At 46.7% G+C, this 64,479-nt stretch overlaps 10 protein-coding genes and 1 long non-coding RNA gene across 12 annotated transcripts; 5 read left to right on the top strand and 6 right to left on the bottom strand.

Moving 5' to 3' along the window:
* The first annotated feature begins 2,175 nt into the window (after nucleotides 1-2,175).
* Nucleotides 2,176-3,684, top strand: LOC117839077 (uncharacterized). Its single transcript, XM_034719326.2, has one exon. It carries the CDS (start codon nucleotides 2,284-2,286, stop codon nucleotides 3,496-3,498), a length of 1,215 nt encoding a protein of 404 aa, XP_034575217.1. The 5' UTR covers nucleotides 2,176-2,283; the 3' UTR covers nucleotides 3,499-3,684.
* A 1,691-nt stretch (nucleotides 3,685-5,375) lies between these two features.
* On the top strand, nucleotides 5,376-9,207 carry LOC117839014 (uncharacterized). The gene is made up of 8 exons (XM_034719247.2): nucleotides 5,376-5,583; nucleotides 5,663-5,965; nucleotides 6,560-6,843; nucleotides 7,594-7,722; nucleotides 8,023-8,145; nucleotides 8,241-8,348; nucleotides 8,435-8,613; nucleotides 8,802-9,207. Exons 1-8 carry the CDS (start codon nucleotides 5,451-5,453, stop codon nucleotides 8,923-8,925), a joined length of 1,383 nt encoding a protein of 460 aa, XP_034575138.1. The 5' UTR covers nucleotides 5,376-5,450; the 3' UTR covers nucleotides 8,926-9,207.
* Nucleotides 9,208-9,351: 144 nt separating this feature from the next.
* LOC117839024 (peptidyl-prolyl cis-trans isomerase CYP40) lies at nucleotides 9,352-14,106 on the bottom strand. Its single transcript, XM_034719258.2, has 10 exons — nucleotides 13,621-14,106; nucleotides 11,393-11,893; nucleotides 10,940-11,027; nucleotides 10,776-10,828; nucleotides 10,585-10,689; nucleotides 10,151-10,226; nucleotides 10,027-10,064; nucleotides 9,858-9,938; nucleotides 9,706-9,751; nucleotides 9,352-9,606 (listed from the first exon to the last, which is right to left on the bottom strand). The coding sequence occupies exons 1-9, from the start codon at nucleotides 13,852-13,854 to the stop codon at nucleotides 9,740-9,742; spliced, it is 1,188 nt and encodes a 395-aa protein (XP_034575149.1). The 5' UTR covers nucleotides 13,855-14,106; the 3' UTR covers nucleotides 9,352-9,606; nucleotides 9,706-9,739.
* Nucleotides 14,107-14,903: 797 nt separating this feature from the next.
* Nucleotides 14,904-20,688, bottom strand: LOC117839042 (MADS-box transcription factor 22). Its single transcript, XM_034719280.2, has 8 exons — nucleotides 20,264-20,688; nucleotides 17,910-17,988; nucleotides 17,126-17,187; nucleotides 16,940-17,039; nucleotides 16,823-16,864; nucleotides 15,823-15,864; nucleotides 15,579-15,733; nucleotides 14,904-15,057 (listed from the first exon to the last, which is right to left on the bottom strand). Exons 1-8 carry the CDS (start codon nucleotides 20,443-20,445, stop codon nucleotides 15,033-15,035), a joined length of 687 nt encoding a protein of 228 aa, XP_034575171.1. The 5' UTR covers nucleotides 20,446-20,688; the 3' UTR covers nucleotides 14,904-15,032.
* A 10,546-nt stretch (nucleotides 20,689-31,234) lies between these two features.
* On the top strand, nucleotides 31,235-33,538 carry LOC117839053 (universal stress protein PHOS34). Its single transcript, XM_034719296.2, has 4 exons — nucleotides 31,235-31,621; nucleotides 31,732-31,835; nucleotides 31,915-32,033; nucleotides 33,172-33,538. The coding sequence occupies exons 1-4, from the start codon at nucleotides 31,432-31,434 to the stop codon at nucleotides 33,245-33,247; spliced, it is 489 nt and encodes a 162-aa protein (XP_034575187.1). The 5' UTR covers nucleotides 31,235-31,431; the 3' UTR covers nucleotides 33,248-33,538.
* Nucleotides 33,539-33,872: 334 nt separating this feature from the next.
* LOC117839033 (uncharacterized) lies at nucleotides 33,873-35,310 on the bottom strand. Its single transcript, XM_034719270.2, has one exon. The coding sequence runs from the start codon at nucleotides 34,854-34,856 to the stop codon at nucleotides 34,134-34,136; it is 723 nt and encodes a 240-aa protein (XP_034575161.1). The 5' UTR covers nucleotides 34,857-35,310; the 3' UTR covers nucleotides 33,873-34,133.
* Nucleotides 35,311-36,596: 1,286 nt separating this feature from the next.
* Nucleotides 36,597-38,630, top strand: LOC117839008 (peptidyl-prolyl cis-trans isomerase FKBP12). The gene is made up of 5 exons (XM_034719235.2): nucleotides 36,597-36,786; nucleotides 37,120-37,153; nucleotides 37,368-37,429; nucleotides 38,002-38,054; nucleotides 38,355-38,630. Exons 1-5 carry the CDS (start codon nucleotides 36,699-36,701, stop codon nucleotides 38,454-38,456), a joined length of 339 nt encoding a protein of 112 aa, XP_034575126.1. The 5' UTR covers nucleotides 36,597-36,698; the 3' UTR covers nucleotides 38,457-38,630.
* A 788-nt stretch (nucleotides 38,631-39,418) lies between these two features.
* Nucleotides 39,419-49,446, bottom strand: LOC117838992 (uncharacterized). 2 transcript variants are annotated; one of them, XM_034719216.2, is made up of 23 exons: nucleotides 49,232-49,446; nucleotides 48,983-49,052; nucleotides 48,141-48,872; nucleotides 47,633-47,814; nucleotides 47,459-47,533; nucleotides 47,240-47,374; nucleotides 46,271-46,389; nucleotides 45,799-46,095; nucleotides 45,639-45,726; nucleotides 45,371-45,476; nucleotides 44,793-44,903; nucleotides 43,795-43,958; nucleotides 43,390-43,510; nucleotides 42,938-43,162; nucleotides 42,666-42,856; nucleotides 42,389-42,556; nucleotides 42,205-42,310; nucleotides 41,653-41,790; nucleotides 41,383-41,547; nucleotides 41,108-41,311; nucleotides 40,314-40,508; nucleotides 40,173-40,244; nucleotides 39,419-40,075 (listed from the first exon to the last, which is right to left on the bottom strand). In XM_034719216.2, the coding sequence occupies exons 2-23, from the start codon at nucleotides 49,028-49,030 to the stop codon at nucleotides 39,923-39,925; spliced, it is 3,795 nt and encodes a 1,264-aa protein (XP_034575107.1). In that variant the 5' UTR covers nucleotides 49,031-49,052; nucleotides 49,232-49,446; the 3' UTR covers nucleotides 39,419-39,922. The 2 variants fall into 2 exon arrangements, with proteins under 2 accessions (XP_034575107.1, XP_034575115.1); XM_034719224.2 differs by lacking the exon at nucleotides 48,983-49,052 and having other exon boundaries at nucleotides 49,232-49,442.
* Nucleotides 49,447-52,502: 3,056 nt separating this feature from the next.
* On the top strand, nucleotides 52,503-54,928 carry LOC117838983 (uncharacterized). Its single transcript, XM_034719206.2, has 5 exons — nucleotides 52,503-52,798; nucleotides 52,995-53,072; nucleotides 53,301-53,376; nucleotides 54,430-54,503; nucleotides 54,582-54,928. The coding sequence occupies exons 1-5, from the start codon at nucleotides 52,700-52,702 to the stop codon at nucleotides 54,651-54,653; spliced, it is 399 nt and encodes a 132-aa protein (XP_034575097.1). The 5' UTR covers nucleotides 52,503-52,699; the 3' UTR covers nucleotides 54,654-54,928.
* A 360-nt stretch (nucleotides 54,929-55,288) lies between these two features.
* On the bottom strand, nucleotides 55,289-57,453 carry LOC117838976 (uncharacterized). The gene is made up of 5 exons (XM_034719197.2): nucleotides 57,205-57,453; nucleotides 56,878-57,110; nucleotides 55,884-55,988; nucleotides 55,727-55,798; nucleotides 55,289-55,619 (listed from the first exon to the last, which is right to left on the bottom strand). Exons 1-5 carry the CDS (start codon nucleotides 57,314-57,316, stop codon nucleotides 55,563-55,565), a joined length of 579 nt encoding a protein of 192 aa, XP_034575088.1. The 5' UTR covers nucleotides 57,317-57,453; the 3' UTR covers nucleotides 55,289-55,562.
* A 5,086-nt stretch (nucleotides 57,454-62,539) lies between these two features.
* Nucleotides 62,540-64,259, bottom strand: LOC117865713 (uncharacterized). Its single transcript, XR_004642610.2, has 2 exons — nucleotides 64,137-64,259; nucleotides 62,540-64,055 (listed from the first exon to the last, which is right to left on the bottom strand). It is a non-coding gene; the product is annotated as an uncharacterized lncRNA (long non-coding RNA).
* Nucleotides 64,260-64,479: the final 220 nt, after the last annotated feature.

The raw sequence follows: 64,479 nt of genomic DNA, 5'->3' as shown, positions 1-64,479 counted from the left end.
AGTGTCTCATGTGAATTGTTCATGGTTGCCTTTACAAAGTATTGGATTGGGGATCATCTGTGCGCTATCGTGGATCAGGTACTTTATGTATAACTTTAACACAAGTAATTAGCGAATGTTTTCTACTAGCATATTTTCGGAATTAACTGTGTTACTACTAATGTACAGGAGGGTATGGTAAAATTTATGACTAAAATGACGGCTACATTACTATCAACTGTATTTAATGAACGGTTAGGTAAACCATTACTACGTAACAAGGATGAAAACATCGGAAGGTTGAGTGATGTTACAGAAACAATAGAATCTAACGAGATTCAGCAGATCAAACAAAAGAGGAAATCCACAAACAGCTATAAAAAATACACTTAAACCGAAGAAAATCGATACAGAGATAGACTAAGATAAGCAAGATGTTCTTCTATACTACAAGGACTGGCCCTTGAAGAGAGATGAGTTAGCTGAGATTTTTTGTGGATATATTTTGACAATCGAGGATCCTGCGGAATTGAGTAACCTCAGTACTTCATACTTCATCACTTTCGTTTACCACTGATAGTATTGCGGTTTATTATGATTTCTTATGCATCGTTCCTATAAATTATTTTGCAATATGGTTTTGGTAAGAAGTGATTTGCCCTATAAGAGTATGTATAAACTCGGTGATCTTAAGGTGTTGTTAAAATGAGGTTCACCCATGCCTGAACTATTTTTCAACTTAGCTGTCTGATTTCTTGTATACCGAGAGGCTAAAGGGATGATACAATAAGGTTGCAAAGCATCACGTGGATCTGCTGTTCTATGTAAGTTAGCTACTGTGAAATATATTGCATTCATTTTCTATTTATATTTATTAATGTACATAAAAATGATAAAGTGGTACTAATCATGGCTATATATCATTCTGCTTTAGAAAATGTTGGAGTTAACATGTCATGAAAAATATCGTAAACATCGGAGTGGTAAAGAGTTAGGTGATGTGATTGGTGGATGGGAAATAGTAAAATATGACATACTAGGTTGCAGATATGTAAGTTCTTTTCATGATGTTATTTGTTCATTGCATATCCTTTGTGATTCTAATACTGAGTGATTTACAGTTTCTCTTGCCATGAAAACACATCAATACCTACATGCTTTATGTACTCGACATTAAGCGGAAGAAACTTATTGTGATTGACACTAAACCCATTCCAAAATATACCACGGATCTACCATATAAACATTATACGATACAGATTGTAGGGTTTCGCCTAAAATTTATGACCGCATTTAGACAGTTTAAACCTGATTCATGGGAGGATATTCACAAACGGGAATTTGACTGTGCGAAAAGGATTGTGGAAGACACGGATGGGTAAGACCAACTCTGACACACGGGTATTTTAGAGTGTCAATATCTTTATTTCTTAAAATATATATTTGTATATTTATACAGCTGACGATTCATCGTATCACATATTTTCAGATGGATGGCTTATTCTACAGTACATGGCATGGTGGGATAGTCCTCGAAACGTGCAGATCGAAAAAAATAAGTAAATATATTTTGTTGTACGTTCCTTTGTGATTTTACAATATACGATAAATCCCATCACACGAGAGCTTTAACTTGAAGTAAGTACTCATCTTACGTACAGGAATGCAGCGCAACTTCTTCATCGATCTTCTAGCGCATGAAGCGAATGCCTGGAGGACAAAACTATCGAGCATTGTGAAACATTTTCTTTGGCGCATCACAGGTAAAGAAATAGGATAGATGGGGGTAGCCTTTGGATAACCTGTATTTGTACTTATTCCACATGATTATTGTTCTGCTGAATCCAATGTTGAAGGTTGTTCAATTCGCCGTTAGACCTTGCTAGAAACGAAGACAATGTAAAGGTGGTTAACTGTCATATATTATTTGGGAATTGGTCACATAATTATTCTTTTGCAACTCGAGATAAAGAGCATTAAGCGTACTTATGCTTATATTATTACTCATTGCAAAGTCATTTTTTATTTCTTATTGGAAGCATTTCGCATGCGTTTGAGTTTGTAGAAGTAAATATTTCACATGATAATATTTGATACTTATAGATGAAATTTGTTTTGGCCATAGCAACGCATGGAGCCGACTAGAAAAGCGAAACCAACCCAATTGGCAACAGTTCCTCGTAGTCGTTCGCATTAGTCCCCGCCACGTTCATATCCAACTGCTCGCTCCGCTTTCCTTTGTGGCTTCCCTCTCAAAACCTCCCCGCCGCGACGCGCATTTCCAGAAACGAGGCCAACGTCGCCATGGAGCTCATCACACCTCCGCCGCAAGAATTCCTGGTCGGCAGCTCAGCCGCCGGCCCCTACACCCCAAAGTCCGCGATCATGAACCCGTTCGCCGCCGCCTCCGGCGACGACGCGGCGGCGGGCAACCCGTTCCTGGCCACGGCGGTGACTGCGCCCCCGTCGCCCAACCCGTTCGACCACCTCCCTCCCGGCGCCTCCGACGCCGACCCCTTCGACCTCTTCCAGCACTTCACCAGCGCCCCCGCCAGCCCGGCGCGGGCCGCCGCCATATACGCGCAGTTCGACAGCGTCGACGATGGCGGCGCCGGCGGCAAGTTCGACGGCGACGCCGCGTTCCAGCCCCGCGTGTCCTACTCCACGGTCGCCTCCACCGTGCCGTTCGGCTGGGAGGAGAAGCCGGGGAAGCCGAAGCCCGAGTTCGCCGTCGCGGCCGCCGCGACGGTGGAGGGAGCCGAGGTGGACGACGCGGACTTCGACTTCGGCGTCCTCCTCGACAAGGCCGCGCAGGCGCTGGAGCTGACGACGGCCGACGAGCTCTTCGACGAGGGCAAGATACGCCCTCTGAAGCCGCCGCCGCGCTTGCTCGAAGGCGGCAGCGTCGGATCGTCGCCGCGATCGGCGAGGTCCGTGATGTGGTCTCCCCGGCTGCGGAGGAGCGTTGTCCGGCCCGGTGGAGACGACTTCGACCCGTTCGCCGCCGCTCTGGCGAAGGCAGCCAATGCCCCCTCCCCTCTTGGCGCCGGCAGCAAAGACGACTCGACCGGCGTCGAGCCAGCCACCTCACCCGAGAACCCGGCAGACTCCGCCACGACGGCGACCTCCACTACTCCCCCGACCACGAGCAATGGCCGGAGGAAGAAGTGGCGGCTCAGCGACCTGCTCCTTTTCCGGAGGGTTGCAGGCAAGGGTCGCGCCGCCGGCAACATTAGCAGGGACCCGGTGTTCAAATACCCGCCGGTGCAACAGCTCGGCACGCCGGCGAAGACGGCGAGCGCAGGGCCAGCCGCCGCCGAAGGCGACGTGTCATCGGGCAGGCACAGGAAGCAGAGCAAGAAGTCGGCGCCGGAGGGCGGCATGCCGATGCCGCACCGGCAGAGCATGATGGGGTGCGTCCGGCTGCACCCCGGCCTGCACCGGCTGGCCAAAGGGTTCCACGGCCACTCGGTGCACCTCGGCGGCCGCGGCACCGCCAGGTCGGCCATGAAAGGGTAAAAACGTTTTCTTGGAAGAAGAATGGTGGACGCTTCTTCGTTGCCGCATGCATTTCACTGTTTGCTTCGCAGTTACGTGTACGATTCGATTCATTTTTCTCCATTTTGTTTGCCCTTTTGGTGTACTCTACCCCGATGTATGATGATGATGATGATGATGATGATAATAGAAGAGATTATCCAATAACTCGCTGTTAATTGGCCACGCTTCTTTTTTGTTTTCACCGTTGCTTACTTTGCATTGCTTAAAAACATGCTCGATGTCACAAGAACACCCGCCGCGCCCAAACTTCGCAGAACGCGGCGGCCGGCCGGAGCGGGGTGGAGCTCGTCGGCGCTAAGGCTGACGTTGTCTGAAGTCTGAACACACAAAAGATGCGAGACAATTGTTCTTGCCGACAGGAGTCGAGCAAATTGGCGTTGTTGATCATGCAATGAATCAGGCATCCAATTACCTAACTTTCTTTGGCAAACCATCGCTCTAAACTCTATTGTTGGCCTGTGTCCTGTGATTTGACCGGCAGTGCTAATCAAGTTTGTGCCCGATGCTTATCCTACGTGTGTGTCATTATAAGCTCCAAATTAGCCTGGTGATGTTCTTTTTCTCCTATGCCAACACACAATAATGTGTCAAGCTTCTGGACGGATGGAGTGCTGATCATGTTCTGAACTTTGTGTCACGTCTGGATCACTACCACACATAACATGCAGATCACTTCACAGATCACACGTCTTAACCGCTAATGATGCGGCAGTATGACCACCTGAATCGATCAGATTCGCAGAATTGTTTGACTACCCTGACATTCCATTCCTCTTGCCAGGGTCAAACACAACGTGACGGTGTCACCCCGATCCAAGCCACGAACAGATGTTTCCCTGCCCGGGCAACCACCACACTTTTCTTTTGGGTGAACGTGCGACGCATCCTCTGGAAGAAGTCAGCACGCACCGCACACGCATAGGAGGAATTGGGTCGGATGAATCTTGCACGATGCAATGTCGCGGGTCGAGCATGTCAGCTGGAGACACTCATGATGGGGCCCACCAACATCCATACTAATTTTCCTTGCCTTCCTTCTAAGTCCGAAGATCGAAGAAACTTCTTCCTTGCAGGAGCTCCCGAAGCACTTAGATTTAGGTCTTGTTTAGTTGCCCAACTTTGAACAACTAAAATTACTATAGCGGAAGTGTAGCGTTTCGTTTGTATTTGTGAATTATTGTCCAAATATTGACTAATTAGGCTCAAAAGATTCGTCTCGCAAAGTACAACAAAACTGTGCAATTAGTTTTTGATTTCGTCTATATTCAGTACTCCATGCATGTACCGCAAGTTTGATGTGATGGGGAATCTTCTTTTTGCATAGTGTCAAAGTTGGAATTTGGGGGTGAACTAAACAGGACCTTAGGTCCCGTTTGCATCCGATAATGGATTCTAAAAATTTGGATTTTTGATGGATTTTCATTGTAGTGTTGTTTGTTACATACATGCAAAATCAACTCTTGAGGAGCTTTTGGGATTCACAAAATCTAGAATCTAGATTCTGAAATTTGAGCTAAACTCTGACCCGTTTGGAGAGCTCCAGATTCCATCTTCTAGATTCTGAGAATCTACCCTCCAAACGGTGCCTTAAAAGGAGAGGAAAAAAAAAGAAACATTTGTCCTTAAGGTACTTGACTTTTTGTCTACATGAACTTGACCAAACAGCTGGGAAAAAATAAAATTGCAAATAACTTGCTTTGTTCATATTTTAGTTTGCAAAAAAAAAAACTGTTCGTTCGTATCTTAACTTAATGCCAGTTAGGTAAGCAAAACATCATATAGAAATAGAAAAGGACGGAAACCATTCAAAATTCAAAACTGCGGTCTGTCTTAGGAAAGGGGAAAACCCCAAGTTGCCTTCGTTCTATTCATCATCACTCGCGGCACCAAACCCATAGGCAGAGCAGGAAATGGCGATCGCGATCTCGCAGGAGGCCTTCGACGCCATGGTCCGGGAGAACATGGAGGACCTCGGCATGGACGCCGACGAGGCCCTCGCCGACGCCGTCGAAGCCCTCACTCTCCAGGGCGCTGATCTGTCCGGTAACCACCAACTCCTAATCAGATCCGCACCTTCCCGTTCTCTACATTCTTCACCTAAACCCCTCGCTGCTTCGTGCAGGGATCATCAAGCGCGTGCCCGGAGAGGCCGCCGCGGCGGAGGTGAGCCCGGTGGTGCGGGTGCTGGACGAATTGAAGGCTTCTCACAGTGCCAGTGGCGGGTTGGGGCAGGATCTGGACGGCTTGGTCTCTCTAATCGATGAGTTGCGCGGCCTGTGCTGCTCCGGAGATGGGACGGAGAATGCAGCGATCGCGGTGCGGAATGGCGGCGTGGAGGCGCTCGTCGCCCTGTGCGCGTCGGCTCGAGTTGCGCAGGAGAGACTGCTTGGGTCGGCCTTAAAGGCGTTGAGCTCCCTGCTCAGGGGTATGACACACTGTCCCTGCGGGTCTTTTGAGATGCGGCAATGTGTTTGGCAATTTACAAATTCTTCTGTTCACAACTTAAGTTTATAGTCATGACTTATTGACTTCCCAGTAGAAATTTTAACTTTGGTGAAACTAGCAATAGTAGAATGACTATATTACTGGATGCTGTGAAAACGCACCTGGAAGCAATGGCTTTTCTGCTTGGCTGAACTTATGTGTGAAATTCATGAAGGAACTGTGTGCTAGAAACTAGGGTGTTCATCATTTTCAGAAATTGAAATAGTTGCGTTCATAAAATCACCAAGAAATTGCTTTATTCAAATGATGTTTTTGGGTTTAGTATAAATAGCTTCCATTCATTATATAGTTTGAAATATAATACTGCAGCTACAAAATGACCTGTTCTGCAATGCCCTGGGGCATTTCAGTTGTGGTGCCATGTGTATTTAATTACCTTATCATAATTATTAATCTATTTTGCTTGATTCTGCACTGCAAACTGATGATGGGAAATGTATGGTCTGCTCTAAATTATATCCTGACATAGACATTCTCAATTCATTGTCTAATGTCTAGAATTTTTTATCTGTAGACATTGGAAGCACCGAGAAGTTCAGACAAAGCGAGGGGCCCAAAATTGTCATGGATATCTTGAAAGGTGGCTCAGAAAGTTCAGATTTACTGGATGCTGGATTTAGTGTTGTGGCAGCAGGTTCTGCTGGCAATGAAGTTGTGAAAGAATCCTTTATGGACTTGAAGGTTGATGAACTCATTCTACATGTTATGAGGGAGAAATCAAAAACTAATGTGCAAAGCTTGTATGATGCCATACGTGTTCTGTTGACGCCTGATGACAACCGAGTGGTGGCTTCTCAAGTAAGCTCTATATGCTTGCAGCATTTTTTCTCTCTGAAAGTATGTGCTTGCATGATTGTTGAAACAGTAATAGTCCATATGCTTGGAGGATTGTGCGAACTGTTAAGACTTGCTGTTTCACAGTTTCAGTGTTTGACCAGTTGTATGCTAATATGCTAGTCTGTGCAAGTATTTGGTAATGGCATTTGTTATGTGATCTTTATAGAAATAGACTGTGGCATGTCAAATAACTTGCTCAAATATCTAGTTGTGTGTTTGAGATGAGTCTATATGTCATTGTTGAAATTGTAACTTGCTGATTCATTTCAATTGGGATGCTACAAGAAGCAGAATGCAGCCTTTCAGTAGACATTTGAATGAATCAGATTTGATACTTGCAGTTTAGTACTAAATAGACTTTTAGCAATGATTGGTTATTGAGGTAGCATGTTAACAGAAATAATATGGAAGTGCTAGATGTTGACTTCTATATTTAGAGACGTTATGCCCATTGTTTTTATTCCTTCTTGTATATGGTCATTTTGGTTTCTCAATGTCATCAGAACATGTGTACCTTAGTTGCTAATTTGATTTCAAATTTGTGTTGATCTGTTTATCACCTGATGCATTATAACAACAGTTTCTATTGGGTTTCATCTCAATGAGAGGCTGGGTTTTTCATGCATATCTTCTATTTTATCACCCTATGCATATCTTCTATTTTATTATCTTTGAGATGAGATATGGACTAAAGTATATAAACTTGACCAGGTATATGGATACTCCCGGAGGTTTGCAGAAATTGGGATTGCAGAAGTTCTTGTCAGTGCACTTCGTGAACAAGTTGCTCCTTCCAGCTTGCCATCTGCTTGTGCTGCTTTAAAGTCGATCGCTGTCAATGTAAGCTTTGCCATGGTTTTCTTTTTTCTTTCAAATTGCTCATCTTCACCTTACTAGGAATAAATACCTTCTGAGGGGATTCACACTGGCAAGTTGGAATTTGGTTCAAATTTGAAAAATACGTACTCTTTATAATAAACCGCCAGCCACCATCTTACCCTTGCCATTTCTCTTGATTTTTTCATTTCCTTCCATGAAGGGGCTATGTTTATAAAGCAAAACTAGCTATTGCACAGTAACCTATACGATTATAAGCTGCGATAGGAGAACTTCACCATCATCTGTTCTGTGTTACCACAGGATGAAATATGCCGTTCGATATCTGAAAATGGGGGAACTGATGTGCTGCTTCAATGCATCGATGAGGCTGGTGAACAGAAGAACAAAGTTATTGCAAAATCTTGTTGTTCTTTGTTGTCTAAGGTATGGTGGTGTGATACAACACTGCAACATTCATGTTCTTGAGAACACTTTACTTTCATCAAATTAAACTTACATCGCATTCTCTTCTTTTCAAGTTGGCTGCGAGCGATGCAAACAAGTCTGTTATCATCCAGCGAGGTGGTTTTGATAGGTCCTTAAAGTTGGCATCCAGATTTTCAGAAGATCCTTCTATACTACAGGAGGTACTACATATAAATAGGAAACACTGAAGAATCTCTATTTTAGATTTTTTGAGATACTTGCCTGAGCATGAGTGTACACTGTGCAGGTGATGTCTATGGTGACGGTTCTTACATTGAGGTCACCAGAAAATGCAGCGCGTGCAATGGAAATAGGCTATGGAACTCTGGCGATCCAGGCAATGCAACGGTTCCCCTCCTCCGGCCAGACTCAGAAGCAAGCTTGCCTTATGATTCGCAATCTTGTTGTCCGAAACCCTGAGAACAGGTATGCTGTGGAACGTCAAATCTTTTCCTTTTGACATGATAGCCTATGCAGAATCAGTCTGGCTAACATAGATATATCTGGATGACATTCCAGTGCCATTCGCCAGTATCCTCTGTTGCCAGTTTTACAGCCATTTCCAATGTATTGATAGTATGTTTCTACATCTGACACTTGTGTTGCCATTGCAGGACCATCCTACTTAATGATGGTGCAGAGAAGCTTATTAGAAAGGCCAAGGTGATGCATGGAAGCTGCAAAGATGCTGCCTCGTCAGCATTGAGGGACCTGGGCTTGGACAATTACAACGCATAGACACCATACGGAGCCTACCTAGGTTGTGTTAAAGTTTGACCATGGTAGAATGTTTTGGAGAGAAATGCATGATGCGTGAGTTATCTGGTGCCACGGCACAATGGAATGAGTTTGTAGAATCGGACTACCGTGCTTGCATCTGTAAGCGGCCCAGTTTTGCGCTGCACGATACTACTAGCTAGCATCGGGTGTTTGGTTCGACGAATCACCTCATCTAGAATAGATGAAATGGTCTATCATGAAGTCATCCTATGAAATTTGGAGTGAACCCATTTCCCATTATTAAGCTATGTCCTATGTGCTTGTGGGGGATGAGCAAGAGATGGATCAACTCATTCCGTAACGAAGATGGAGATTGATTCTCATTCCTCGAGCCAAACACCCCCAATGCACAAAATACCTCAAGTGCGCTAACAGAAGGCAAAATACACAAACCAGGCACCTGCCGGTATCGGTCATCATTACGTCAATGGTGGTTCGCTGACAGAATCACCGAAACCATCTGTTAGCAGGTGTTTCTCAGAATCTGACTTCTAAGTCAATGCCAAGGATTACATTTCTACGGCAACATTGAGAATCATGGATCCATGGTTCCTTCCATGCTGTTAACAAAAGGCTCTGGTGTCACCCCACTATTTTGGGTTGTCTGATGGGAGTTTTTCCTGTTGTGCAAGCTCCCTCCTACATGAACACATAAAGCATGAGCTCAGAATGTGCAAGCAAAAGCAGTTCGTCTCCGGATTAAATGTTACATTGGCCATAGATCTGATTAGTGCTTACCTGAACATTTTGACTCGCAAGAGAACACAAGAGATCAACTATTCTCCTACAAGAGAACACAAATTTTATCAGCACTTTAGCTCAATGGTATCAACGGCCAATGGTTAAAAGTTTCATCGAGCGAACAACAGAATGTGGTAGTAGAAAAGTACTTTCTCACTCTTCTCTAATCCTCCTGAAGGTTGGAACAACCTCGAAAACGCCTTCCTCTCCTGATCTCGTCTGTCAGAAATCTGCCAGAATTGCCGGTGGAAAGTCAGAGAAAAAAAAGCTGACACGAACATCCTTTAGTCCTAAGATGCATAGAAGTAATAAACCAACCTTCTTCTTTGCAGCGGCAAGTTCTCGCTTAATTCCTCCTGAAGCATGTCAAAACAAAATCCAGATGTTTCATTCGTGAACAAAAGAGTAACAATAAGTGATGAGGGCAGGAAGAAACACAAACCATCATTTGGCTCTAATTCCAGTGCTTGCTTGAAGCTCTCCACTGCAGCATCGATATGGTTGAGCGCCACGCGTACCTGCAAATGTAGTACCATGTGAAATCCTCGTATGTCTACATGGATGTTTGAAACAACTGTGAATGAACTAAAAGTAAGTCCTACCAACACCATGACAACAAGGACTACAAGTAATACAGTATCAGGAATAGCAGGAATTATACTTATATACTATGATAATGTGACAGAAATACAACATATAAGTATATCTGCGACCGAAAAACAAGACATGCAGAGCAAGTGTCATGTGAAAAGAAGGAACACATTGTTTAACACGGTTTTGGTGAAACCCTTCTGATTGCACACAATCATATCATTTGTGCAGTATGCTGTCACAAATTTGAATTTCCACAAGTTAACACCAAAGGCAGAAACTGACCTGTCCTTGTCGGAAAAAAGCTTTTGCATTGTCCTCCCTTTCACGCAGTGCAAAATCTGCATCTAACAAAGCACCCTCCAAATCTCCTAACTTCAATTTGCAAGCCTGAAGAAGTTATAACTGGCATCATTATAATACACCACAGAACATCAGAGATTTATACATGAACAAGAGGCTGGAATGGAACTTACAGAGCTATTTGTGAATATAATTGACTTTGTTTTTCGCAGCGCTGTGCTGCTCTCTGGACATAAATAGACAGTTAGGACTAAAAGTAAAATGTGTGTTGATCTTTAATTACCAAAATGAAGAATAAACATAACCAAGCAGTGATGAGAAGACGGGAAAAAACTACCTTCATCAATATCTTCTTTCTCCCAGCAAAGATCTAAGTACCGCATGGCTTTTCTGTATTTTCTGAGGGCTGTCTTGTAATCCTGTTTCTGTACAGAGGCAGTAACATAAGTTGTAAGGTACCAAAAGAAGTCATGTTGGATACCTATTTACTGCATTTAGGTTTAGCAAACGATTTGGTCAGTTTTGTTTACAAGATGCAAGATATTCAGACTACCACTGGGTTCTCAAAGTAGCTAACAGACCAAGTGGAGCGCACCAATGTTCTCACAGAATACCGTGTTTTGAAATTGACATGAAGTTCATTAGATAGTTGCATTGCATGGCTACTATTTTGCTATCAATCTGAATAACCTATTGGTACCAGTCTGCTGCAGTTGAAATTGTACATATCACTTAAAAAGAGTATTTGTCAAATATGTAGTATAAGCTGCAGTCAGAAAAGAGAAAGAACCTTGAAACTTTCATTTCCAAAAGCCTTTGCAGACTCCACAGCATCAATCCACCAAGAAACTTCTGCAGGTTTTTCATCGAGATCAATCGGCCAATCAGGATACATGTCACCATCCTTGAAAAAGTTGACAACTCCGTCATCGGCACCTTCTGGTAGCTCTCCAGAGTCAACAATAACAATATCATCAGTCGGGCGGCCAGCTTCATCAACAAAAATATGCTCCATTGCACGAACTACCCCCATTCCTTTTATAGCCCTTCCAAAAACAACATGTTTTCCATCAAGGTGAGGTGTTCGGGTGGTAGTGATGAAAAACTGAGATCCATTTGTGTCAGGTCCAGCATTTGCCATTGATAACATCCCTTTCCTCTCATGCTTCAAGACAAAATTCTCATCCTCAAAATTCAATCCATATATTGACTGTCCCCCAGTTCCATCACCAGCAGTTATATCTCCACCTTGCACCATAAAACCCTTGACTATGCGATGAAAACATGAGCCCTGAAAGCAACATTTTTTGTTGAAAAAGTACTTGTAAGTTGTCAGCAAAAAAAATGGAGTATAAAAGTCTAGGTGGAAAAACTGACAGTAATTGGCTGAGGTCAAAAGATAAATTAACTGTTCACAAAAAAAAAATCAACCCATTCAGGTCTACATAACAAAGGATTATCTTCATCTTTCTTTCAGCAATGGAAGAATGATTTTATAAAGTCTGAGGGCTATGGTCATGCTAATTATGTCCAAGTCCAACACTCCAACCAACATAAACACCAGCAATATCTTACTAAGAAATGGGAAGACAACTCTCCCAATATGTCCAAGTCCCCACCACTACAAAGTAAAACGCATAGAAGTCCCACTATGCTCATTGTACAACTTGATACATGTAATTCCAACAGTTGACTGAAAAGGCTAATCACTACAGCTCCAATTACAGATTTGAGTATTTCTCATGCATTGCATCACCATTCCAGCTCATGATTTGAAGAATCTCAGCTGTTAAATGCCAAACCTTGTTCAAAATGCCAGCCATACAAGGCCCAATCATGTCCTATCACACTACAAACTACTACCTGAACATCGTCATAAAAAATGCTGTTTTTAGGCGTTAAATCTACAGCTGGAATATCGCGCACACAAAAGATGCCGGAAACTGTGCATTTCATGTCCAGTTTCTGAATCTTAAGACGCGTTTGGATTAAAGCCAGCCCAAGGTTTTCTATGTATAATGATGACCATATGACCACATTGCTCAATCGTGACCTTTTTCAGACCAATCTTGACTGCACATTTCATGTTTCATAGGATATTCTTGTGTTGCCAACAATAGTTGCTGCGTAAAGCAAAGCTATGGAATTTTGAAAGGAACTATGATGCATTGTGGCCTTTCAACAGTACTTCAAACCTCCAGAAAAGAAAGTAAGTATTGGAAGGATATGCATGCTAACAGTTTGATGAGATCAAAAATGGAAGTAGAGCCATGTTTGGCTGGCGAGTAGCTGGCAGTGTATAGTTTAGAGCTTACAAAAACTAGAGGCAAAAGACATTAACGGATAAATATATTGTCTGACAGAATGAAGCAGTCAATGCAAAGACCTCAAAAGTAGGTATTTGAAATGAAAGCAAAAGGGCAGCAAGGCCTTTCAAAGAGAACCTTGCAATCAATCAAAACAAAATGTACAATCTGCAGCTGCAATCACAGGTGCCCCCTCAAAATCTAACTAGATTGGCATAACTGCATCAGATAAACTGAGTTAAGTTGTCCCAATGCCTAAATCGATTGCTGTACGTTTGTATCCATCACGTTGCATCACACCAGACTCCCAAGGGACTTTGACAGGCAAAATAAAGGGCACGAGAAGCTACCAGCTGCAATCGTCAGCGCGAAATCAATGTACAATTCGTGAATCCCACCTCGACGAAGTTTACAGCTAAAAATTTGACAGAGTTAACCACACGAACCCATTAATTATGAAACTGATTAATCTCGGGCAAACCTCTCCATTTGCACCAACCAAAATTCCAAACCTAATTGATGATAATCTTCGAAACCGCACTGATAGAGGACGAATTTCCAATTCGACGAGCAAAACCACACAAACCCCAACTCGAAATGCTTGCACGACCCCCACAAAACCCCAATAGGCAACCGCACCGCAGCGAACCCCCAAACCACTGCAACCGAGAACGCCAAACTGCACAATACACGGGAGCAAACCGGGTCAAACCTTGTAGTGGAGGGTCACGCCGTTGTCGGCGCCGACGCCCTTCTCGCCGGTGCAGAGGGCGCGGAAGTTCTCCGCCGTGCGCGGCACCACGGAGGCGTAGAGCTCCACCACGATCCGCCCCTCCAGCTCCCCGCCGATGCTGACGTCGAGGTAACACCTAGGGTTCCTCACCGCCAACTCCTCCACCACTGCCGCCTCAGCAGCAGCAGCGGGGCCCTCGCCGCCGTCATCCATCGCCGCGGGAAGCTGGGGAGGCCGGAGCAAGCCCTAGTGACGGAGGCAGCTCTGGAGGCGCGCGTCGGAGGAGGAGGCGTGAGCGAGCGAGGCGCCTCCGCGTCGCGTCGGGGAGCTGTGTGTTGCAGGCTCGCGCGTTGGGCGGCGTGGTTAGTTCAAACGAGGAGGAGTGTGGGCGGCGGAGTGTGGGTGTGGCAGGACAGGGACAAGACGAGAGGATGGGGGGGCACCGAGTGGGCAGTGCCGCAGGGTCTCCGCCGCGTGAGGTGCGTGAGCGTTGGCTGGTGAAGTTTGCTGCTGGTTGAGTGGTGGGACCTGTTCTGTTGGGCTTGGGCCTACACGACGTCGAAATTTTCATTTAATTTAGAATTTAAAAAAAATGTTGCGTGCCCCCTATATGATCTCAGAAAGATGGCACGATGGCAATCATCAGCCTAAAAGTTTCCATGAATTTGATTATCGACGGGAGCGGCTCCGCGTCCTAGACCGAGGTGCTGATTCACACTTCTTTACCTTCCTTTTCGCTAATTGGATCATAATTTTTTAACTAAATACCACATATGTTAAAGGGGTTATATGAGCTCACTCCGAGCTGCCGGACCCTAGATCCGCCCCTGATTATCGATGATCCTCGTTACCGTTGGACCACCGGGACCTTGATTATCGATGATCCTCGTTACCGTTGGACCACCGGGACCTCGTCTTGAGAAGGGAGGGACTCTGCACAATATTGTGCTGCACATTGACGACTAGACAGTTGACGTTAAAACTTGGATCGAAAATCAATAGACTTTGTGCACAAAAACTGGAGAACTCTAGTCGCAGGCGATCGACCACAGCTTACGGTGCTATTCCTCGTTGCCGTTGATTTCATCAAAGACAATATATATAGGTATAAGCTGGCAAGTCATAGACCATAACTTACGATAGCTAGCATCAAGTACATAGCAGTACAGTGATAAGAACAAAAGTAGACATGATTCTAAAAAGCTTAGTTAACATCCTAGCAGACGGTACAAGCGGCACATCGCATCATGAAGCCACAAGGATGACAAATCAGGTTAACTGATCTCGCTTCCAATGCAAAGATTATTGCAGTCTGGGTTTGTCCATAACACAAGTGCCTATCCGCAGAGGCCGCAGCTCCTCCATCCAGATCCGCACGGACACTTGTCTTCTTATTTCCATGCAACACAAGGCAACCTACAAAATGGTCACTTCAGTAAAAAGGTAATAACACAAGATAACATGAGACAAAAGTGATATAACACATAAAAATTATTAGTCCGTTTAAACATCCTCGTTAAGCATGCCTAGAAATTGATCTATCTAAAACTCATACATAAGTAAGCACTACTTTAAACCTTTTACTAAGGTTTGGGCATAAAAGATGTCTAGTGGATCAACTCACAAAGAAACTGGAAAAAGAAACGGTTATATCTAAATTCCACGGCCGTGCCTCCAAAACCTAAACGAATTCAGGTAAAGCAAACTACAAGAATCAAAGCAAGCTGTTTGCATAACAAGCCATCACTAATCAAAGTGAGGCCAACCATAGAAGAAAGTATCATAAGAATAGACAAAAAGATGTCTTTTCCTTCAGTTTATTAGCTAGGTTATCGTATAGCCAAATCCAAATCTAAGCAGGTAAAATTACATAACTAAAATGTTTTGTTTCTAGTGAAACGCGGTCGGCATAAAAGACAAAGCAACTAGCAACTCACCCTAATTTCAGGGATACATCCGAACCATCATCATTATCCTGTGAACTTCCAGAGTGCAGTGCAGTCATCACTGATTCAGAGGATTGCCCGTCTTCAGCAATAACATTTTCAGTTTCAGCAACCGCTTGCTTGCCAGCTGGGGGTATCTGTGATACCTGTGTCCAGACACAAATTGAAATGCAAATATGTATTCAGATGGATCCTTCAAAGAAATGATGGCTAGCTAAAGAGGTGCAGTTAATACTTGATTCCTCAATTGCATATTCTCCTCTGCCAGCTGTGAACTCTGCAGTACAGCATGGAAAAAGTGTTTAACTCAGCACCATTCCTTTAGAACAGTAGGAGAGGAACCTACTGAATTCATCTCGCTAATCAAATGACAATGGATCATCAAACCAAAAGCTAGGTAATGATATTAGTTGTAAGTTTTTTTATGTATTTCTAAACTGAGTAATGCCCTTCCCTAGAAAACATAATGAAAACCTCTAGATTCTTAACTGAGACATGAGTGTCCACTTTGAGATAACTGTCCTCAAACAAAAGGCATGGATGTTTCTGTTGAAGTCGCAATCGCAACAGTCAGTAAATTGTAGTAACTGTAGTTTGCAATGACATTTTTCTTTTAAATTAAAAAGTGTCCCCTAACCTCGTGTCTTGTAAAAAACATCAAAGATTCTTTTTTTAAAAAAAGTTTTGTTTACCCCTGTTAGTTCCAGACATGCAGTTCCAAAAAATATTAATAGAGAAAAAAGGCACTATAAATCCATTTATGTATTTCACACATTCTTTAAAGCTCTCATGGTTGAAGAACCTCAGTTGTAAAATGACAAACATCACTCAAACATGTAATCATATTTTGTCAAGACTTTTTAATCACGATCAACAGCTATAAGAACATCAATTGTAGTCAATATGTAAGGTAAATGATCACTGTCACTTAACTTTAGCAAACTGACAAACAACCAATATAATGGGCTTTAGAGGTGGATCAGTGGCTGCTATTGGTAAATTTAAAATGCACATTAACATATTTTTTATTTAATACAAGTGGCTTTCAGGTATTCTAGTTCCAACGGTGCATGGCTAGATGCAACAGACCATAGCTTAAGCATCTAGTAGTTCAATAAAGAAAAAAATGCTGAGATCCACCTATAGAAACTAACCAATAGAGGAACATATATTAATATATATATATATATATATAAATTACATTGTAATGGGTGAATCCATTTACTGTTCCTTACCTTCCGTTGGAGCTCGCTGATCTGTTCCAAGAATTGTTGATCCTGCGATCATATATCCAATGAAACAGTTGCTCATATGAAGCCCAACAGAAATAGGACTGTGCTTAATCACCACACCTTTGTTTGAAGCACCCTATGCAGACCAGCTTCCAGGTTCTTCTCCAACTGCTGTAGTTCATCAACACTCAATCCCTCAAGCTCCTCACCTCTCATCTGCCTATAAATAAGAAATGAAGTAGCCATAAGAATACACATTGCAGACACTTTTTTTGCTGATCATGCAAATAAAGGAATAGGGCATACCTGAGTCGGAGGCTTGCTTCCGTAAGTTGCTCATTCAAATTTGCATATTTGCTATGTTCCAACTGAAAAGAAAAGGCAGGACTATCAATATCAGTAACAAAGTAGACATGCTACAGTTCTATCTCATTTAGAAAAACAAATCTAAAAAAAGGACAACAGACCACATTAGCTTTGCAGCTACATGCTTGCATTCAAAAATATTTTATCTCTGAATAGTACCAAGTGAAATTCAAGAACGAATTAAGAACCTTGCCAGATTTGAAAAAATAAGTACACCAAAATTAAGATAGTAAATGTCTTTTTTAATATTTGTTATTTCTAAATAGATGATTAATTAGCCCATAAGCCCATCACAGTTACTCATGATCTGTTAAACAAAACATTGTTCTCTACTGTACCATGTCCACTTAGTATGGTGAGAGTGTTATTCAAAACAAGCCATCAAAGGAATCAAGGAATTAAAGGATAAGTAGTGTTTCATAAATGATAAAAGGCCAAATAGGAACATCCTTAAGCATGTCGTAAGTTGTGGAGCAATTATTGGTCAACTAGGTGCACAAAAAGAAAAAATGCAGTTTTTTTTCTAAAAAGTTTCTTTCAGTTGAATTTTTTCTTAATGTTGTTAACCCCAATAAAGATGCATATTCAACAATGGCTTTAACTAGCCCAGACCTTTTGACATGAAATGACCCACTTTGCAACATATTTTCATATTGCTTCTACTGTTTCCTGGGTCTACCATGTACTACCTAGCAGTACAGTAGGGAAAAGAATGATTACATACGTTCAAGTCAAGTGAAGGCTGTTCTGCTTTCCCCAGATTTTTGGAATGTGTGTTGTACTTGTCAATGATCTCATTCATACTGTCCAAGGGAACCAATGTCAGAACCATAACATGCTCCAAAAAACAGCATACAAGATTAAGTAGCAAAGATGAGAACACGTTAATAATTCTAGGCTGATTGCACACGCGAATGGACAAAGATAGGTGCTTTTCATGGTAGGAGATATTGTAATAATAAGACAGGTATGTTGCAGACAGCAGTATGTGACACTATAATTGATATCGCATAAGCAAAAAAAGGATCCCAAAGTGTATATATCAAACAAGATTCGGTGTTAGTTTAAGATTCAAGGGTTGATGAAACCCTTCATGAACTTGGCAAAATAAAAGAAAAATAAGCAGATATAAATATGACTTACAACACTATTCAGTGGATATTAAATGGTTAGGCAGTATTTTTATTTCATCAAGTCTACCGGTGCATTTGCTGTAGGTAAGATCAATGAAAAAAGGGACGGCTCAATCAACAACTTCCATTTGCACAGCATTTTCAAGTTATCCTCCCATTGTTTTGGCCCATCAAGTACAGCATATATCCTTAATCAGGACTTTTATTCAGCAATTGAACCTGATTCCCTAAGGTGAACCTACAATATAATGCATTTAATATGGGCAAGATCAAACATGCTTCAGCAGTTCATGTCAAAGTTGTGCTTCTACATCAACATGTGCTGTTTGCAAAAATTATATCACTTCAACGCGTTGTTGTCTTAACAAACATCATTCAACAAGAAATAATTGATTTTTAACAAAAATTCAGGATACCACAATTCAGTAAAACAAAGTATGTTTCGATGTATCCATGTTCATACAAGAAATTTGAAGCCATCTAGAACCAAAACTGTTACATAAAACTGCACTCTCTACGATGAGGTTTCTGTTAGACGTAGAAATTGTGATCATAGCATGTGGATCAACTAATGCGTAATAAAAAATTAAACCCTTAAATAATTCAATATCAAAGGGAAGCAATTCTAAGTAGAATCAATAACATGATGAAATTGTGCAAGCAGACTAGCCAGGCATGTCATTTGTCTAGCCTAGAAAAAAGTTTCCACTCTAATATGTACAGCACAACAAAGGCATTAAGATCTCTTGTTAAAAAAGGAGCAGATGCATCACCGAGTGGGGGAAAACCTATGCATCTACAAGATCAAGATTCCTCGAAAATGACAACAAGCTTAGTAGTCAATTCAGTGAGTACGTATAAGTTAAAAAAACAGATAGGCATCGTTTTTAGTTGAGGTTTGTTAAAATATGATGAGGTATATCGAACATAAACAAATATGATGCTGCAAGATGATGGAACATGTATGAAGTGTTAGAATCTAGACTAAACTCCAAAGTTATTCCCAACAATCACATTCTATACTACCGCTGCAAATGGAACCTGGACAAAGTGGATTGGAATATATCATAAACAAGCATACGGCATAACATCTAGGCACCACATAAATGATTGCTTCAGGGAAGGCTCGCTTTCAGCACACATCCAAAAGAATGGATGACGAACTAGGTGTAAGAGAGTAGCACATATTTAAGAAAAGAAAAAAAATCATATCTAAAAACAGTAGTAGCACATGCTTAACAGAAACAAACTTCATATCAACCAACAGAAGCACATGATTTAATAACAAAAACAAAGTTTTACAACCCCAACCAGCAGGCGATAGTTGCAGCATGGCAGTAACGCACAAAGCACGAGATCGACCCCTCTTTTGATCACTGAGTAATGTAATGCCACCCAGCACCACATAAAATCACAAGGACGGCCGTACGCAATTAGCAGGCGCGACTTTACCCGCACCACAGAACTGGAAGACGCACACCTCGATTAACTACACACGCATACGCACAGCAAATAACAGAGGTCACAGTACAAGCAGCAGCGGAGATGCCTCGTCAGTCTACACACCCAAACGGGAAAAAGAAAAGTCCCAAGCCCAAAACTACAGTAAACTAGATAGAAAATCCCCATTTCCCCGGAGATTAGACGCAACAACGCCCCCGCACTCTCGAACCTAACACCATAACATCATTCTCAACAGTTTCACCCGCTCGTAAAAGCAGCGATCCGATCCAAAACCATCAATATCAACACGTCGCGTGATCTCCGTAGGATGAAGAAAATATGGGAGGCAGAAGTATCACGCGGCGGGAACCCTAACCAGGCCGGATCTTACGACTCGGAAGGCGTGAAGCGAGGATACGCTGGTAGATCTGTTGAAACACGGCGGCGCGGGGCGGAAGTGAGGCGGGGTAGACGGGACGCGGAGGCGGGCGTGTATACGCACCTGGAGCTAGCGAACTGGGAGAGCTTCCCCGTGGAGGAGAAGACGATGAGCGCGACGTCCGCATCGCAGAGCACGGAGAGCTCCTCGGCCTTCTTGAAGAGGCCGCGGCGGCGCTTGGAGAACGTGACCTGCCGCGCCGCCGCGCTCTCTATCCTCTTTATCTCCCGCCGCTCCCTCGCCATCCCCGCCGATCCCTCGTCTCCGCCGGCGCAGCAGACCCCCGGAGGACGTACGGTCTCACGCGTCCCGCGAGGCGGAGGCGGAGGCGGAGGAGGGGAGGTCGGAGCAGCAGGCCAGCCGGCGGTGGGGGCTGTGATGTGATGCGATGGGATGCGAAAGGAGAGGAGGGAGGGGGGCAGAGGAAAGGGGAAGGGGCGAGTTGGGGTCTCGAGACGGGGAACTTGCTCCTATTGGCAGGTCGGCATAAATAAACCCACCCGGCCGCAGCCCACGCAAATTAACCCATGACCACCGGAATAAACAAAGCATAAAACTAGGCGAGCGAAATGGGGCGGGGCAACGGGGCCGGCCGGCCCAGTCATTGTTTATGCGCTCTCTCGCCCGCCACACGGAACCGCCGCGCGGGGCCCACCCGCGCAGAGAGAGGGAGAGGCTAGACGAGGCGTAGGGATGGGTCGAAGAGGGGCGAGGTGGAGGATTCCTGAAAAGGAAAGGGGAGTAGGGGGGTGAGGAGGGTGGGTGGCGCATGGCCGCACCAGAACAGTACAGCCTGTAGCAGGCGGCCGCGTGCGCGGTGACGGTGCTTCTCTGCTGGCTTGGCCTGCCGCGGCCGCAGCCGCAGCGGCAGCGCGTCGGGGGGAAATCAAGGAGAAAGCCGACGGAGGAGGGGAAGAAAAGGAAAGGGAGAGAAAGGTGGAGATGCTGCGCCTGCGCGTGGAGGATTGGGGGTGGCTTGGATTGGATCGGCCGCACGGCACGGCCGCGTACTGCTGCAGCTGCCCGGATTCGCTGTTCCGGCACCGACCCTGTGGCGCCCCGGTGTGCCGCGCGCCGCCCCGCGCTCACGCGGTCGCGGTGGGTGGGTTTGGCTTCCCGTCCCGCATCTCGTGCTGATTTTGCTCTGGGTTTAGCCAGCGGTACGGTGCGTGGTGATTTCGGTCTTCACTTTCTTCAGGTTCCCTTCGTTTTCTACTCTTACTGACGGTTTTTCGCTCTTCTTGGCACTAACAGACAAAGTTTGTGTAATATTCCAAAAATTGAAATATTAAATTGAGTGAAATTTTAAAAATTTAAAAAATTTTGTTTGAATGGTATGCTCATTTCAAAATGGAAGACAAATTCTACGCTCTTTTTAGATTCAAAATTCAAACTAAGGGGGTGTTTGGATACCCCATGCTAAATCACATCGGATGTTTGGATGCTAATTAGGAGTATTAAACATAGGTTAATTACAAAACTAATTGCACAGATGGAGTCTAATTCGCGAGACGAATCTATTAAGCCTAATTAGTCCATGATTTGACAATGTAGTGCTACAGTAACCACTTGCTAATGATGGATTAATTAGGCTTAATAGATTCGTCTCGCGAAATAGCATAGGGGTTCTGCAATTAGTTTTATAATTAGCTCATGTTTAGTCCTCCTAATTAGCATCCGACCATCCGATGTGACACTGCTAAAGTTTAGCACCTAGTATCCAAACACCCCCAAATATAAATAAAAACAAAACCTAACCTAACCTACCTAAACCACCCAGGCCGGCCCGAAGCCAAACCGGCCTAGCCCACTCTAACCTCCCCCAACCGCGTGCAGCCCCGCAGGCCGAACCGGCCCAGCCGGCCTGGCCCACCAGCCGCCTGTCTAGCCTCACCCCCTAGGCCATCAGGCCAACCCACTTCGGCAGCCCAGCCCGCCCGCCAAGCCACCAATGTCGCCGCTCCCCCTCTCTTCTCTCGCTTACACACCGGACCCACCCGTCAGCCGACGGCCCTATTCCCTTTCTTCCTCGTCGCGTCGTACATCTCATGCGTGCGGGGACGACGGGGCACGCTTGTCACGCTGACGCGCACTGTGCAGCCGCGTGCGCCCGTGACCCCCCTTCGGAGCCTTTTGCTGCGGGGAAATGCCCACTTTGCCCTCATCCCGCGCCGAGCTGCTAGATGGCTGCCACGCCATGCCCGGGCGCACCCGCCGAGGATCAATAGCGCGGTGCCCTTGGTGCGCTGCCCTAGCCCCGGCCACGGGCTATAAATAGCCCCGGACGGCAGTCTCTTCCGCCCATCCAAGCTCCGGGGCTTCTCCCCAACACCGCCGCCACCAGCCGAGAGGAAGAGAGGGGAAGTGAAGAGCAGAAGGGGGAAAGAAGAGAAGGGAGAGGAAGGAGGAGTTCGCGTCGGAGGAGCCGCCGCCGTCCCAAAGTCACCGTGCCACGCCAAGAAGGAGGAAGCCGACGCCGGAGCCATCCGCCGCCGCCGGAGGGGAGCTGTGCCGAGGAAGAGCCGTTGTACCACGAGCCTTTACCAAGCCGGCGACGCCTTCACCTCCATCCCGCCATGAGCCACCGCCCTCTTCTCTCCACTTTGGCACCCCTGTCCGGCCTTCGAGCCGCCGTCACCTTGAGCCACTGCTGCTTGCCGTCACTATTGTGTCGCCGGCCTTCGTGCCGTGCTTCTTGTGCAGGTGCCACCGCCACCCTTTCGAGCAGTCGCGCCCTCGCCGCGGTCTTGAAACACTTGGACGCTGTGCACGTCGGCCGGCCGTGTCGTAGCCGGGGAACACCCTGTGACCGCGCACGTGCTCGGCATCGCCACATCGCGCCGTCGTGGGCGCCGTCACCGCTCGCCACGCCGCCCGCTCGGCCCCACAAGCGTGGCGCACAGGATCTGGCCGGCCCACCGGATTCCGGGCTAACTCTGTGCGGCCACATGGGCGCCACGTGGCAGTGCCACGTAGGATAGGTTGGCCACCTGGCTGCCACGTGGAGCCACATGGCGCTGACGTGGCATGTACCGGGCCCAGACATGGGGCCACCGACCAGTGGGGCCCATTGCTGATCAATGGGGCCCAGTTGACCACTGACCGGGTCAACGCTGACGTTAGCTCGTGGCACCCTCCCGTGCTGCCACGTGGCACAACCAGAAGCTAACACGTGTCACCCTAATTAATGTTTTTTTTGAAATTAATTGATTAAATAAATAAATCCTTTAATATTTAAAAATTCATAACTAATTCATTTGAACTCTGAAAAATATGTCACCAGTTGCATTAAATTTGTAAAATCGAGATCGTGTTGTTTGTAGCTAGTATGATGTTATTTGGATCTTCTAAATTTGACCGTTGAGATGTGAGGGGAGGGAGCTCTCACATCGCCTAAAGTGCTTGGGTGCTGGATTCTTGGGTAAAGGATCTGGTGATTTGTGACGACTTCCTTGTTGAGAGGTATTGACCTCAGAGATGGTATTGCTTTAATGCATCCTTGATTACTGCTGCTGTTGCATTTACATCTACAGCCATATATAGGTTGGTCCATGCATATAGTATTATTTTCCATTTTCCTTGGCTTATTGCTGTTAGGAGTTGACCTGGCCTACCCACTTCTCGGGTAGATGGTGGCTTTTCAGGATCAGAGCCCGACTACGACTTCGACAATGATGGATGGGAAGACTAGGGATGGTCCCTCACTCAAGTCGTCTCTGGAGATGGTGTTCACCGTAGCTTATGTTTCCGCTACGTAAATGTTGTACCTACCATGATTTAGTCCTGATGGACTTGTACCGGTATGTGCCGAAGCGTTGTACTCGATATTTTTGATATTGTTACTCTGTTGCTACTTTATATTTCTGTGTTGGTATGGATTTGTACTATCTGAGATAGGGATTCGCACATGATAGCTTTTCTGGGACTATCACGAAGGTGCGCAGGCTTGAATTCTCAAAAATCGGAATTCAGGTCCGTTTCAGTTTGGCTATTTCGTTGGATGTTTGGTGGCATAATAGACAGTTCTTGTAGTTTTTGTCTTGGTTCTGGTTCCATGTAGTGTCGGTGCCTAACAACCACACCAACCGTGGTAGGAAAAGAAAAGCCATGTGCACATGGCTAGTGGAGCGTGGAGTGAGAAATTGAACAGATTAGTTGGTGAAATGAGGCAATGAGCTATTTTAATCTGAGGTTCCATGGCCCATCATATAACGATATTGCTGTAACCTTAGGAGGATGTGAGCGAGGTGAAGAAACTACTAGGGATAGCAACCAGGCGGGTTGGGGTCAGGTGGAACATCCGCGAACACGCCCCCGAAACCCGACACAAAAACCCGCCTTGACCCCAAACCCCAGGTCGGGTAAAAATCATCCCCCGCCCCTGAACCCGGGTCCCCGGAACTTGATAGGGTCCACGAAACCCAACAATGCATCATCTCAAAATCTCGACTGCTAGTAAACATGCAGCATCACATGTTCATGTCTATAATAAAGTGTGGTAGTGAAATACTCCTACGGAACAAGAGCGGATGTAATAGCATAGTAGACTAGCGAGTGCAGCACTTGCTTCAGCTTGGCATTTCAATCGATATCTTCACCAATTTTAGGGGCTTGGAATTGGTGCTTAACTTTCAAGTGGTTCCAAAGATGAGAGGTGCCCCTCGTGGGGTCAGCACGAGAGTTGTAGTTGATTTATTGCATTTTGCCCAAAGTTGTTCCTCCATCGCACCATCTTCTCTTTGGTGTGACTCCACAAACTTGCTGTAATGCTCCCAAAGGGGACTTGGAACACAAGCACGAGCAGCCATCCTAATGCACGGGGATAGAGCTCCCAATTTACCAATTACAGAAATCACATATTAATTCACACAACGGATAAGATCTTTTTCAAGATCTGTTCGGGCTCACCTTGGGGACTGGGAAGGACTGTAGAAGGAGTGGAGGACGTGCGGATGCAGGGATGGACACCCTTTCCCCCCGCGCGCCTAGCTCCGGCGCCCGCGCCGCGGCAGCGGTGCCTCTCGTTGCTGGGCATGCGCCGTGGTGGGCAGAGGTGATGGCGTGAGGAGGGTGGCGGTCCTCGTCGGCGTCGCGGATGGCGTGAGGAAGGTGGCGGCGATGTGCCAAGCGTCGGCCGTCCCCATGCTACTCCTGGCCGTCAAGCTACGTGGCGCGAGTGCTTGCTGCGGCGGTGGCACTAAGACGACTTTTGGCTTGGGTTGTGGCCCGGGAAGAGGTGGTGGTCTGGTTGATATACTTAGAGGTTTCTTATGTTATGTGGGTTGGGCTGCATCTTCGTTGGGCTGGGAATAAACTTTAGGCCCCCAATGGGCACCCGCGGGGGGAATTCAAAACCTGCCCCGCCCCCGCCTCATTTCGGATCCCCGAACCCGCAGACCGACAGGGGTAAAAATAGACCCGCCTCCACCCCCGCCCAGTCCAAAACCTGCAGGTCTCGGATGTAAACCGCCCGACTGTCATCCCTATAAACTACACTAGATCAGAACAAGCGAGCAAATAATGTGGGCGAGATGAGGCTATAGAAATAAGGGAAACGATAAGAAGGAACAGGCTGCTACAGGCAAAAGCAATGATATTTGATATGCCTTCCCAGGCAGCGAGCACGCCCACAAAATGTTCACATATGAGATGGCATGCCTTACCAAGTGTTGCAGAGGAGATTTTTTCCTTTTTTAAAAAAAGGAAAGAAAGAAAAAAGCTACGTGACCTTTTTTTTTTAACATATTGGCAGAGCACTGCCATGCATTTACGAGAGAAATGAGGTTCCAAATTACAGATAGTTGTCAATTACATAAATGAGATGGTCTCTCTCGGACACTTGAACATAAAGATAGGCAGACAACATTAAGATACATAGAGTTCATCTCCTAACAAAAAATTTGCACACGCTTGCCGGTATGTGTTGATGTCATTTTGAATCAAACTGAGAACTTGATCAGGCTGAAGAGATTGGTTGTCAAAGACTCTTCGGTTAAAAAAAAAGCTACATGATCGTAGCATGCGACAGAAAGGATGCAAAATCATTTTGCCGCACACTGTACCATTGGATGTTTCAAAATACAGGAGCACAAGCTAGTGATGTCAAACTGTTTGATTGTCAAGTTACATGCAGATAAAACGGAAAACCGACACTGAATTGAGAAACAAAATTATGAACACAGCAAAGCTGAACCCGCATCAGTATATAAGCAGTGTAAACAGAACCAAAGAATCATTGCCCAGATTGGCTAAAATCCAGTGCCTAATCCCGCGTCTCGTAACCAAACCAGCCGGTCTCTATTGACCCATGCAAGGTCCAATCACAATCAAGCGCGAAATCCAACAGCATCTCCTCCGATATGCCGAATCAGTGGATTACTTTATCTGCTAAGCTTTTAGGCCTATTTGGCTGTGCTAAAGTTTAACACAAGCAAGGACTTGTTAGGTTCCAGAGGGTTAAAGTTGAACACCCGTTACATCGGATATTTGATATTAATTAGGAGTATTAAATATAGGCTAATTACAAAACTAATTGCACAGATGGAGTGTAATTTACGAGATGAATCTATTAAGCCTAATTAGTCCATGATTTGACATGTGGTGCTACAATAACCATTTGCTAATGATGGATTAATTAGGCTTAATATTTTCATCTCGCAAATTAGCACAGGGTTCTGCAATTAGTTTTATAATTAGCTCATATTTAGTTCTCCTAATTAGCATCCAAACATCCGATATGACACTATTAAAATTTAGCACCTCGTATCTTCCCTTCACGCTAATCTCGTACTTATTGTACTGTAATAAAAAATTATTTGAGCTAGCTCTAAATGAGACCAGATCACACCCTATCTGGGTAGTGCGTAGCTTGCTCTGGAGTAGGAGTGGATCGAAGCGGTAAAAGGAATCGTTTCTTTCGGATCAACGGCCGCGCTGCCCTAACCCGAGGCAAACAGTGGGCCTGGCCACGCGGGTGCGCGCACGCCAGCGTCCCCGTCGTCCACACGCTCTTTGCACGGCAGACTACTCGCGGTCAAACCCGCAACAGTCCAGTTTGCTCTGCCGCGGCGCAGCCTTTCTCTCGCCTCGTCATGGTGCGTTGTGGACTCGTACGGCCGGCTTGGCCGGCCTCGAGGCTGGGAAGAATCACCATTTAAACTTTATCAGGCTATAAAATTTGATATCTCCTTTTCAGAGCTAAATTTTAGCTAGAGGTCCGCCAGCTACATGGTGTTTGAGAACTTATTTTTCTATCTTGACCCTCCCCCACCTCCCACCTACCTTCTCTCCCTTATCCTCTCCTCTTCCACGCCTCCACCAGCATCTCTCGCTGCGCATGGGTCGTCGTGCGAGAGCCCCTGCGGCGTGGCGCGGCGTCGGCCCCCCGGCGGCGGCCTCCCGGTGCGGCATCGGTGCCCCCGGCGAGCGAGACCCCCCGGCGGCGGCACCCCGGCGTGGCTTAGGCCCCCTCGGCGGCGGCCACCCGGCTTCGCCGCCGCGACCTGCCCCTGCCCTGGCCCGACGCCGTGCGGAATCCAGGGTCTGCGCGCTGCCCTACCGCGCCCAGGCTCCGGCGGCCGCGGCATCGGCCTCGCGCCGCGCCAGGTGCTGTGGGCCACTGCCGCGACCCCGCCTGGATCCGCGACGGATGCTCCTCGGCGGCACTATCCTCGCATCCGGCCGTCGCGACCCGCGCCGGCGGCTGCGACGGGGAGGCTAGCGACGCCCCGCGCCCGGATCCACGCTGGGCCCGCGCTGTCGTGCCTGCCTGGGAAGCGGGGGCCGGGATGGATGGGGAGGAGGGAGGCGGCGCGACGGGGGTGGCGGCGCTGTGGGGGACAGGACGGACAGATGGGGAGCAGTGAATGGAGTAGTTTCCCGAGGTGGGGGACAGGACGGACAGAAAGCTACTGGTGCTCATCCGGCTAGATCTCAAGTTACGATTTAAACTGCTTTGATAAGAAAGCTCTAAACTGAAGATTCATGGCCATTCCATCCAAAAAATGAAAAAGGAAAAAAAGATTGAAGGTCATCATGATTGAAGATGGTAGAGTAGTAAAACGTATGACGGCATAAACTCGTACCGTCTGAAAGTCGTAGGAACAGTGTTTCTCTACGGGTCAAGAGGTAAATTCTGCAAAATTCTCCTGTTACCGAGGAAGGAATCCTTTGGGAGCATGGGATCCCACTGTTCACGGAGTACGGGCGCGAAACAGTGCGCACTCTAGTAGTAGTAGACCTAGAGTACATAGGCTACCACAAGTAGAAACTCTAGGCCTCGGCAGGCTGAAAGGGCGAAAGGCTACCTACGAGCACCCAGTTATTAGGGATTTACGGCCCGCCGGCCTTGCGTACGCCCCGGCCGCCGGGCGGCACCGGTGACGACGACGAGCGTGCGTGCGTACCCGCTCCGTAGAACAAGGCTGCCGAGCCGTCCAATCCCCGGCCGGCCGGCCGGCCCTCTTGATCGAGCGCAGGCGCGCAGCTACCACGATCCCACTCACTTCCACGGCTGTCTCGCTCATGCGTACTAGTACTCCGTAGAGCCCTGTACGCCGCACAACCTCACGGGCAGAGCAGTGATCCGCGCACAGGGACGGACAGCGCCAGCGGCGAGCCCGCGATTGGGCGGGTGAGGGCGACCCGGCGACGAGTGAGTGACCCTCGCCTCGTACGTGCCAAACCGCAGCCGTGGCAGCGGGGCAGCGCGATGCCGGGGGCACTGGCGCATTGCTACTTGCCTTTTCTCTCCCACCCACCCGGCAAAAGGGCGCGGTGGCTTTCAACGAGACCAGGAGGTATCTCCTGTGCGGCCACAAGCCGAGCTACAGCCGCGCTGCGCCTGTGCGCGCCCGCGTACGTTTCGTCGATCGCCCGCCCATGGATTTTCGCTCACCTTTGGCAGCATTCCGTAGCATGTAGCACGAAACTGTGCCCCTCTTCTGGCCACCACAGGGGAGATTCGCGTATGCCTGGCGAGCTTCGTGGGTGAAAAGTTCAGTGCACCTGGGGGTGCCTGCCTGACTGGTGGCCACCAACGTGGGCAGATAAGGCCCGCCGTACGGACGGAGCACAGCGATTGTCCAAACGTTCGAGGGGTACGACGTACGCGGCCGGTCGACACGCATGCGCTTACCCTTTAATAGCGAGAACTGCTGCCCAACAGTTTGCTTCCTGAAAGCGATTAGATTTCGCGTCGTTGGATCTGCTCCGGCCGCCAATTTATGATAGGGATGGAACAGCCATGACCTGAGAGATGGTGGTGATCAGGCGCAAATGAAGCGCCCAGCGTCGTGTGATCTTGACAGCGAAGGCCGCCGGCCGGTATGGGCCATACTGGGGCCATGGACGGATGGACCATGCCAGCCTGAGCCGTCACCTGTTTGGTTCTATTCTATTTGCGCCATTTTATGGACTCTTGTTACGAAGATGACGCCCATGGTTAATGCAGGATTTTCAGGTGCTGTTGGAGCGGTCTTCAGGATAGCAATTATGGAATGGCTTGTTCGTAGCTGCCAAGGGTGTTTGATGGGATTTCTGAACCAGCTACTCTGAAAAGCACTTGCTTGTAATGAGTTTCATGGTGACGAGCGTCAGCTTGGGTGAGCTACAACAAAGAAGAGGCAAAAGGTGCGAGTTTGAGCTTGTGCTTTCATTCATCCACATCCAGGCGGCGATTGTATTAACCTCATCAAATCTTACATACCATCAGTTTTTCTGATGTGCGTGCTCATATAAGATTATCTCACAGTGCCGACCACCAACAGTGGAGCTGGTGGAGCACAAGACAAGAGGCTATGCATAAGATCGTGTTAGGACTTTACTCGTAGAGGCGGTAGCCGGTCCATCAGCCCGTGGCATTGATATGACGGTAGTGCCGGGCTGCCTGCTAGTAGGAATGGTATGAGGCCATGAGGGGGTGCGGTGACCACTGACCAGAGCCCGGCCAAGGTTTATCTGGGGTTCCAATACACAAAGACGTCGGTGATTTCAACAGCACGATCATCATCAGTCAGCGGACAAAACTGATGACTGTTTCGGTACAAAGAATTATGGCCGGACCACGACCTCGACTCGGAATTGTCAATGTATCTCTCTGATCTCGCTCTGGCTTGCTACTTTGCTAGTCCGCCGGTGTCATCTACAGCTCAGTTGACCGGCCACTCCTTGACGAGGGGGGAAACCGTCTGGCGACAACGCACCCCCGGCCCCCCACCACATGACGGACAGCGATAGTCTTATGCACTGACCAAACGCCTGTGAGCGGCTCCAGACTGCAGCGAGCAAAGACTGCAGGGGAGGAACATCTGATCGGATCGGAGTCAACAGGGCACTTCCTCTTGACGCATTCATCCATCCATTCGCGGAGTGTCGCTCTCAGTTGCTGTTGCTGGGCTTCAGCTTCTGCAATGAACTCGCACTATCTCTGAATTTCTTTTCTTTTTTGAAAATTCTATCAAGGTCCCCCGACCCCCCCCCCCCCCCCCCCCCCCCCCCCTTCTCCAGCATCCGAGGCTCCTACGGATTGCCACTCCAAAGCAGCCAGTCATCTGTGGCCATCCGTGGAGGCAAGATTTGGATTAGTAGAGGTTCAAGAAATCCAACAGCTAAAGCTATTCTGGGCGCATTTGGTTCTCTTATCCCCTCGCCTTGCCTGGCCGGCGCGGGTAACAAGAAGCTTGCCTGTCCGGGCAAGCCGATCTGGCTCTCCCATGGCGCCAAATCTTGCTAGCATGGGCACCGAGGCAGCTAGGCGAGGGAACCAGACACCAATAAAAACTGTGCTACCTTGCTGGGCAAGGCCACACAGTAACCGGCGAGAGAACCAAACGTGCCCTCTAGTTCTTGAAGGATGCCAAATGAACTCTGCAAATCTTCAGTCATTTTCACGCTGAACTTCTGTGCTCGATCAAACGCGCGCGAGAGCTTGCGATCGGGCGTCAGCCCACTGCCACGTCGCACCATGTGACGACACACCACCGCACGACGCCGTTTGGATGGTTGCAGACCCGGACAATTATTAGCCGAGAGTTCAGTCAAAATCAAAGCCAAGCCAGCGAGCAGCAGCGTCTGCAGGGAAGGGGAAGGAGGCGGCAGCACGCAACTCCGAGCCAAATCCATTGCGCTTCCGTGCTCATGGCCCCTCGCTGAGCGAAGAGGCGGCGGGATTTTGGGGGCGCGAGGGAGTCCGAGAGAGGCGAGGAGGCCCCTTGACCGCGAGAGCTCCCTCCATGGCGACCGGCAACCTGGCGAGCGTGGTGGTGGCGGTGGACGGCAGCGAGGAGAGCATGAACGCGCTGCGGTGGGCGCTCGACAACCTCCGCCTCCGCCCCGACGGTGAGCTCGTCGTGCTCCATGTCCAGCCGCCGCCCAACATCGCCGCGGGGCTCAACCCGGCGCCCATCCCCTTCGGCGGGCCCAGTAAGCACGCCGATCTCAGTCTCGCTCAACGCTCATGCTCGTTGCGGTAGCTCTTGCCCATCTCGTCCGGGCTTTGACGGGTGTTCCTGGGCGGTGGGTGGGTTGATCAGGCGGGCTGGAGGTGCCGGCGTTCACGCAGGCCATCGAGGCGCACCAGCGGCGTATCACGCAGGCGATCCTGGAGCACGCCCTCAAGATTTGCTCCGCCAAAAATGTAAGGGGCGGCAGCCACAGACTGACAGGTTCTGTAATTCCGAATGTTTGTGTTTGCTGAGTGGGATTGTTTCTTGAAGGTCGAGGTCAAGACGGAGGTGATCGTGGGTGATCCCAAGGAGAAGATCTGCGAGGCGACGGCCAACCGCAATGCCGATCTGCTAGTCATGGGGTGCCGTGCCATTGGGCCGCTTCAGAGGTAGAACTAGAGATCTTTTCTTGTGCTTTGCTTAGCTAAAATTGCTGCTGATTTCGATGCCGTGCTGCCTACTAACTGGGAAACAGACTCTGTGCCCCCTGAATATCACAACTTGCGTCTTTCTGTACGAAGTGGAGCTAACTAGTTTTCAGTCCATTGGATATCTTAGCATATATAATACATCAGAAAGCAACATAGATGATATTTGTCACCTTAAGCAACAACATTGAATAAAGAATTGGCTATATAACCTAGTGAGGAAAATGTTTGTGTGCATCTGAACTACAATTAGAAAAGGAGCAAGGTTTTGTATGAAATTGTAGATTCCAGACAATTTGCTGGTAAGCAAGGTTTTAGATTGATCCTTTGTTTTTCTGGTAATCTGATCAAGCCTGTTCGAGAGCTGTTGCTAATAGCACAAGGCTTAAAAGGCACACAATGTGAACTGCGCGGAAGTTCTGGTTTTTAATCTGTTTTTTCTCATCAGTGGATGAAAATTTCAGACTATTTTTCCAAGTCCAACTGTAGAAAATTTGTTGGTATGCCTATCATCACTGATGTTGATGCTGGAACATAAGCTTTCATTTTGTTGATGCAGCAGTCTGAAAATTTCAGACTGTTTTTTCCAAGTGCAGCTGCAGAAAATTTATGTGCATGCTTATCATCACTTATGTTGATTTTGTAACATAAGAGTCCGATCCATTATGAATTAGAAGATATGTTTCTCATGATCTGCAGGTAGCAAATTTATGCTTTGCATGCTTCTGTGTAAATCATGTAAAGTTGTAAAAACAACATCAAAGAAAGTGAAGCACCTTCCTGGTTTGTGCAATAGCGCAGCTATCTGCTAATGTCAGTCTGAATACCTACCAGTTATCGTTATGTGTTGTGGTTAGCATTTCGCACTGAGTGCATCCATGGAGCTGCATTGGCATTTCGTTTTTTTTTTTATCAAATTTGAGAATCAATTCTCTCTAAACCCTATGTGTTAATCATTCAAGTCTTTGGCTAGTACTTTTCTTTTTGAATAGAAGTCTCTTGTTACTATTGCCTCTTCACATTTCCTTGATTAAGTTTCTTTCTGTTGTCCGATTTTTATATCAATTAAAGCCGCACTCTAAATTGACTCCTTGTACAGGATGTTCTTGGGCAGTGTTAGCAACTACTGCATCAATCATGTGGGTTGCCCTGTTGTTGTGATCAAGGGGACCTAAGCTACCCTTGATTAAAATTCTTTGGCGCACTTCAATTCAAGTGTTTCGAGGCTGCTATTGTGCCATTTGTAATCCTGTACAACATTGCACATTTCTCATTTGAAGGCCAGGGATGAGGGTTCCTCTGTGGTCTCCGTGTTTGTAAAGGAAAATGTGTATTTGGTTGTGTAATCCTGGAAATAAGCCTGCCATGTGGCACATCACATTGTTCTGTACATTCTTGTATGTTGGAGACATACATGGTGCTGCCTGAACTTTGAAACAAAATTGCCAGAATCCCTAGTTCTTGTCTGTTGTCTTGCCACAGTTGATATGTTCTGGGTTCAGCAGACAATTTTTCATTTTTTTGCATCTAAGCTCACGTTCGTTACTATGATCAAAAGTAGAGAGAGTAGATAACCAAGCTCAGTGGCGCATTCTAGCAACTTTACTGCCAGAGAGAGTAGAATCAAAGCTGAGCAGCAATTTTACACAAGAACCAAGAAGAGAGCTCGGTTTTACTGTCAGAGATCATCTCGCCAAGCGCTTTGCGGGCTCTGCTTCAGCCATTCCTGGATTTCTCTGGATATCTTTGATTTAGAGAAATGATAGTCAAAAGGAAAGGAAAATGAACAAAAAATCAAAGTTGGGCTCAGATGATACATGAGAAACTTATTATCAGGCAAAAGTCCACGCGAGCAATCTAGCGGCATAGAGTCGACACTCATACGACCGACAGAGAACGAAAACACAGCGACAAGCAAAACAAGGCAATTCCCATCGAGTCTCAAGCCAACTCATGTGCTGCTGCTGCCTGCGCTGCACTCCTGGAAGGCTGGAAGCTTTGCTGCAATTGCTAGACGCCACTGCAGGTTGCAGCTTCTTCACATTTCATAAATCTGCTGAATCAACTCTGACTATGATCCTGATGGGGCATCTGCAACGATCCTCTACGATCAGACAGTAGGAGCTTGCGCCCCATGTTCTTGAGTTCAGGACTGGCAGTCTCAGGTGGCTCACTGGAAACCACTCCTTCCTTCAGGGAAGCTAGTGATGAATCATCCATTCTTGCGCCGGCATCGCCATTGTCGCCGGCGGGCGCAATCTTCTTGACCGCAACAAAAGCCTCAGCAAACCGACGGGTGTAGATGACGCAGTAGTTCTGCGGCAAGCTGAACGCGCTCAACGTGTCAATTGGGACGGCAAGGATGCCGCCATGCTTGAGCACCCGATCGGCGAAGGCGAACCTGTCGCCGTCCTCGTCGAAGTACCCGAAATCCAGCAGGAAGTCTACCGACGAGTCCCCTAGCATCAGCATCCGCCGCAGCGAGGCGGGTCGCAGGACGCCGTCCTGGTCCTGCTTCGGAGGCGCGTCGCAGTTGCCGTCGGAGCCAAGGACGACGGCGCGGGCGCCGGGGGCGAGCAGGCCCTCGCGGCGCAAGTCGCGGAGCAGGAGCTCCGCCTGGGCCGCGGCGGCGCCGCAGGTGTCGGCGGTGTGGCGCCGGGCGGGCGCCTCAGCGGCGCGGAGCCAGGGCAGGAAGAGAAGCGCGACGGCGAAGAGCACGGAGCGCGCGAGCACGCGGAGCGCGCGCGGGCCGGGGAGCCGGATCACGACGGTGTCGCCCGGCATCGTGGGCGGGTCGCGTGGGTTGAGCAGGAGCGCTTGGTTTTGCCGTTTGAGACGGCGGCGAGGAGAAGGCCGGCGCGGAGGGGAGGGAGGACGGCGAGCTTTAGCGGGTGCAGAAGCGGGCGGCGGTGTGGTTGCCACCCACGAGGGCGAGGCGGGCGTGCGGCGCGCGCAGCGTGAGGAGGACGAGCTCCCGGATCCGCTCGGTCTCCATGGAGGTGTGGATCTGCCCGGCCGGGGAGGGGAGGGGGTGGCTCTGGTGTTAGGTCTCCATCGGCGGTGGCCGCCGGTGGGATGGTTGGTGCGGAATTGGGAGGATCGCGGGTGAATTGGGGACGGAGAACGGCGGCGAGAGGCGGCGGCGCGTCGGGTGTTTATGGGGGCAGGGGCTGGATGGTTTCGGAACGGTTCCGTGTGTACGGACGGTGGTGATGGATTCTGTGAATTCTGGTACGTGGGACCGGATCACCGGAATTTTGGTTGGGCTGTGCGTCGTCTTCTCGTTTGGGTGGGTTTCTGCCAAAACCTGCATATGCAAATGGAAGAACAGCATGATTTTTTTTTTGCGAGGAGAACATCATGAAATTTGACGGAAACAAATGGACTTAGGGCGTGTTAGGATATACATGAGTTAATTATAAAGAAGCCTGGGTTACATGGATTAATCCACCATTAGCAAATGGTTACTGTAGCACCACATTGTGACTAATTAGGTTTAATAGATTTGTCTCACGAATTAGCCTCTATCTGTACAATTAGTTTTATAATTAGCTTATATTTAATACTCTTAATTAGTATCTAAACATCCGATGTGACAGGGCTAAAGTTTAGCTCTAGTATCAAATAGGACCTTAAATATCATGTAGTGTCAAATAATAGCATGGATTTTATTATCTAAATTGTTGCTGAACATATACTGATTAAACTTACGGAGTACAACTAGGGGTGGTAGAAGGTCCTCTAATTTAGCCTAGCAAATTTAAGGATCGAGTTTAATAAAGACCGGATTATAATACTATATGATTTTAAGCTAAAAATAGATAGAGCTGAGTTGGATTGTGAAGGAAGCATGAAGGCCGTGATCCACTACCACCCTAAGTACGACGTACCCATACAATTTGCTCCTCTAAGCTTTTTAGATGCTGATTGAATGAAAAATTCCCTTTAAAAAAATCAAAATATGACTACAATCACCGTGTACGCCGTACACGAAGGAAAAAGTTTTGCATCTACAGTAGTTACAATGCATACATTAGGGGTGTTTGGATACGAGTCGCTAAACTTTAGGAGTGTCACATTGGATGTTCGGATGCTAATTAAAAGATTAAAAATGAGCTAATTATAAAACTAATTGCAGAACCCCTATACTAATTCGCGAATTCACTGAGCCTAATTAATCCATGATTAGCACATATTTACTGTAGCAGCACATTGTCAAATCATGGAGTAATTAGGCTTAATATATTCGTCTCGCGAATTAGACTACATCTATGCAATGGGTTTTGTAAATAGTCTATATTTAAGACTCCTAATTAGTATCAAACATCCTTACTAAACTTTAACTTTAGAAGGTGTATTCAAACACCCCTGTAATAATTTTATTGAAATGACATTTTGTACCAGAAGATCAAACTGATCTAAAGTCTAATCAACCGTTTCCTGAAAAAAAAAAGTTCCATGGGACGGCGGAGAGAAAGGTCTTACGGATAAAGACAAGTGCACCTTGCATCCCGAGGTCGCAATTAAAAATATCGCCCCACTGCCTCCGGTCGCAATTCGCACCACAGCCGCCGCCTCCCAGAGAAAGCCGTCGAGTTTAGGAGAAAGTCGGAGGGGAAGAGAAGGATGGGCTTCGAGAAGGAGATCCTGAGAGACGGCACCGGCCCCAAGCCAACAAAGGGCCAGAAGGTCACCGTCCACTGCACCGGCTACGGTTCGCCCCTTCCCTTCCGTCCCAAAACCCTCTGTTTTGCTCCGCTGTTCTTGGATCCGCATCGTTTTGGCCTTTAGGGGTTAGCGTCAGATGCTTCCAGATCCATCTCATGCTGGTAAAAGGGTCGCCTTGATGACTAAAAGGCGGCTGTTTTCCTCGGCGTAGATGTTTATGGTGCGAAGTTCAGCCGTAAGATTGAAATCGATCCGATTAAGCGAACCTTATTCTCCTCCATGATTCGTTTCTCTTTCTTCTTGCTATGACCAACAGCACTATCTACTCTGCAGCAGTTGTTCGCTAACCTTTGTTTATTGCTATTCTGTTTATTTGCAGGGAAGGATCGTGATCTATCCAAGAAGTTTTGGAGGTAAAAGACGAATCTATTTCCTTATTTTACATCGAAGTGTAGCGTCAGTGCAATAGGCATGTGTACAATGAAGGGGATATTTCCTGTTCTTGTCAAGCATTGTTTGTCTACAATTTGTTTATAGGAGGAAATTGCTTCTTCTTATGCAAGTAATTTAAATTGCTGCTTTTCTTATGCTTCAATTTGTTTTATATTATGTTGTTGTTTCTTTCAGCACCAAGGACCCAGGGCAGCAGCCATTCAGTTTCAACATTGGTTTGGGTTCAGTGATCAAAGGTAATTGTGGCACAGAGCTACTTTGCCTGTTTGCTTGGCACGCATTCCTACTTTGCTATGGGTTTAGTTCTATTGTCAATTTGTCATCAACTTGACTTAGGTACATGATTTAGCAAGGGTTCAATTATCTGGCCATTCTGATTGCTTCCGTACAAATAAATGGAGTACAAACTTGTGATTGATAAATGAATTATGAACTTACTTCTGATTGAACCAAACTTGTCCTTTATATATTATTGATAAATGGATTATGAACTTTCTTCTGAATTCAGATGCTGTTTTACTTGTGGTAGAGCTCTAAATTTGCATTGCTTGCCTTTGCTTGTGATCTATTTAAGCATGGTTGGCAATCGTGTTTTCCTTGATGAAGTAGCAACTACCTTGAGTCATAAAGCCCTGTTGGGCGTATTTGAACCATTTTTGTTTTGGTCCAGAAGTGATCTGTCATTGTTCATAGCCAGTCCAGTCCAGTTTCACATCGTACTTCAGAACTTTACATGCCCGCAAGTCATGGTCTATTAGCCAAGTAAACCATTCAATTAACGTTGCACTAACTGCTCTGTTTCTTATAGGCTGGGATGAGGGAGTTATGACCATGCAAGTGGGTGAAGTTGCTCGTATCCAGGTAATCCACGGACATGTTAAATTAGCCTGAATGTGTTTGTTAATTGGTTTTCTGGTCCGTCTTGCATTTCATCACCACTGTAACTTTGAAGTGCTATCCATGGCACTTCTATCTCTCGATGGAAGTAACTTGTCCAAAAACAAAAAGACATGATATAATTATGGATTTTTGGCCTTTTGCAATGCATTTTCTTTTTGCCCAATAAACTAATAATCAGTTTTGCAGTTGATGTTCTTCAGTTAAAAATAATTTGTGCTAGCTTGTGTCCTGCCACCTGATATTTGAGTGTTCTTGCTTCAGTGCACCCCGGACTATGCTTATGGAGCCAATGGATTTTCAGCCTGGGGAATTCAACCGAACTCGGTGCTGGTGTTCGAGATTGAAGTCATCAGTGCCCAGTAATTCGCAGTGCAATTCTGGATGGAGCTATGGAGCATTGGCCATGCCTTAAGTACTGAAATAATTCCGTTGTCACCTCATGCTACACAGCAGACTGGTGTCCTTAGTGAATCCTGTGAAACTTTTAACACTTCGTGGCCGTGATATATTGAGTTTATGGTGTTTCTTGTGGTACAACTCTTGGTCAAGTTCTCGTCGCTTACAGTAAACCGTTTACTTTCGATGCTGCCCTTGCCTTATGCTTGTCAATTAGTACTGTATATGATGCAATTCTTGCAGTCGCATCTTGTGATGGTCCGCGCGATTGCAGTGCAAATGTAACGATAGGAACTGCCTGACCAACGATAGTAGTAGTAGATTGCTTGGAGGCTTGAGTGGCTGACTGTTAGAGGATGAACACGCTCATTCCGCATGCTGGCCCGGGTCAGGTGCGTGAGACTCAGCTGCAGTTGCGGAGTCTCTAATGTTTGCTGAATCTACTCATGTCCCTGCAGATTGCTTGGAGGCTTGCTCAGCTGCAGCTGCCGAGTCCCGTAACGGGACATGGGGTAGCGAGGTTCTTTGCATTTTCGTTTTAGTATGCTATATACAGTCTGGCACCCAGGGGTTGCAGCTATTGGTACGTGGAACAGCATTTCGTTCCAATTTTCTTTGTTCCGAGTAAATTGACGATAGAAGCTACTCCCTCCGTTCCAGTTCCAAATTGCAGATCGTTTTAGTTTTTCTAGATTAATAAATATTGTTATACACTTAGATAAAGTGCATGTTTAGATGCATAATAATATTTATGAATCGAACGGAGGGAGTACATGATATATTGATATGTATTGGCAAAACTGCGAAACAGATTTCAGAACATAAATTTTGCTTTCACAAGGGTTCTGGAAGGAACAGTTCCAGAACGTAACCTCTTTAAGTCAGGGCTACGTCCATCATACTTGAGACTACGGATACGACTGTCTATATTGGAATTTAAAGGCTTGTGCACTTCTTTCCATATACTATTGGCCTATTGCTATACAATACAGGGACATCAGTAGCCATGAAAGTTTTTATGCCCTTGTCCATACATTTCAAAGAATTCCTACCACCCAGTTAACATGTTCAAAAACAGAGCAATTGCTTGACATCAGCTAGGTGCTATCAATGAAGCTAACCTACAATGTTACTTGAATTACGCTCTAAAGTGCAATCCAGTTTCCGAATGTAGACCAACCATCATCCCAAAGGCAATGGGAACATAGCTCGGCTAACCAGCAGAACTATTTTTGATGGTGTAACATGGCTGGGTTAGCTTCATGTACACCCCCTGAGCCTCCTGTTAGGCTTCAGTGGTCTACTTCTCTTTGTGATGATCTTGGCATCCTCATTATGACCTTTCTCTGCATGACACCACCTTTGATTTTCCAGAGAAAAGTTGCATGCGCATTACAATGCGCATGACTAGTATGTACAGAAAAAAAAACTGATCAATAGTAGAAACTAGAACTCTTCTGGCGGGGTGCATCTTTGCAGAGAATAGAGCGAACTTCCATGATGGATCTGGGTGGCTCTAGGTCCTTCTGTGGGATTGTATTGCCGAGCAGCTGTTGCAGCTGGGAGGCAAAAGTATCATCCAATACCTGGCAGATTAACAGATTTTATTAAAAAAGCCAAGATCAGGAGCATCAAAAGAAGAGGGCAATACGATATAAGGGTGCTGTGGGAACTTGAACTTACTGAGACTGCAACTCGCGCGCCTTTATACCAGGATTTATTTTCTTTGCGATTCTCCAGGAAACTCAGCACATCCTAAAGCTTGATCAAATTAGTAACAGAACTGATAAAGAAATGGTCTGACACTATATCTACTTCATATACCTGTCCCATCCGGTCCCAAAAACCTCGGCATATGGCTACAAAAACATGTACTTCGGAGACTTTGTGCACATGATTTATTGCCTCAATTAGCTGATCCTTCAATGCCTGCATCCTGTTGCGGATATCAGATTCAATCACCAACTCTTTTGAATCCTGAATGATCTTTTTTAGCTTTGTGGTATTTTGCATACGGGTCTGCATAAAAACTTAAAATGGTAAGAATATCATAGTTTACAACAAATGTAGCAGAACAATCACACAGTAAAGTGCCAGTAAGACCTATCCACAAGACCGTAACTAGATCAGTAGCTAAATAGCTAGGGGTAGAGAGTTGGTGTGGAATCAGGACTTGGTTTGATAAAAGCTTGAATCACTACAAAACGATCATATAGATAAAATCGCCGCTACATAGAACCTCAATACTGTAACACCACCAAGATCAAATGAACGGGAAAGCATCCATAATTCTGGTTTCATACTGGCAAATCCGCAGCGGAGCTTGCAGCACATAAAAATCTATTTAGTAGAAGTCCATTTTCAGTAGCATAATGATAATTTTACATTTAGCAATCAAACCTTGGTCTCATGCAAGCAGCTCTGTGCCAGAAGTTGATGCATGGATGAAGATAATTCATGAAGCAAATTTCTTTTTTCAGACAGAGCTATGCATGAAAAGTGACTTGGTTTTATGACATGATAAGTTTTGTGTCCAGTTCCAGCAAGATATCAGAGGTTCACAAGAATTTGTAACAAGCCGGGATCAGGAAAAAGCAACAAGACAGAAACACACTCACATTCTCTGCAAGCTTCTCAACCACTGCTTGCATGTAATTTCGGAATTTAGCTCTCAATGTCACAGTAACTTCACTAAGTTTTTCTCCGATGGCTGCAGAATTTCCTCCATTAGGAATACAAGAACTCCATGACTTAAGGTGACTCTCGATCCGAGGCCGCAAAACATCAAGTAGTCTTTTCAATGTATTCAAGAGAATGCCAAGCTACAAGCAGACAGGGGGTCAGATATTAATAACTGAATTTCTGATAAACGTGAATCAATACCAAAACTTACATCTTCAGGTACAATATAGGGCACCGTTGAATTGCGCTTTGTGAGTTTCTGGACAACTTTGAGGCCAAATTTCTTTGGAGCAATACAATCCTTGAGCGGAGCTAAAACATCCGCATACTGTTTTTCCAGAGACTCAATCACCGCTTTCTCAACGTCTGCAATGGCCTTTGGTTTCAAGGAATAAAAAAAAATCATGGCAAGTCAGATTTTATTCTGATACAAGTACAGCAGTTAAAGAATCTGTAAGAGAATCTAGAGTTTCTGACATACATTCTCAAGAACGAATATGTATTCTGGCCATCGGCAAATGATAACTTCATACTCTGTCAATGTATTCTTCAGCAAATCATACATCTCATCCACAAAAGGTGTTGTCATATGCTGAGTCCTAACTCCTGACCATTTGACCTGATAATTGGCAAAGGTGAAAGGAGATCAAGAAGAGTAAAATAAAGAAACATGGCTGGACTCTATATAAACATGCCACAGTAATAGTTTTGGACAAACTAAAACCTTTTGAGAATAATTACCGATATATGCATTTTATCTGCCCTGTTCCTAATGGCACTAGAAGTAATGTTAAGAAAACATTACCACGGCCGTCTAGTTTATAACTAGAAAACACCACATTTCAGAGTGTGCACACATGAAAACTTGCATAATGTGCCACCCGAGTAGGGAAAAAAGTGAGAACCAACATTATGGCATCCACAGAAGCAGATTGCCCATTAACCACCTTTCAATCATTCATCATTCTACGAGTTTGTGCTGAGAAAAATATATATCAATAATGTTCTGCAGCAATAAAAACTTAGCACCAACCTTATCCAGTCTGCAATTTTCCAGTAACATCCTACGTTTGTCTTCAATCCATAATACAATGTATAAATGGAACAACTCTTTTGCATCAACGCCTGCTTTTATAGGGCTGTGCGAAATTCAAACATAAGGGATGGCACAAATTCAAGGATAAGACTTGATTTAGATTTAAAGTGAAGAAGGTTACCAGATATTCCAGCTAGCAAGATCCTTCTGAAAATCAGCTGTAGCAATCACCAAATCAGCAACAGGTGATGCAGGTCCAGCAGGAGGGCATGCAACGAGAAAAGCACGTAGTCTATTTGACAGCTCCACACTATAGATGGAGGCAGCTAAATTTGGGAGGTCAACAAAACTGTGGAAGCAAAGAAACAAAGAGAAATGAAAATATGTCAAAACAAAAGAGGCAGAAACATTACAGCAGATTGGCACCGAAGCGGCGAAGCTTGGATAAGGTCATGTACCTGGGAAGTATGTGCTGATTATGAATTTCAATATCTGTAAAAATTTCATTGCGCAGATTGTTGCATAATGATTTCATCTTCTGGTAAGCTGTGGTAACAGTTACCAAGTCCACCCTGACACCTTCTGAATTTCCCGTTACATACTCATCAGTCTCAAGCATGTGCCGCCTCGATCGCTTCCTGGCAGCTGCCTGGACATGGATTAAAAATTAAAACATTAGTTCCATATACATAACACAATCCATTTATTTATTGAACAGATAAATAATGACCTGGAAGTAACCGCACAATCTTAGTTGAGCCTCTGGAGATAGAACATCATGTAGAAGACTGTACAGCTTAATAGCTGGTTCCAGAGCGGTGGCAGCCAATCCAGTTGGAGGCCTAAACTCTTCCGCCAAACCCGATGGTATAGATTCATCTAGTGATTTGTAATTCTCAAAAACCATAGCAAGAGTTTGTTCAATTTGCTCCTCAACTTCCCCCAGTATTCGGTTCTGAGTGAAGAAATTCCAGTCAAGCAATAGCAGTGAGATATTTGTAACAGCAGCATTTCAGACAGATAACAATACAAAGTCAAAGAAGAAGAATTTTATTTGTTCCAGCTAAGTAAATTAATTTGGTCAAACAATCTAACATTGACACTAAACCTACGAAATGTGTTGGCATGCCAGAAACAGAGTGACCCAGAAAACAATGCATCTAATGGAAGAGAGAAATATACCTCTTGGTGGCTCAATGCGGCAGTACCATGGTTCTTCATCAGTATAGGTAACAAAAGCTCATGAACTAGATTGAGCCAATCAGCAGTAGGGGTTGCAACATCCATGATATAAGAAAGATACCTATACAAGAATAGCAGTCAGCAAACTCATATAGTAGCACAAGAAAAGGAAAAGGAAAAGAGGATGAGAAATGAGGAGAGGGTTACGGTAATTTAATATACCTCATTTTGCTAACACCAAGTACAAGAGGACATATAATAAAATAGTTGACATGTGCATCGCATTAGATTCAAATAAAGCATGCAACAGTTTTCAACATAAGTTAAACATAACAATAAAAACACAGTAAAAGGAGTTGAAGAAGAATGTAGAAAAGAATGGGGCCCAGTGTAATGGGGAAGTACCTCAACTTCGTGTAGGCATCTGAAACCCCATAATACAATGCAAATTCTGTCAACAACCACTTCCAAGAGCCTTGCACAACAAGGTTCCGTTGTTGAATGTGCTGTGCTTTCATTGCAACTTCCAAAACGATATCATATGCCACAGTTTCTGCAACAGAACCATACTACAGAGCAAAGAATGGCTATTAATATAGAGACAACCATTATTGTCCAGCAAGTAAAAAAAGAGCAGTATTCCTTCAATCAATATATAGTAACATTTTAATGCTATCGTCAAACTGGCAGACGTTTACGAAACGACTGTCACTAATTCGGTCTTACATGATTTGTATTTTGAAAAGGACTACCTTGTTTTCTTGTATTAAAGCCAACAAAGTTTGAATATTCTCTAGTATAAAATTCACTAATACCATACTCCCTCCGATCACAAATATAAGTAGCTTTAGGAATGTCCCAAGTCAAATTTATTTAGCTTTGACCATCAATAGCCAAAAATATTAAGTAGTTGTGAAACATAAGGTTGCTGCTACAAGATTCATCATTAAAAGTAATTTCATAGACTTTTTATTTAAAAATATATTTCTACAGAAATTGGTGGTCAAAGTTGCACCTTATAGACTGTCTCGATGTCCTAAACTGCTTATATTTGTGACCAGAGAAGTGGCATGTTTGGCAACCAACAAGCCTTTCGAGGAAACCTAAGATGAACATGATTAGTCATTCTAATAAAAAGCTATCATACACTATCAAGCCAGAGGAGCTAATCCAGATAGTGCTATCCCAGGTTAACGAGAATCAAACAGCACGGCAGCCTTCAACTACTGTGACGTTCACATATCTAGAAAATTAACCACTAAAATGAATATATTAATATCATGTGAGCAACTGGTTACAGTCTACCATGAACGAAGGTCAAACAAATTACATTAGATCAACGTGTAACATTCAGAGAGCTTGGTAAAAAAACATTCGGAGAGCTGAATTGGCAGCATCTGTACCTTCATGTTGTTCTCATCAGCAGCAGTTGTATAGTTGATATATAGCTGTATGCGACCCACAAGTTCGTGCTCAGGTTCCCGGAATATTGACCACCAGCGTAGCTTGTCAGTCTGCACAAAGAAATTTAGATATTTTTAGTGGAGCGTTAGTTTTATCAAGGCACAAAAGTTACATGTACCGAGAACAGGGTATGAACACCAACAAGAGCCCATTTTTTATGAATTTACTGGTATAGTTGCAGTATCTGAACATGCGCATACCCACACCGGACACACTCTCACTGACACCCCATGTACACACCAGACCTACAAACTACACACAGTCAATTCAACTGAAGCATCCAAGGCCCCACACGTGACTGGCATGCCACATTCCCATTGTGGCTTCACATGCGAGAGGCAGCAATTTTTATTTAGGGACCAGCTCCGCTAGGAATACTGTGCCGATCTAGGATTGAACTTAGGACCGATGAGTTCATAACAACCAAATCCACAGAGCTATCGCTTAGATCCTAATACAAGCCCATTCTGATAAAGAACTTTGACAGCAAGTAGCAAAATGGTTTGTAAATTCTTACCGGATCCTCAGCCATTGTAGCAACTTGAGCAACAACACGACCACAGGGCTTCCCCTTTGAATCAGCCACATCAATGATCAAATCATCTCCTAGGCTATCAGGAAAGCTGAAATATCAACATAAATAGTTAGCTTAACTAATTTTGTAAGATTAAGATTTTGCTCTTAGAAGAGTAAGTTTCGATGAATACATAAAGCACTGAGTTTAGTATTCAGAGCAAATGAAAGAATGGTGACATAGCTATTATAGGAACATCTTTGGCACATACAAGACATGGGTTTCACCAGAGCCAGGCTGCATAGGTACCACATCATCTTCAGGTAAACTTTTAAGCCTCAGTTGGCAGGAATATGTCTCTGAGGCAAGAAAAAATATCATGAGATTAAGTCAAGAGTCTCAAGTCTACGGGAGAAGTAAAGCATATTAACCTTGTGGTGCTTCATAGGATGAATTGCTCCGCAGAGTAGTTACACCGACCTTTAACAGACCGGACACCTGCTTGATATACTGAGCACTTGCTTGCATGTATGCTAAGCTATGCTTTGAGAACGAACTGTTAGCAGGAAGCTGTGGTAAAACTCGAACTCTCCGTACAGACTCCCATCCTGATGAAAGTGTGGATTGTACATTGGATAAACGGTACCGGACAGAATCCAATTTCACCATTGGCAATGACGAAAAGTTGCAACCAGAAGGCATATCAACAGACATCCGAACTTTGCGAACTGCAATCAGAATGATTGTAAGTTAGCATTATGCCAGCATTTTTCGTATTAAGTACGTGCAACAGCCTAAGAACTGATATGTTTGCTAACTTCGTAGAGGTCTTCATGAATAACAAACATAAAATAGCAAACAGATATAGGGTATGCTAAGGGAAAGAATACATGGATTTTGTACCTTGAACCTTCATTTTGCCTATTGTTTTCTTGGGTTTTGATGCAGCTCCTTCACTAACTAGCTCTGATGCGCGCTTCGACATAAGCTCCTCTTCTGATTGTAACAAGACATTTTGCAAGCTAAATGAAACATTCAAGAATGTCAGAGCTTAATCAAGTGTTATATTAAGAGTACGACAAAAGAAGACATGTAGAACAACCGGCATAAGCAAGAATATTGCACTATAGTAAGATGACAGAATGAATAGCTAATAGGCTTGTGAAATAAAAAAAAGTTTGTAGCATATTGAAAATTAGCATTTTAAGTAGTAATATGTGGGGAAATTGCTTAAATTTTCTATTCCTGGTATAATTGCACTATATTGGTTGAGTACACATGTAGACATTGAAAGAAGCTACTTTGAGTTGATATATTCTATTCTTCACAATCTGCAATAATAAATGGATGAAATAACTTAATTTCAGGGATGTATTTTGCTTCTAGGATAGATTAAAACTAATGCATTGTTATCTAAAAAAATGTAAGGACACCCAGTGTGTAGGATCATGCAAACTGAATGGTTTTGATAACTACGATTATATAGCATGCACGACAGGTTGGATTTCAAGTTTTAACTCAGTAACAATTCCTGGTATCAACTCTAAACATGATAAGCATAAATTTACCTTGAACGAAGTGTCTAAATAAGCAATGTGCTTCACCAGTCAAAAGCAAATCTCATATCATAATGGATAACAAGAGCTATAACCAAGAAGAAGAGAAATGATCTTATATTGTGCTATTTCGTAAAAAAAATGGACACCTGACCCTAAAAATGCAAAACACAAAGCAACGGCTATCCTCATCAAGGAGACAAGGACAGAACTGGCAGTTGCTAGAGGCAGCAAGCATGGTGGAGATAAAACATCTAATGACATGATTACAGTGTTTGGTTTAAGTGAGGTATCTTCAATTATGTGCAAGAGTTACCTGAATGTATTTCTCAAGAGTGTGCATTCATTTTCCAGAAAAACTGGAGCTTCCATACAGCCTCTAGCCCATGCATGAAGGCACAGGCGGACACAGGCATCATAAGCAAGTACAGAATACCAGGGCCCTTGCAGACTATAAAAAAGTTCAAGAATGTATTAGAAGTGTTTATACACCACTACAATTTTGTTCAAATACTTCTTTGATAAAGAAAAATACCTGGCATGAAAGGTTGGGACTCGAAGAGGAATCGAAGAGGATGGCTTGCTTGTGTGTCCTGCATTCAAAGTGGCCCTACATAGCAGTACAACATAACTAGAAGGATGAGCAAACAGAATTAAACATTAAAATTCTTTCAAGATATTTTATTTTAGGACATCTTATAGAGGCTACCTGGCATTTTTGTCAGCTAAGTTAGCTTCTCCATTAACTTCTTGGTGTTCTTCTTTTTTGGCAGATAAGCCATCAGTGGAATTTGCATTACCACTAAATCTGGTATCATTGTGAGTAACTGGACGATGGTCCTGGTCGTAATCATGTATTGGAGGTGCACTGGGGACATCAGACAACCCATCCTGCACATAAACATATCATCAAACTGAACAGCTTGAGAAAATCACATCAAGAAATTAGTGCAATCAACACATAGGATTCTGTAAAAACTAAGAACTATTAAGTGCTGTAACTATAAGAACCATTAAGTGCTGTAACATAAACATATGATTCTGCTATTTTTAATGATCTGATTTAGCCTTTGTGTTTTTTGGACATCAAACCCCAGCAAGAAGTGTCAAGGATCAAGATTATGCCCCCAAGACAACCCAAATTTTACATAGAAAAATGGCAGTTATAACTAGTTGAGAGTAGGGAGATGTTTTGCAAATAGAAAAAGAAAACTGACCAATTTATGTGTTGATTTCACATCCTCTCGAGCAGGGACATGAGAAGAATAGCTGTCTGGCTGGTATGCTTTCGAATTTAGAGGCGTATTGCGGCTGTAATTCTCTGCAGCCGCTGCACGAGTCCTCTGAACCACATTGTTTGCTTCTCTTCGGGCTGGGCCAGTATGGGAGTACTCTGATGCATACCCACCCTTGGAGGTCACACCGTTGCTCTGCCCTTCCACCTGGCTAGAAAATTCGGAGCTGCCTGCAGAGTCCGAGCACTCCTCGTCAACATACCCAACAACCCGACCCCGTGCCTGCGGCCGTCGCAATGGCTGTGCCTTAGCTCTTGGCAGTGCCGTGTCTCGCGAAGAGCTCAAGTCCGAGTAACCATCATCAGTGGAGTAGTAGTGCTGCTGCCCAGGCATGGTGGCGTAGCGGTAGAGGGGCGCGGCAGTGCGGCGGGTCACGTCGTCGCGGCGGGGCGACGAGTCAACCGAGTACCTGCCGCTGCAGACCTCAATCTCCTCGTTGTCCGACGACTCGTCCATGTCGGATCCCGAGGCGGCGCTGCCGTCGTCGCTGCGCAATGAGGAGCGCGGCAGCGGCACCCCCGCGCCGCGCGGCATGTGCCCGCTCCGGAACTTCTCCGGCGGCGGCATGCCGAGCCCGCCGCGGCCGGCCGCGCCGCGCACGGCGCGCAGCGCATCCATGCGGTCGTGGCTGTGCAGCGCCGCCGCTCCCTGGCCCTGCCGACGCATTGGCACACCATGCACAGAAAACACGCGTCAGAGACGGAAACCCGAGGCCGCAGCAACTCAAATCAGCTGGGATTCGTAGGCGCGGCGAGTTCACTGACCTCGCGCACCCACTTGAGCGCGTCGCGATCTAGCCCCTCCGTGAACATGGCGAGCGCATGCGGATTTCAACTGAAACGGGCGAGCAAATCAAACAAAAATCAGAAAAATTCCGAGCCAACAGCACCAAATGCGGGTGATCCAACACCGAAAAATTCCCCCAAAAAAATCCTCGAACCAGATTCAAAAACGAAAAACACAGTGGGAATTCAAGGGAATGGGAGCTGAATCGCGCAGGGGAAAATGCTGACCTTGGAGCCGAATCGGCGCGCGGGTTCGTCGCTGGGAGTGACGCGAGCGCCCCGGATTTGAATTTCTTCAAACGAATGATGCGAGGAATTCTGCGAGCAGCGCGCTGGGCGATAGCGACGGGAGCGACACGGAACCGAGTGGGGCGAGGGGGAAGGGGAGCCGAGGAGGAGGAAAGGGACAAAGCTTATGGCCGTACTGGCGAAATTACTAAACCCCACTACGAATAAACGGGAAGGGGACGACTAATTTTGTAGGTAAGCCCTGGGTGGTGGTGGTATTAGCACGGATCCTGCACCAGTAATAACGCGTTCTGATAGGGTGCTACTAAAACTGCCGCGCATTATCAGCGTAAAAAAGGAAACAATTGATTCGAGAATAAAATTTCCTATTTACCGTGCAGCATCGTTAATTATCTTTCTTATTACGGTGCAGTGAGCTCCTTAAGTTACTTTACTGCAGATAAAAGCATCTACTCTACCTATAATACGACGAGGGTCTACGCGTAAAACGCCTCGCTCTCGGTGGGCCATCCTCGTTGGTCGTCTGTTTCCTTTCTTTCCGTTAAACCTCCCCGTAAGCCCACAACGGGAGGACGCAGCTGCGGTCACCGGCCGACCCGCCCGAGCGTCGTTGACGACGTCAGGGCGCGCGCGGCAACGTCGGGGGGACGGGGGCCCTCCCCGTAACGGTCGAAACGTTAGTGGTGGCCGGACGTCGCGGCGCGGGTGCGCGGAGTGGGGGGTGGACTGGGAGTGTGGACCGGCAGGTGGGAACGCCCTCCGCCGTCCCCACCCGCTGGGCGGCTGGGCCCGCCCCGCGACGCAGCGGCTGCCGTCGGATCCGCTGCTTCAAAACGTGGCGGACATCGAGGGACGGTACGGCGTGTGGGGCCCTTGGTGCTGGGGTTGTATGGGGCGGCGCATGGGGAGCTGGGTCGGAGAGTGTCACATGGCCGCGGGGCCCGCGTTCCCTTTTTTGAAACGGCGTGTGGTCGGAGGAGTGATGACTCATGAGTCATGAGCCTACGCTATGCTTGTGGTGAAAGGATAACTCTGCCCCTGGGGTTTATGGGAATTGCAGCGGCGGGAGCGCTCCTGCCACTGACAGAGCGGGCGCTTCGAGCTTTCGGTGCTGGGAGACTGTGCTGGAACGGCGTGCATGTGGGCCCGAGGTGATGGATCGCGGGGAGCAAAAGCCAAAAGCGCTGCTCGTGCACGGTCCACCCCATGTTATAGGATTTGCGTTTGTGCTTATGCCTTTGGTTACGGAATATTGCAATCCGGTCATCGTCTGGGGGTCAATGAAAACCACCTTCTAGTGATGGAAGATTAACAAGCAGTTCGCACATCCCTATCTTCATGATCCTTTTTCACGCTAACGTTGATGCCTTGATGGTAAAGCCGTGGCATTGTCCACAGTTTCCACCTTGCTGCGTGCCTTACAAGTTCCACTAACTTTTTCGCTAGTGCAAGGCTGCGAGCTGAGCCTTTTCCTCCGCTGTGACTCGGAAAAGGGCGTGCAGTTTTGGTTGGATTAGACGAGAAACCGGCGGGGTCCGGTGGGTGCTGACTGCGCATGCGCATCGTCTCTCACGTACTCGGCGCTCACATGAAACGCATTTGCCCGTCCAGGCGTCCACGGAAAGGATGCGCCGCCGGGTTCGTTCAGCTCCTCCCGCTCGGGCTCCTCGTCCTAGGGGCAGAATTGCAAGGGTTGTGGCAGTGTTTTTCCGTTGACTGACCTCGTTCACTGCGCGGTGTGAAAACTGCACGTGCATGTGAAGCATTTTCCGCGCAAGATCTTGCTTCCTTCAGCACTACGGAATGTCAGGCTGGGGACAGACGGAGACGGGCCTGTGTTTGGATTCTTCCTTGGTTGATGCCAGTAATGGAACCGCGGTCGTCTGAACTTGTTTTGTATAGTAGCACAAGTGGGGGATGCAAAGCAGAGAAGTCCAGGCAACACGGCAGGTTCTGTGGATGGACGGGCCTTTGGTGATCCGAATGCGGCGGAATTTTTTATTTTTATAATTTTTATTTTAGTATTTTGTAAAAAATATATATCCTAATAAAAAAAATGCGAATCTATACCAATACCTCGGTTTGAAACGGTTATAGCCAAATGAAACTGCGGAAGGTGCACTGTAACAACCTTGCCGCCAGTTGAACCGGCGGTATTTACCCACTCTGCGCAGCATACTTTCAAAAAATCATAACTAATTCATATGAATTTAAATGGAGATAAATTTTATATAAAAATTGTAGATCTCGATGAGATCAACAACTTTGTAGTTCAAACTTTTTTCATTTGAAGCTATCTTGGTGCTCAAATAATCGACACAAGTTACAGATCTAAAAGATAGCTCTAAATGAAAAAAGTTTGAACTACGAAGTTGTTGATCTCATCGAGATCTACAATTTTTATATAATCTATTTAAGTTCATATGAATTAGTTATGATTTTTTGAAAGTGTGTTGTCCAGTTTCAGATCTAAAATTCAAATTTTAGATCTGAAACCTGTGTAGATTATTTGAGAATCTAGATGGCTCCAAACGAAAAATATTTGAACTACAAAGTTGTAGATAACATTGATATCTAGAAAGTTTATCTTCATCCGAGTTTATTTTTTCGAAAGTGTGCTACCTAGAGAAAGGAAATTCCGCCGGTTCAACCGATGGTAAGGTTGCTACAATGCACCTTTTACCGTTTCATTTGGCTATAGCCATTTCAAACGGCGGTATAGGTATAGATTTGTAATTTTTTTATTAGGACATATTTTTTAAAAATACTAAAATAAAAAATAAAAAAATTCGAATGCGCCAGCGATCGGAAAGCTGTGGGATTCCTGGAACCACATCGGCAGAGCATATCATCCAGTGGGCTTGGCTTGCTAGTGTGCCTACTTTAGATGAGTGGGAAAGCCCGAGTTCAGGATTCCTTTTGCCGTGATAGTACTAGCAAACATTTTTTTAGTTAAATGCACGGTGGTGCGCGGCGAGCGTAGCGCTAACACGACTTTAATTCGAACTTGGTTGCCCAGACCACAATCGATCGAGTATTGTTGGATTTGCGGTGACTGCAAGTGCCGAATCATTCCGAACCATCTGAACCTGTGACCAGTCGGCTAATGGGCCGAGGCTCAGCTGCAATTCAGCACATGAAGCCAAAAATCCGACTAGTTAGTACGGGGCCAGGCCGTGGAATTGTTGCTGGGCTCGGCCTAACAAATAACTGGCGAGGCCGCGTCGGTCGTGTCAAGTTTTGCTCCAGAAAGGAAAAAAAATCTAGAACCTTCTGTCGTCACTTGTCAGCCCACAGAATCAACCAACCTGCGTGCCGGAGCCGCTCCACGGCGCCACTGCCATCTCCGGGAAGGAACCCCCCTGGGAAAGCAATCGGCGCCGCGGCAGCGGGAATCCCGCGGCGGCAGAGCCAGGAGCCAATCCCACGGCGAGGGGAGGGTAGGAGATGTGGTGGGAATGGGAGGGCGACGGCGAGGAGACGGCGCGGGAGGAGGAGGAGACCCCCGTCGACTTCGATTTCATCTCCCTGCTCGCCAAGCCCAAGGTGAGGCGCGACGTTACCCCGCCCACCCTGTCCTTCCTCCGATTTGCGGTGGTAGGGCAAATTGGGCCCTTTGGGATTTTTAGAGACCAAATCGTGTAGAATCGAGTTCCCTTAGCCACTGTTTGCCCCTTTCGCGTGCTTCGCATTCCTAGGAAAGCTTGTTGGCTCGTGCTAAACGGCGTAATTGTGCCTGCAGGATTACTACAAGATATTGGAAGTTGATTACAATGCGTCGGAGGAGACGATCAGGTCCAGCTATATTCGGCTTGCGCTGGTCGGTATCCATACCAAAATCCCAGTACCAATGTAGTACTGTACTTCAATCCTAATAGTTTATTTTCTTGAGCAAAGTGGTTGCCTGGAGTGGCATATTCCCTGCAAAAAAATCATTGAGGATACTCTATGTTACTGCTAAATGCTAATTGACATCCTTTGCATTTCTCCCTTGTAGTTGATGCCATTATTGTAATGTAGATCCTTTTCATTTCCATTTTGTCTGCAGAAATGGCACCCTGATAAGAAGCAGGGTGAAGAAAATGCAACCTCAAGATTTCAGGAGATTAACGAGGCATACCAAGGTGAGCTTGATTGGTTGCTCACTTGCTCAGCATTGAATCTGTCCGCATGAGAAAAGTAGCCTACATGAATCTGATATCCATGTACAATTTGCATAATTCGTGCTTAATGTACCCAAATGATGGTGTCTAAGCGGTAACTTTTGATGTACTTCTGCATGCCTGTCGTGTCTGCTTCTATAACCACAGATGCTGTTAAGAAGTAAGAAGGTATCATACCAAGTTGGATATCAGTGTAGACAAATGTACCTACTTATCGGAACATGGCTTTGGTTCCCCAGCCATATACACCCATACCTGCCACAGATTATGCTAAATTTCTCTCAATCATGTAGTACTTTTAGGAGCTTTAAGAGGAGTGTTAGCACAGTTCCACAAGACTAGGAGTATCTATACATCCTAAATCTTAGTAAAGCCACAATATTTGTTAAAAAGTAGTAAAATATTCAGATATGAGTGATCAAGATGTTAAGAAGTGGCAGATCAGATTGTAATACATTCATAACATTAGTCTGTGTTCCTCAGCTACAGAGCAATTACTGTCTCTGTTGTAGATGCTACCTAACTGCTCCAAGATTAAGAATATGCCCTTGTACGAGAGAGTGATGGAATGGCTACAACAATTCTAAAAAAATGCCCTATTCCTTTTTTTGGGTTTTAGTGGCTTGAATAGCTTGGCAAGTCTCTACACTCTTCTGTGTTCATTTAGGATAATCTTTTTTTGTTTCTTCTTGCAAACTATCTTTGATAGTTTTTTAGAAAGCCATAAAACTGTGTTAGATTTGTCGGCAAATGTTAGATGTAAATGTATCCCTAGTTGGTCATCATGCTTGAGCAATTCAGCCACATCTGTTGAACATTTTGAACTTTTATTAGGCTGTATCCATCACCAGTCTCGCTCCTCTAGAGAAAGCTAACTGTGATGATAAGACTCTCTGTCCTAAAGAAATATTCTTTCACTGTGCTCTTTACTTTCCATTCTAGAAAGAGAGACAAATCCTGGGCTATTATGACACATCTTGTGTTATTGTTTCTGGTGCCTCTTTCTTTTAACAGTTCTGAGTAATCCTGCAAAAAGGCAAGAGTACGACAAGGCAGGCATTATATATGTTCAAGATCAGAATGTAGTGGTAAGCAACCTTTTCCCCCTGTTGTTATCTTGTTGCCCGATTGTTCTCATACATTATGTTTTTTGCCAACAATTTCAGGACTACTTGAACCGGCACAAGGGTTTAATACTCACCTGCAACGGCCTTGGCATAAGGTACTCGGTATGGTGAACATGTTCAGGTGCGCCACGGTCTGCATCCACCTGCCGTCTTAGATGATGTCTAATTGCAAGATAAGATCCAGTAAAAAAAATATGGTACGGCAGTACTATATTTTGGGGAGCTAAAGATGGACAGGTTGAGTTCATCTTACAACAGTGTTGATTTTATTTGTTGATCAGCTGCTGTTGATTGCAAGAGGCAGATATGTTCCTGTAATCGTTGCTCCCAGTATGTAAGACACTGTTCTAATCTATGTAATGTGAGCGGCGTCTGTTCCTGAAGAATCAAGAATGTCTTGGCATTTTATGTTGACGCAGTGGAATGTCTAGGGGGGAAAAATCGAGTGCTAAAACCCATGCTCTTTCCAGGAAAAACTTGTAATCCCTAGATTACTGGTTTACTGCAGTATATATCTATAACAACGTTACTGCAGTACTCACTCTTCCGTTATATTTGAAAGAGGATACTGTATTTTGTACATGATTCAGTGTACAAAGCAATACTCTCTTATTAGAGAGATGCAAACTTGGTCGAGCTGTAGCTGTTGCAGAAAGCTCCTCTTCGAGCTCAGTATTTGGGGTTTAGAGCTGCTCCTTTTTCTATGGAACTTGAATTGAAGATTACCGGGCAGGAGCACCAAGGACTTGAAAAACTTTCATGAGTGTTTTTTTAGACTTTACTCGACAGTATACACATGGGATCCACCGATCCAGTAAAAAACAAGCAGAAAAACTTAACAAGCACTGAAGCACATTAGCCAGGCTTCAGAAGTCTGACTAAGGACTCAAGAGAAGAAACATAACTTTAGATACACGACCTTCTTTACCCTGCAGTAATATTTGAAAAGAAAAGGAGAAAACCTAATGATAAGCTGGCAGCAAAGCCTAAACGTGTGCCAAAAGATCATTCATTGACAGTTCAAATAATCCTCTGTTTGAGATCTTCAAACTTCCCGAAAAAGTTGTCCCTGCTTTCCTGCATATAGAAAATTTTAAAAAGGAAGTCCGATGTTCAGGTCACTGAGCACACAGCAGGGTACAGTCGAGGGTGGTTTCATAGGGTGATTGAGAATTCAAATGTACCTTGAAAAGGAGATATCGTGCAATGAACCAAATTGAGTAGCCAGTTCCTACTAGTTCCAGAATTTTTGGCAGCTGCGATGAATAAACCAAGCAGGTTAGTGCATTTTTGCAATTAGAAAGAAGTTGAGATTTCATCATCGATGCCACGAGCACGTACCAGGGGAACTGAATCAATTGCAGAAACAATGGAAGATAGAACCCATAAAATGACAAAGGCACCAGATCCAGTGAGGATTAAAGTTGGAGTCACTTCAATGTTCAACTGAAAATAGATGGCAATGAATAACTCGTCCAAGAAATAAAAGACATCCAAAAACACCAAAATTGCATATATTCACACAGAGTTTCTATCTGAAAAGTACACTATCTTTATGTATGACAACTGATACTGAATCATGAATTAAGACAATACATGTAGTAGCTTTTTTTGTTCTAAAAATAATCAATGAAATGTGAACAGACTGATACGCTACAACATAAAAAAGTGGGTCAATTTAGAGCAACAAAACTGATTTATTTGCCTGGTTGGGCATCTGATAAAGATAAAAGTTTGTAACTTCATAACATGTCGAGCATTTGGAGCTCTAGAGTTCAGCAGATGTTACTAGAGCCTATTCACTCGGGTTATTGACTCACAAGTTTTACAAGTAGCATGGCGTTCCATAAAAAAACGAATAGCATGGTGATAGAGCTCAATGCTGGACACATAGATCCAGTATATAGGTCAAGCAATTGGTGAAAATGTATCTAACAGGGTCAATCGGAATAGTATGTATGCATGTTAAGTGTTAGGTGGTTCTCATTTTGCAGACTGCCTACAACAATGTCTTGAATGCAGCAAGGACAATTGTTACTGTTTTACAGTTAACACAACTGTTATCTTTACCACTGGAGTATCCATTCTTCTTTTATCTCACATAAACACCATTTCAGTTTGGTTTAATTCCACATAATAGTTATTAATAACTAAAGTGTTCAAAGGGGTGGTACCCGGGGAGTGTTGGTCCTAGGAAATGAAATTTTCCTCCATTATGCCCCATGTTACTTTACATGAACATTAGAGATTAACAGTAGACAGCAACGGAAAGGCAAAGCTTGTTGGGACCATGAACAGCAAACTAAAGCAGGCACGTGACGCGATACGGCGATACCTTGCTTAGTATCTCATCCAGGCCGCCGTCATCCGGGGAGGGGGACGGCTCCGACGACACCACCTCTGCTGCAACAGGCGCCTCCGCGGGGCCACTGGACGCGGCGCTAACCTCCTCAACCTTGTCGTCGGCAGGTGAATCGGGCTTGTCCGTGACGACGACGGTGGACGAGGCGGAGGCCGGCTCTTCGGAGGGCACCGGGTCAGGCACAGCCGCAGTGGCGCAGCGCCAGCCTGCAGCAAAAAAAAACACAGCGCTGTGAGAAAGGGAATACGAGAGCGAGCGACTGGTACAGAGCGAGAGGGTGGGGGGATAACTAGCTGAGACCTCGAGCTGGGAGGCGGCGGCGGAGCGGGACGGCGGTGACGGGACACGCGCCGCAGCGGAAGGGCGCGGCGGTGGCGCGGGCGGAGGCGGTGGTGGAGACGCAGACCTCCATGCTCTCTCTCCTCTCCTTTTGGGTTTTCCTCTCCTCTCCTCTTTCCGTGGAGGCCGGCCTGGTGGGTTTTGAGGTTTCTGTGAGCCGCGAGGAGGATGAGAGGTGATGCTGGGCTGGTGGCTCCCTGCCGCTGTACTTGAGTGACGTGTGCGCCCCCGCGCTCCAGTATCGCTGCTAGCGCTGCTTCTCCTACCCGCCCGCTCGGCGGCTTCTGTGACATGCGATGGCTCATGGCTGATGGCTCCCCGCCTGGCAGGACCTGTGCTGTGGTCTCTGGGTCCAGATTCTTCGTGGCTGCTTTGGTTGGAGGACAGGTGGGCAGGTGGTGCTTTCGTTTTTGCTCCCCTCTTGCTCCGGGTGACGTGCAGGTTCTGTGTGGCCTGCATTTTTGCATTTTGCAAAAGAGAAAAAGGGAAAAGGAGAAGGTGGACGAATCTCTGTTTATTTCGTTCGTCGGTGTTTGTTTTCGCTGAGCAAATGTGCGGCTCATATAGAACAGAAGAAGGAAGAAGGATGAAAGAATGAAATGATTGGCCATCTGTTCTGTTCCACCACCCCCACAAATTTGTGTTTTCTTACTAGCATTTCAGCAATGCACACATCAAAGATCGTGAACCAACTCCCCCCCACCTCCCCCCCCCCCCCCCCCCCCCCACCCCAAAAAAAAAAGAAAGAAAGAAAGATCGTGAACCACACTGTCGTTTTCTCGCACAAAGTCGTTGAGCCGACTTCTTTGATATACTAGGCCCATGTATTAAGCCCAGCTTCTTCCGCAGCACTGGGCTTCCAAAAACAAGTCAGCTCACGGTCCACGTGAAAAGAAGGCCCGGCTGGATGGCGCCGTCCAAATTGGATGAATTACGTTTGAACTGCCTCGACCTTTCTTCTGTTTAATTTTTTTTTAAAGGTAACGAGGACTCCGTTTTAGGTCCTGGGCTGCCTACACATTGCTCGAGTATTTTGAGGAGTCAAAAAAATTTCACCATAGATCTTTCGTCCAATAGCAGTTACAACGAAACAGCCAACCCCTTTCTCGTTTCTCCTATGAGCTCATCCAATTACTGACGCCATCCCCCACCCTCCTCCCTCCTCTGATGATGAGAATTCGCAGCTGCAAGCAACCACCATGGTAACCTATACTCTGTTGACTCTCTCGGGGCTGTTTCGACTCTCGACCTTGCCCGTCGGCCATGCTCTACCGACGGTGCCCTCACGGCCTCACCCGCACACCCTTCTTCTATGCTCGTATATATTTGAAATCGTAGCCTCCACTCCAAATACCTGACCCTAAACCCACCGGAGAAGTGTTCTTCTTGTGGCAACCTCGTTGAAGTTGGGAAGTACGTACAGGAGCAAAAGTCGCGAGAGAACGGAGAGGCCAAGAAAATCGTGTGTTGGGAGTCCACAGAAGCACTCATGTCTAGTGTATAGGATTCCCCTTTGGCACGAACTCACGACCATGGCATGATCGTGCGCGACTCCAGTTTTCTCAACCAAATGGCCGACCCCGTTGGCCACTAGCTCTTTTCCAGCGACGACGGCAGGCAGGCACGCCTGACGCCTGGGCCGGCCGCGATGCTACTACTGCTGGCTGTTTTCTAGCACATGGCTGCTGCGATCGGCCCGGCCCGGCGTGGGGCGATTAAAACGTTTGTTTACTCGCGCCCCGAGGCGAAACCTGCCGCCTGAGAGGCTTGACCGATCCGCCTCGCACCTCACGATCAGCGGCCACGCACGCACTCGTCATACTCGTAACCGTAACATACCAGTCTACTGGTCGTGCATACGGAGTAGTTGATTTACAATTTACCGAGGACGTGTTCGAGGTTAACAATGTTTTCCGCCTCCTGGTGTCTCGCGGTTACCCAAACGAATCGCGGTAGCGACGGGCACAAAAAGGCCTCCCGAGACATCACGTGACATCCCCGTGTCACACATTCTTTTCGCACTGCCTATCCGTAGCCTGGTACAGACACCACACGGGCAAGAATACGCATTCCCCTCGCCGATCGGTGCGCGCACTACGTGCCCCGCGTACGCGTCGCGGTCTCCGGCGTCGCCGCAGCGGCGGCGGACAAGTAGGGGGGCGGTGTCGAGACCAGAGAGGAACGGATGGTAGGATGGTCCGCGGCGGCGGCCCGGAGCGTGGCAGCGTGTGCCCCCGCCACCGCGAGCATGGGCGCGGGCGTGCTCCTCCCGTCCATCGGGGGCGGCTCCGCGGCGGCAATCAAGACGGACGGCGGCGGTCGGCGCCATGGCCACGCATTCAAAGCCGGCCTTGATCGCCGGCTCGCGCGCGGCAGCTAGCAGAGCACGACCCCGTTCGCGGGCGCTCACCGTGCTTCGCGCGAAGCGAACACGAGCTCTCGGTTGTCGCGGCTTGCTCGAGCTCTAGTCAAAAGTTACTCTTCACGGGGTCATAATCTATACTTCCCCAGTTAATTACACGCAAAAGTTCCGTTAATTTTACCTCCCTGGCCAATGCATGGAGGACGGATAAGCTAATGTATTCTCGCGTCGGGCTTTGCGACGGAGGCACGGAGCTAGCACGTACGCCGCCACCATGGCAGCCAAGGCATGGCGAGCCGTGTGGTCCTCGTCTCCAACCGTGCAGGCAGACGTTAGAATCTGACTCAGAACACCTGCAGCCTGAAAGCCCTGAACTGGCGATCCTTTTGCGTCTTTTCGCTTTGGCCGGGAACGCATGGACCCTGCAAGAGGAACCCAGCCAGGCCAGCAGAGACGACGACCCAGGTGGCAATTTCTGCGTGGCCTCTCCTGCTCGCCACCATTCGTCGGTGCGATACGCTTCTTTATATACTCCTCCTACCACCACGGCGGCATCCTCATCATGCATCGAAACCGAGTTGGTGGTGGTGGTGGTGCCGTCTGCCGTGGTGGTGGAGTGGAGATCTGACTCTGCAAATCTGAGAGGCCCGGGGGGGACACCATACATGTTGCCGCCCTGCGTCGCTGTCCTCTGCTTGGCCATGGTTTACTCGATAGCTTTTGGAGGCGATTTCAACCCGGCCCCTTTTAACAAGGACAGGGTTTTCGACGCGCTGTCGGTTCTTAACCTATAAGCAATAGCCTGTGCATGATGATCGCACAGTTACTGTGGCCATGTTCGAGTGGGAGGGACCGAGGATCAGATTCGAAGCATCCGCTGCCATGCATTTTTGCTTCTCGGATGCTGGTGTGATAACAAAACAAAACCAAAGCGCGCGGCCGCATGTGTGCGCGGCGTGGACGGGAGAGGCAGGTCGATCACGGCAGCACGCGCGGCATGTTCTGGGGCTCCAACGCTTTAGATCTGCAGGGTTACTACCCCTACCCGTTGTGTCGATGGATCTGCACAGCGGGGAACGCCAGGATGCTGCGAGTTTCTTTTTTTGGGTGGTGGTGAGGAAGAAGATCGACGACGATCCAAGTGCTAACGTATGCTACGTGTCTCGGATCGATCTGCAGATCGATCGATTGCTAGGTGACCCAGCCGGCCGTTGGGTCGATCGATCCGCCGTGAGTCACTCGTAGATGCAGATCTACTGCTGAACCGGCAGTGTGACGAGGAATGATAGTGCTTAGCGCGATCGATGGATGGATGGATCTTTACTCCCAGAAAAGAAAAAAGAAGGGATAAGATGAGTTATGATAAGGACCATCTTCTCTGGCTCTCTGCACGCTAGCCTTTTTTTTTTTTTGCGAGTAACTGCACGCTAGCCTTTGAACACGATCCAATGTGCCGCCCATAAATCTTGCTTCGATTCTACTCCAGGGAGAGTGCGTGAAAGGCAGCTAGCTAGGGGATCGGAGGGGAGTGAGTGAAAAAGCCTTTACGCGGCCTCATGACCGTACGGAAGCAGGTCAGCAGGTGGCCGCTGGGAGCCCCCATGTCCGCGACGCGATCGACCCCGATCGATCCGATCGCGAAGCCGCCCGCGCAGAATATTGCGAGCGTGCCGGACGGATCCCCCCTATAATATACGTGCTCCCAAACACGCCGGGGCCGGCCGGCCGGCCGGTGGACGTGGAGCGTACGTGCGTGCGTGGGCGTGGCCGGCCGGCAACGGCCGGGTTGGCCGAGCCGAGCCGAGCCGAGCGCTTCGGATCACTGATGCTTCGGAGGCGACAGGGCAAAGGGAGGGTGGATCGGTGGATGATTACTTTTGTTCACGCACCAGCTGCGCGCATGCTATGTGTCTCTCGATCCAGCCGTCCTCACCGGCCACGGGGGCCAGATCGGGGGATGGGGAATTATTGGATATGATAGAAATGGTAGAGCTCGACCGGGAGAGAAAAGATCGGTGGTGGACAGGGACAATTTATACGCCAACATGGGATACCAGTGTTTGTGTGCTAGTCAACCGGATGGAAACAACGTCCTCCATCTCATGGAGTGCGCCTATTAAATCGGCGAAAATGGGCACGATCGATCGGACAACTTCTAGAGGAACATGACGTGTCGGGATTGGTGGGATCCGAGAACACATGGATTTCACGAGATCAGGTGCGCGGGAACGGAATGAAAAGAGTGCCGGGAACCGGAATTTTCACGAGCGACAATGATCCGTCAGAAAACTAAACGGGTCGTATCATTGGCTTACTAGAGAACGCTTTTAGTATGAGACAATATCGCACTTCTAATTGCACGAAATTTCGGATTTTTTGAAATTTTCAGAATCCACAATTTTTATGAGGGACAATAATTCATCAGGAAAATAGACGTCTCATACCGTTGGCATGAGACGATACCACATTTCTAATTACATTGTTGTCCCTCAGGAAAATTCTACAACAGAATTTTCATGAGGGACACGATCCGTCAGAAAAATAGATGGATCGTATCGTTGGCTTACTCAACGACGCTTTGGTATGAGATAACACACGCACCTTTAATTACTCTGTTGCCCCTCAGGAGAATTCCATATTCTTAGAGTTCTTAGAATTCGGAATTTTTCTGAGGTACAGCGATCCGTCAGTAAAATAGGCGGGCGGCTCACACAATCAGCTAAGTGGGAAATGCCTTTGGCATCACACGACACTCCAATTCTCGTGACAACTGTTTCATGACTTGGAATTCCTCTTTGTTGGAATCGTGAGGGTCCGGGGTGTCGGTTTCCCGCCAAAGAAATTATACTCGACCGCGCGTTGGCGCCTTTCCACCATCAAAAAAAAAAATCTAAATCTTGTAGACAGGCCACGAAAGGTATTAGAAGAATAAACTAAATCAGCAGGCCACCAAGACCATCATGCGTTCCATCAGAGTGTGGAGCCGAGTGTAGTTGTGCCACATCTTGTTTTTTAGCACACAGAGGCTTGCAAGGATCGGTACTAGGATGTTTACAGCCAGGCGAGCCAACAGCGGGGCAGAGAGAGACGTCCACCGAACCAAGATGAGGAGGAATTGACGAGAATGGCCAGCAGCCCAGCACCGATCGCAAGAATTCCACGGCGATGGCGTTCAATCATGGCCTACTGGCCTGGCCACTCTAGCCCGCGGCCATGGCTGATCCTATCACGCTACAGCCTCTGCTCGCACGGCACGGCACGGCACGAACAGGGCACGGAGCGTGCATGCATGCCCTCCACTTTGCAGGCGCGGGAGCGCGCGGCGCCGAGGCTGCCAAACTGCCTTGCTTGCATACACTGTTGCCTCGAATGGAACGTTGGATGGATCAATCAAAGCTAGCAGCCACCCATCCATCAAACTCTTGTCGGAGTTCACATTTGCTGGCTGGCTGGGCTAGGCTCCGAACGGAACAGTCGACTAGTCCGAGCCAATGATCCAGCGGGCGGTGGCGCTACCCCGAGCCGATCGGACGGTGCGAGATTGTCACCGACTCCTCGAGAGGGGGAGGGTCCTTTCCGGAATCGAACAGGCAGCGCTGCAACTCCTGCTGTCCGCTGTCTCGACGGCGACGAGGGCAGCGGGCCACGGCCGTCTCCTCCGCTTCGCCTGCGTCCCTACCCGTCGTGATCGATCGGCCAACGACCGGAGCAGCCGCCGAGCCGCGGGGCTTTGGTGGCCGCGGCGCTGGAAACCCGTGGGGTTTTTCTTGGATCGCCGCGAGGGCTCTCCGCTGCGCGCCCCGCGCCGCACCGATCTTTTCTTGGATCGCCGCGCGGGCTCTCCGCTGTGCGCCCGCACCGATTTCTAGTATGGGCGGGCGACACGGTCAGCACTGGCGCGGCCTCCTCGAGTCCTCCTCCTGCTGCTGCTGCTTTTATATATATATTTATATATAAGGGGAATATAAACGCTGCACACACAGGAGGTCAATACCAGTACGATCGAGGGAAACGTACCAATCAGAGAACTAATTACTCGAGAAAAAAATAATTTTGTGTGGATCAGGGGATGATGATGGGATGTGGCAGGGATGGGCGCTGCCGCTGCACGATTTTTCAATGGAGAAGAAAGTTAAATGGGTGCCTCCGTGAGATCTCCTTTGCGTCGTCCGGGGGGCAGTGTAGAGTGTACCGCGCCTTTGTTAAATGGAAATGTAAATGGATGCCTCCGTGTGTTTCATCCTTTGCCGCGTCCCGAGCAGTGTCGAGTGTACCCGGGGCAAAAGATCGAGCAGAATCGTCGAGAAACAGGAGGATCGGGGATCCCAAGGAAAATTCGGCGTCCTAGCAAAGGGCTACGTGCAAAATCGTTCGTGGATCGTCCAGTGAGTCTTCTCCGGCGCCAATTTTGCAGCCGCTGTGCTGCCGTCATGCTCCCCTTGCAGGCACGCTGCGGCAGTGGCAGTGTCATTCCCTGATGATCCAGGGCTATTTATACAGAAGAACAAGAACGAGGGGGAAACGGTTTCACCTTTTTTTGGCCTCCACTTTGAAGCCGCTGTTTTTGATCGTCGCCAGTGCGAGAAGCTTTGTCTACCACCTGCCTTTAGCGAGCATCTGATTCCCCCACTGCGATGCACCTCGCGCCTTTTGGGTGTCCTTTTCTGAGAAATTCATCTGGAAAATTTGTCACGATTTATAAGGCCTCTGGCCTAGTGGCTCTTGTTTGGTTTAATCGCACTTAGGCTGTTGTGGCGCATTTAAGAGATTTTGTTAGGATTTTGTGTCCGGGGCTTTGTTTCGCGCTAGCGTTATTCTATAGCCTTTTTTATTCGTAGCATTTTTTCTCGAACCTACCTAAAAGCGTGAACAGT

Source organism: Setaria viridis, chromosome 1 (genome assembly GCF_005286985.2).
Source record: "Setaria viridis chromosome 1, Setaria_viridis_v4.0, whole genome shotgun sequence".
In the NCBI taxonomy this organism is placed as follows: Eukaryota; Viridiplantae; Streptophyta; class Magnoliopsida; order Poales; family Poaceae; genus Setaria; species Setaria viridis.
This window is presented reverse-complemented; position numbering and strand designations above follow the sequence as displayed.

Excerpts from the sequence above, each read along its gene's own strand:
- LOC117839077 (XM_034719326.2), top strand. The coding sequence starts at position 2,284 with ATGGAGCTCATCACACCTCCGCCGCAAGAATTCCTGGTCGGCAGCTCA.
- LOC117839014 (XM_034719247.2), top strand. The coding sequence starts at position 5,451 with ATGGCGATCGCGATCTCGCAGGAGGCCTTCGACGCCATGGTCCGGGAG. Across the intron at positions 8,146-8,240 it reads GTTGTTCTTTGTTGTCTAAG|TTGGCTGCGAGCGATGCAAA; the intron begins GTATGGTGGTGT and ends CTTCTTTTCAAG. Across the intron at positions 8,349-8,434 it reads ATCCTTCTATACTACAGGAG|GTGATGTCTATGGTGACGGT; the intron begins GTACTACATATA and ends TACACTGTGCAG.
- LOC117839024 (XM_034719258.2), bottom strand. The coding sequence starts at position 13,854 with ATGGATGACGGCGGCGAGGGCCCCGCTGCTGCTGCTGAGGCGGCAGTG. Across the intron at positions 10,690-10,775 it reads TTATATTCACAAATAGCTCT|GCTTGCAAATTGAAGTTAGG; the intron begins GTAAGTTCCATT and ends TAACTTCTTCAG. Across the intron at positions 10,227-10,584 it reads CTTTTTTCCGACAAGGACAG|GTACGCGTGGCGCTCAACCA; the intron begins GTCAGTTTCTGC and ends CTACATTTGCAG.
- LOC117839042 (XM_034719280.2), bottom strand. The coding sequence starts at position 20,445 with ATGGCGAGGGAGCGGCGGGAGATAAAGAGGATAGAGAGCGCGGCGGCG. Across the intron at positions 17,989-20,263 it reads TCCCAGTTCGCTAGCTCCAG|TATGAATGAGATCATTGACA; the intron begins GTGCGTATACAC and ends TCCCTTGGACAG. Across the intron at positions 15,734-15,822 it reads ATATGCAATTGAGGAATCAA|GTATCACAGATACCCCCAGC; the intron begins GTATTAACTGCA and ends GTCTGGACACAG.
- LOC117839053 (XM_034719296.2), top strand. The coding sequence starts at position 31,432 with ATGGCGACCGGCAACCTGGCGAGCGTGGTGGTGGCGGTGGACGGCAGC. Across the intron at positions 31,622-31,731 it reads CATCCCCTTCGGCGGGCCCA|GCGGGCTGGAGGTGCCGGCG; the intron begins GTAAGCACGCCG and ends TGGGTTGATCAG. Across the intron at positions 32,034-33,171 it reads GCCATTGGGCCGCTTCAGAG|GATGTTCTTGGGCAGTGTTA; the intron begins GTAGAACTAGAG and ends CTCCTTGTACAG.
- LOC117839033 (XM_034719270.2), bottom strand. The coding sequence starts at position 34,856 with ATGCCGGGCGACACCGTCGTGATCCGGCTCCCCGGCCCGCGCGCGCTC.
- LOC117839008 (XM_034719235.2), top strand. The coding sequence starts at position 36,699 with ATGGGCTTCGAGAAGGAGATCCTGAGAGACGGCACCGGCCCCAAGCCA. Across the intron at positions 36,787-37,119 it reads CGTCCACTGCACCGGCTACG|GGAAGGATCGTGATCTATCC; the intron begins GTTCGCCCCTTC and ends GTTTATTTGCAG. Across the intron at positions 38,055-38,354 it reads GTGAAGTTGCTCGTATCCAG|TGCACCCCGGACTATGCTTA; the intron begins GTAATCCACGGA and ends TTCTTGCTTCAG.
- LOC117838992 (XM_034719216.2), bottom strand. The coding sequence starts at position 49,030 with ATGTTCACGGAGGGGCTAGATCGCGACGCGCTCAAGTGGGTGCGCGAG. Across the intron at positions 47,375-47,458 it reads GTCCCAACCTTTCATGCCAG|TCTGCAAGGGCCCTGGTATT; the intron begins GTATTTTTCTTT and ends ACTTTTTTATAG. Across the intron at positions 43,163-43,389 it reads CCGCATTGAGCCACCAAGAG|AACCGAATACTGGGGGAAGT; the intron begins GTATATTTCTCT and ends TTCTTCACTCAG.
- LOC117838983 (XM_034719206.2), top strand. The coding sequence starts at position 52,700 with ATGTGGTGGGAATGGGAGGGCGACGGCGAGGAGACGGCGCGGGAGGAG. Across the intron at positions 53,377-54,429 it reads GATTAACGAGGCATACCAAG|TTCTGAGTAATCCTGCAAAA; the intron begins GTGAGCTTGATT and ends TTCTTTTAACAG. Across the intron at positions 54,504-54,581 it reads TTCAAGATCAGAATGTAGTG|GACTACTTGAACCGGCACAA; the intron begins GTAAGCAACCTT and ends CAACAATTTCAG.
- LOC117838976 (XM_034719197.2), bottom strand. The coding sequence starts at position 57,316 with ATGGAGGTCTGCGTCTCCACCACCGCCTCCGCCCGCGCCACCGCCGCG. Across the intron at positions 55,799-55,883 it reads CAATTGATTCAGTTCCCCTG|CTGCCAAAAATTCTGGAACT; the intron begins GTACGTGCTCGT and ends TATTCATCGCAG. Across the intron at positions 55,620-55,726 it reads CACGATATCTCCTTTTCAAG|GAAAGCAGGGACAACTTTTT; the intron begins GTACATTTGAAT and ends TTCTATATGCAG.